The sequence below is a fragment of the Artibeus jamaicensis genome, unplaced genomic scaffold, assembly GCF_021234435.1.
Source record: "Artibeus jamaicensis isolate MK-2021 breed Jamaican fruit bat unplaced genomic scaffold, CSHL_Jam_final contig_47, whole genome shotgun sequence".
Classification (NCBI taxonomy): domain Eukaryota; kingdom Metazoa; phylum Chordata; class Mammalia; order Chiroptera; family Phyllostomidae; genus Artibeus; species Artibeus jamaicensis.
Genome location: NW_026521848.1, coordinates 1,926,699 through 1,987,646, shown reverse-complemented (window position 1 = coordinate 1,987,646; position 60,948 = coordinate 1,926,699). Strand labels below are relative to the sequence as shown.

The following is a 60,948-nucleotide window of genomic DNA, read 5'->3' as shown; positions in this document are numbered from 1 at the left end:
CCAGGGGCAACCACACACTGATGTTTCTCTCCCTCTCTTCCTCCCCTCCCCTCTCTCCAAAAATAAATAAATTAAAAAAAATCAATACATATGCCCTTGGGTGAGGATTCAAAAATAATAATACAATTTCATTTTCAAGGCTCATGATTCATTAAACTTTCACTTTTTACTTCACTAATTTTATTAATCTTTATTAATTCTAGCAACTTTATAGATGTTAAAATTTTATCAGCTGTTATTAGAATAATGTATAACTCAGATATTTATCAATGTAATTGTACTTGATGTGATATTTCCACACTTTAGTACTTAAAATGTCATTTCACTAACTTTTTAAAAAAGATTTTATTTATTTCTTTTTAGAGAGAGGGGAAGACAGGGAGAGAGAGAGAAACATTGACGTGTGAGAGTCAAATCGCTGGGCTGCTTGTTGCTCATGTCCCGATTGGGGACTCAGCCCGCAACCCAGACATGTGCCCTGACCAGGGATCGAACTGGTGACCCTTTGCTTTGTGGGACAATGCCCGGCTGAGCCACACTAGTCAGGGCTCATTCCACTACCTTTATTTTGTTTTAGGAATTTGGAAGACTGAACAAACTGTTACTATGAATAGTACTATGTCAGTATCAGGGCCAAAAAAAAAAAAAAATACGGGCGTTATCATTGTGCCCTGTTCTTAGGAATGTTTGTTCACTGCATAATTATTTCAGTTTTCTTATTTTATTTTATTTATCTTTAGAGAGGAAGGGAAGGAGAGAGGGAGAGAAACATCAATGTATGGTTGCCTTTCGTGCATCCCCTGCTGGGAACTGGCCTGCAACCCAGGCATGTGTCCTGGCTGGGAATCGAACCACAATTGTGTGGTTCGTAGGCCTGCACTCAATCCACTGAGCTACACCAGCCAGGGCTCAACTTTCTTTATGCTCGACAAGTTTCATAATAAAACCATGAGGGTAAAAAGGTCCAGTTGGCAAAGATTCAATATCCATAAAGCCTCTTGGGACCCTCTGGCGAGGGCAGAATCTGAGGGTTTCTAGGACCTGGGCTACTGTCCCCAACTGGGCTGGTGGTGGTCAAGAGCTCCCACTATAGAGGCCAATCATCTGGGTTCAAATCCTGGTTCTGCCTCTTCTGGGACAGGCAGTCTCTCAGGTATGTTGCTGACGTCTGAATCTTATCTGTAATACGGGGATGACTACTTCCCTACCTCAAAGGATTGACAAAGGTAGTGAAGGACAAATACCCGCCAGCCTGCCCAGGTCTCAAGGAATAAGACCCAATGGTAATAAAACAACAAATAGTTTTAGCTCCTTGGATGCAGATTCGATCATCTAAAAGAATTAGGAACCTGTGGTGAGATGCCCTCTGGGGATTCCCCGTGAGGGGAGGGAAACTGGGAGAGGGGAGCGGATACCCCAGCTCTGCCAACTATCCGCGGCGCCCCTCTTGAGCTTGAGCTCCTGGGGGAGAATCCCTGGGCAGGCCACCAAGCCAGGGTGCAGCGACCCTGCTGGAGACCTGTTCACCGGCGTCTGTCGGCTTCTGGGCGCATTTCTGCCGTGTGAGTGAGCACCTGCCGTCTTTCCATTGACGTTTGCACGGGAGTCCTCTGTTTCCCAGAACGAAGCTTTAAAAATGAAAATACCTTTATCGGTGTATTCTTTACATCCAGTAAAATGCATACATTTCAAGTGCGTACTTAAAATTTTAACAACAGTATACAGTGTGTGACCATCACGACCAAAGTACAGAGCATGTCACTCAAAAGTGTTTACCCCTTTGCTGTCAACCCCAACCCCCACTCCGAGGCAACCACTAATCTGCTTTCTGTCACTATAAGTTCGATTTTCTTTTCCTAGAATTTTATATAAACGGAGTCATATGGTGTGCCATTTATCGATTTACTGCCTCACAGCCCCAAGTTGCTGAACTGGAGTTTGGCCCTTAGGATCTCCCCCCTTTACTGGCTGACGTGATGTTAACTTTCTCCAGTAGGGGGAGCCCGAGAGACGTTGCAGGAGGAAAGGGTTTTTGCCTGGAGCTGCCAGACCCGGTTCCCCAGGGCAAGCAGCTTCTCCAGTGCTAGTAGTCAGCAGCGCCCGGCACACAGTCAGCTCCTTCCCCAGGCACCTCAGGTGGTTCCAGGCACTTCCTGTGAGCTGCTTTCGCCAGCATCCCAGAGAATTGGCTTCTGTTAAGTTCCAGAGGGTGGATTTCCAGCAGGTTCCACAGGAGCAGCACCACACAGAATCCTTTGCCCTTTAGTGAGTCGGGGCCGAGTGTTTTCCAATGAGATGAGGGTCCCCAAACCATCAAGGACAGCTCAGGACTGTCCTCTGTTTTGAGCTGCCTGTCTTAGATCTTAGGGTTAGTGGCTGCTCTTTTGATCTGCTGTTTCTACATTCTCTGGCATTCATTCTCTTTATTTCTTAGTAGCTAACCCCTTACTCCAATCCCCTGCTATAGCATTCTCTCTTCAAATTACTGTGTGGGTTCAGTCTCCTGACTGGACCCTGACTGATTAAATATATCATATGCTTCCTGTGTCTTTTTCCCTTCAGTACACTGTCTGCATGATGCAGCCACACTGTTGCAGGTGTCAGTCAGTGGTGCATGCCTTGTCATTGCTCAGTAGTATTCCATTGAACTGCTATGCAGCAGCCTGTTCTGCACTCACCGTGGTGGACATCTGGGTTGTTTCCCATTTGAGGTGATTATGAATAAAGCTGCTATGAACATTCATACACAAGGTTTATGTGGACATATGTTTTTCTTTCTTTTTTTTAACTGTTAATATTTTTTATTTTCTAAATTTCCTATTTTTATCACTAAGATCTTTTAAAAAAATTTTTATTGATTATGCCATTACAGTTGTTCTATTTCCTCCCCTTCATTCCCCTCCACCCTGCACACCCCTCCCCCACCATTTCCCCCTTTAATTTATGACCATGTGTCTCAAGTTCTTTAGATTTTATATTTCCCATACTATTCTTGCCCTCCCCCCTATTTTCTACCTACCATCTATGCCACTTATTTTCTGTACCTTCTCCCCCCTTCTCCTCCTCCCACTCCCCTGTGGCTAACTCTCCGTGAGATTTTCATTTCTATGGTTCTACTCCTGATCTAGCTGTCCTCTTAGTTTGCTTTTGTTTTAGGTGTGGTTGTTAATAACTGTGAGTTTGCTGTCCTTTCACTGTTCACATTTTTTATCTTCTTTTTCTTAGATAAGTCCCTTTAACATTTCATATAATAAGGGCTTGGTGATGATGAACTCCTTGAATTTGATCTTATCTGAGAAGCACTTTATCTGTCCTTCCATTGTAAAGGAAAGCTTTGCTGGATAGAGCAATCTTGGATGTAGGTCTTTGGCTTTTGTGACTTGGAATACTTCTTTCCAGCCCCTTCTTGCCTGTAACTTGTCTTTTGAGCTGACAGTCTGTCAAATGGGAACTCCTTTGTAGGTGACTGTCCCCTTAGCTCTTGCTGCTTCTAGGATTCTCTCCTTCATTTTTATCTTGGCTAATGTAATTATGATGTGCCTTAGTGTGTTCCTTCTTGGGTCCAACTTCTTTGGAACTCTCTGAGCTTCCTGGATTTCCTGGAAGTCTATTTCCTTTGCCGGATTGGGGAAATTCTCCTTTATTATTTGTTCAAATAAGTTTTCCACTGGTGGCTGTTCCTCTTCCCCTTCTGGCACCCCTATAATTTGGATGTTGGAGCGTTTAAAGATGTCCTGGATGTTCCTTAGCCTCTCCTCATTTTTTTGAATTCTGTTTCTTCATATTTTTCTGTTTGGTTGTTTCTTTCTTCCTTCTGGTCCAGTCCCTTGATTTGAGTCCCAGTTTCCTTTCCATCACTATTGGTTTCCTGTGCATTTCCCTTCATTTCAATCAGTTTAGCCTTCATATGTTCCTCCCATTTGTAACTGAAATCAACCAGTTCTGTGAGCATCCTGATCACCAGTATTTTGAACTGTGCATCTGAAAGTTTGGCTATTTCTTGGTCACTTAGAGTTATGGGCTCTGGGACTTTGAGTTCTTCTTGAGCCATGTTTAGTCTATTTGCGCCTGTTACATATGAGGAGTGGAGCCTTAGGTGTTCACCAGGGCGGGGCCACTCAGGTCGCTGGGATGTGACGTTGTATGTGGGGGCGGTCAGAGAGGGGCAATAGTGGTCCCCTCTGCTGCTTCCCGCTGCTGGGGCCTGCGTAGTCTGTCTCACTGCTCACAACCCCACATCTGGGGATTCGCCAACCACAGACTGCCCACGCCTGGGCTGGTCTGGCTGATTTTTCCTGTGCAACCCCGCTCCGCCAGCCGCTGGCTCCGTCCCTCTTACTGGTCTGGCTGAAGGGCTCGTTGTTGTCGGACTTCGGTATAGTTCAATTTTCTGTGTTTTGGTTGCGCCTTTTTTTTTACTAAAGCTTTGTTGTCTTTAAACTTGGTTGTGCGAGAAGGCACAGTGTTTCCACCTACGTCTCCATCTTGGTGGAAGTCCTGTTTTTATTTCTTATGAGAAAATGCCTGCGAGTGAAATTCTTGGATCACATGATATGTGTATATTTCACTTGACAAAAAAACCACCAAAACAAACCCACCAATAGTTCTGATTGTGCCACTTACATTCTCATCAATTACACATGACAGTTGCCTTTGCCAGCAGCACCTGGTATTATCAATCTTTTACATTTTAGGCAGAGTGACTTCCTTTTCATACCTCTGGGAGGTTTTCCTCTACCTGACATTCTCCCTTATTCACGGTAACTCTTTGCTTTTGAATGGTAGTGCCTGTATTGTGTCTAACCTGTTTCCTTACATAAAAATCATCAGTAAGACAGGATTAAAATCCTTCGATCTTCGGAACTATTTATGCATTCAAAGAGTCAGTGTGGCTCCGCCCTTTAAGAAAGCTGAAAGAGCTGCTGATAATCAGGACCCGTACTGGCCTCCATGAGCCTTCGGGTCGGTGTTTAAAAAGGCAGCCCTTCTGGGTGAATGCAGCCCTGGATCTGGGCTTCCGCCCCCCGCCCCCCAGCTAGTCTCATAATAATAAGGGCTCGGAAGTGTCTGCTCCTGCCCAGGTGCTCTCAAACAGTATCCCAGGAGTCCCAAGTTCAAATGCCTACAAGAGACAGGCTGTATTCTAAATGAGGCTGACTAGGTGGGAGGAACAGGGAGTGGTGGAGACTCTGGCAAGTCAGAACAGCCCACCTGGATGCTGTGACATACTCACTCTGCCTGATTTACTGCCACAAAGGAAGGTGGGCCAGTTTGGCCACATCTTCCAGTTTTTTGAAAGAAACAGGCAGTTCCAGTTTTTATGTCAAATCACCCAATTTTAATTTTTATTTATTTTTAAAAAGATTTTATTTATTTATCCTTAGAGGGGAAGGGAAGGAGAGAGGGAGAGAACTATCAATGTATGGTTGCCTCTCGTGCATCCCCTGCTGGGAACTGGCCTGCAACCCAGGCATGTGCCCTGACTGGGAATCGAACCTCAATCCTTTGGTTCCCAGCCCCGCGCTCAATCCACTGAGAAATCACCCAATTTTTAAATGTTAACAATGCATTAAAAAAAAATTACAGCACAGTATGGGCCAGATAAGACACCTACAGACCGAGGGGTACACTGGGGCGGCTGCTCTGTGACTTCTGTATTATCCCGGTTGATCTTCACAGAGGAAGAAACTGAGGCCCAGAGAGGTGACATGACCCACAGAAGGCCACACAGCAATCCACACTGCAGTGGGGCCTGGGTCTGGGCCGTCTCCTCTCCCTCGCAAAGGGCCTTCTCTCTATATTCAGTAAAGAAGTTAAAAAGCAGGAAGTGAACGGACGGAAGACCATCAACCAAAGAAGAAAGGCTGATGTATTTCTGAAAGATGGAGAGCAGGCGGAAGTGTGGGGGTTAGGACAGAACTCAAGGTGGGGACGATGGAACCTCGGGGACCCCCAGAGGCCCTGGACCCAAAGCCAGGGGTTCAAGAGGCCTCGGCTGGGGCAGGCACGCAGCCCAGCAGGGAGAGGGCAGGGTGCGGGCAGAGGTTCGTCACCATTGCAAAAACCGTGCTTCCTGGCTCCCTGATTCCTCTTTCTTCCCTCATGCTCTGCCACACAGATCTCAGGCTGATAAATATTCACACACAGGAAAACAAAACAGTACCGAATGACTCTTGTCCAGAGAAATCCCATGGAGCGTCTGGGAGGTGCCAGGGCTGCTATTCCTGAGCACAGCCCTCCCCATCCTGGCATCTGGGAATGAACTCCCAGCAAAGACGGACTCTCTCCCGGCCAGTGAGTGCGTCTCCAAGCAGGGTCTCAGCCACCCCCCCACGGGGAGCAGCACACCTGCGGGACGCCAAGGCTGCATTCATAACATAGCACCGGATCTCACGGCAGTGACTCTAAAAAATGTCACCCGGCCTGAAAAGGCATCATAATTCTATCTGACACTTTAGAAAAGACAAACTATAGGGACGGAGAGCAAATCTACAGTTGCGAGATGTGAGGGCTTGGTGTGTAATTATAAAGGGAGCTTTTTTTGGAGTAACGGAATATTTATGTCTCCCGACTGTGGTGGTGGCTACATAAAAAAAATGAGTTAAAATTCATAAAACTGAGAGAAAATCATAGAACTGTATCATCCTTGCCCAAGAAGTCAACTTTACTGTATGATAATTAAAAAAAATAAATAAGTACTCTGTTAAATTAAAAAAAAAAGTCATCTGGCTCCTTGTTTGAAAATGTGATCGGACAAGCAAGGGTAACCAGATGTTTGGAAAAAACTAGCAGCCTGGAAAAGAAATTTTTTTTAGATTTTTTATTTATTCATTTCTAGAGAGGAGGAGAAAGAAAAAAAGAGAAACATGGATGTGCAAGAGATCCATCCATTGGTTGCCTTTCAGATGCTCTCAACCAAGGACCTGGCCCACCACCCAGGCATGTGCCCTGGCTGGGAATTGAACCGGTGACCCTTAGGTTCATAGGCTGGCACTCAATCCCCTGAGCCACACCAGCCAGGGCTGAAAGAGAAATATCAAGATAAACAGACAAAGCTAAAGTGAACGGGCCCTGGAGGAAACAGACAATTCAGAGGCCCGAATAGAACTTGAAGGAAAAGGAAAAACCCTCATCAGTGCATGTAAGGCCGGCTTCAGGCTTCAGGGGCCTGCGTGGTCACACACGGGCCCCCACTTAGAAGGGATCCACGCTGGTTTTAATGCTCTGCTGTTGCCAACATAAAATTCTTGTTCAAAAAAATTCTTACCTGAGAATATGTTTATTGACTTTAGAAAAAGAGGAAGGGAGAGAGAGAAACATTGATGTGAGAGAGAAATATCCAGTGGCCTCCTGTATGCGCCTGACTGGGGATCAAACCTGCAACCTTTTGGTGTATGGGATGGCGCTCCAACCAATTGAGCCACCCAGCCAGGACTCAACTTGAAATTCTTAATCATTAAAAAAAAAAATTACTGGTTTCAGCCCTGGCTGGTGTAGCTCAGTGGACTGAGCACGGGCCTGTGAAGCAAAGGGTCACTGGTTCCATTCCCAGTCAGGGCACATGCCTGGGTTGCAGGCCAGGTCCCCAGTGGGGGGCACATGAGAGGCAACCACACATTGATGTTTCCCTCCCACTCTTTCTCCTTCCCATCCCCTCTCTATAAAAATAAATCAATAATACATATATTTTTAAAGTCACTAAAAATTTACTGATTTTAGAGAGAGAGAGGGAGGAAGGAAGGAAGGAGGGGGGTAAAGAGAGACAGACAGACAGACATCAGTGTGTTGTTCCACTTTTTTATGCACTTGTTGTTTGTGCCCTGACTGGTGATGGAACCCACACCCTGGCATACAGGGATGACGCTCTGACCAACCGTGCTGCCTGGCCAGGGCAAAACCCTTACTCGTTTTGGAACAAGACGCCTGCCTTTTCATTCTGCATTGGGCCCTGAAGGTTACGGAGCTGGTCCTGGATACACTTAGATTTGAGAAGATACTCAGAACAAGCACAGGACGTTAGAAAAGGAAGAATACGTTCGAGAAGGAAAAAATTCCAGGAAATAGCTTAGATGCATTAGTAACAGGAAAATGCTTCTCTCAAAAAGGGAAAAACTAAAGCTATGAGAAACTGCAGGATAAGCAAAAAACTGGCTAAGGAATCATGGACCAAACATGATACACACCAGCCCGTATCGGTATCCTGTCCCTCTGACAAAATGCGAGAAAAGGAGTCCACTGACCCGAGGGCTAGGGGCGTTCTCCTTACAGTACCCCATTGATTAGTTTTCATTGCGAAAAGACTGTTTAAAAAAAAGAGCCCTGGCTGGCGTGGCTCAGTGGATTGAGCGCCAGCCTGCGAACCAAAGGGCTGCCAGTTCGATTCCCAGGCAGGGCACATACCTGGGTTGCGGGCCGGGTCCCCAGTAGGGATGCTCAAGAGGCAACCACACACTGATGTTTCTTGCCCTCTCTTCCCCTCTCTCTAAAAATAAATCAATAAAATTCTAACAAAAGAGATATAATTGACATGTAACATTGTGTAAATTTAAGGTATACAACGTACTGATTTAATATATTTATATATTGCAATATGATCACCCCTGTAGCGTTAGGTCACCTCTATCCAGTCACATGTTATCAGTTCTTTTTGTGGTGAGAACCTTTATGATCTGGTCTCTTAGTATGAAGACTGTCTTTTCAACAAATGGTGCTGGTGCAGAGAGGGGAACCCTCATGCACTGTTGGTGGGAATGCAGACTGGCGCAGCCGCTGAGCAGAGCAGTGTGGAGGTATCTCAACAAATTAAAAATGGATCTGCCTTTTGACCCAGCAATCCCCTTACGGGAACATATCCAAAAAAACGAAACCCGAAACACTAATTTGAAAGAACATAAGTACCCCAATGTTCACTGCAGCATTATTTACAGTAGCCAAGATATGGAAGCAGCCCAAGTGTCCATCAGTAGATGAGTGGATACAACAACTACGGGACATTTACACAGTGCAATATTACTTGGCCGTGAAAAAGAAAACTTTACCCTTTGCAACAGCGTGGATGGACCTGGAGAACATTATGCTGAGTGAAATGAGCTAGTTAGAGAAAGACAAATACCATATGATCTCACACACATGTGAAATCTAATGAACAAACTGAACTAACATGCAAAATAGAGACGGACTCACAGACAGAGAGCAGGCTGGCAGCTCTGGGGTGGGGGTGGGGGTGGGGGTGGAGGGATGGAGCAAAAAGGAAAAAGGGACCCAAGGACATGGATGACAGTGTGGTGATTCCTGGGGGGAGGGGGATATAAGGGGGATAAAGGGTAATGGAAAAATACAATAAAAAAGGGGAAATATAAAACACACAAAACAAATGGTGCTAGGAAACCTACATGCAAAAAGGTGAGTTTGGGCCTTTACCTCACACCGTACACAAATATCAATTCAATATGAATCACAGACCTAAGGGTAAGTCTTTAAAATTAGAAGAAAACAGGAGAAAACCTCATGATTTAGGGTTAGGTAAAGATTTCTTAGATACAACACCGAGGTATAATTCATCAAAGAAAAACATGGATTAACTAAACATCATCAAAATTGAAAACTTTTGTACTTCAAAAGACACCTTTAAGAAAATGAAAAGACTGGCTATAGATTGGCAGAAAATATTTGTAAATCATATATCTATAAAGGACTTGTATCTATAATATATAATATAAAGAACACTTAAAATTCAATAATAAGACAAACAACCAACTAAAAAATGGACAAAGGATTTGAACAGACATTTCACCAATGAAGATATACAAGTTAATAAGCACATGAAAAGATGCACCTTGGCTGGTGTAGCTCAGTGGATTGAGCGCGGGCCTGTGAACCAAAGGATCTCGGTTCAATTCCCAGTCAGGGCACATGCCTGGGTTGCAGGCCAGTTCCCAGCAGGGGACACACGAGAGGCAACCATACATTGATATTTCTCTCCCTCTCTCCTTCCCCTCTAAAGATAAATAAATAAAATCTTTAAAAAAAGGATGTTCAACATCATCATTCATTACGGAAATGCAAACTAAAATCAAAATGAGACACCACTTCACGCTCACTTAGAATGGCTAACCTTCAAAAGGCCGGTGAGGAGGCGCAGAGACTGGAACCCTCACATCGCACCCAGCTGCCGGAAATGCACAATGGCACGGCCACTTCGGACCACAGGTAGGCAGTTATTTTAAAAGCTGAATATTAAAAACAAGAGTGAAACATAAACTTAACCTGAAATCCAGCAATTTTCCTGCTGGGCTACCTACCCAAGAGAAATGAAAGCCCGTGTCCACACAGACTTGATTGTAGGTGCTCACAGCGGCATTATAAACTTGGAAACAACCCACATGTCCGTCGACTGGTGGGTGGATAAATAAAGTGCAGTCTATCTGTACAATGGAATATTGTTGTTCAGTAGCATGAGGAGTAAAATACTGGTCCATGCTACAGTCCGAATGAACTCCCAGAGAGTAGCCATGCTAGGTTAGAGAAGCCACATACTGTATGATGTGGTCACGTGAAACATCCAGAAAAGAATGCACCTAAAGATACAGAAAGGAGGTTAGTAGTTGCCTGAGGCTGGGCATGGGAACAGAGAGTGACCATAGCTAGACACAAGGGACATTTGAGAGGCAACAGAAATGCTTCAAAGTCGTGGTGATGGCGGCACAACTCTGGGAATTCACTAAAAATCATGGAAGTGTGCACTTAAATGGGCTGAATTTCACGGTATGTAAATTACACCTCAATAAAGCTGTCCAAACCCCAGCCCCCGCAGATTTGACAGTGAAAGCATGGGAGGCCCACATATGGTGTCAGAACAGACTGTAGATGTTATCAGCCTTGACAGTGTGCGGCAAGGAACCACATAACCGACAGAAGATGGGAAATGAAGGGTGGGGGGAGGGGAAGCCAAGATGTTGGGCTCCGCTACTTTCTATCATCATGGCAATCACAAGCTGTCAGAATAAAAAAGAGAGCAGCGAGGCATAAAATGCAAAGTTGCAAAGGTAAATAAGAAACGATCTAAAAAAGTACAATTATTAAACCTCGATGGAGTGGTGAAGCAGGGAGAGACGCGGCGGGCAATGCTGTCTTTCCCAGCAGACGGGAATGGATTTGGAATTTCTCTCTGTTTCTCTGCATTTCACTGTCATTGCCCTCTCACTGCCCAGCTGCCCTCTGGGCCACAGCGTGGGTGAAGTGGAAGCAGAGTCCCTTTGGCTTTTTGGCATACTCTAATTTAAATGTAATGGACATCATGTGTGATGAAGACCGAGGCCTGGCCTCGGACAAATGTTAGCTGCCACGGTGACCCTGTTACTATGATCAGCAGTAGTTAAGGTCCGGCTGCGGGTCGTGGCGTGGGCACCCCTATGTGCGGGGCTGTGTGGCCACTGGAACCCTGACTGGAGGATGTGGGCTAAGGGGACACAGGCTCAGGAAGTGATGGGATGAGACAGGGCAGAACACTGAAGTGTGCCAGTGGCAAGATCAGAGCCATCTGAGGAATTTTCAAAAGGAAAAAGAACACGCCAAGATCAAAACCCACCTCTAGAAAGAAAGAGTACAAGGAGGGCCGACAGCTCTGAGGATGGAAACGGCAGTCATTCGCAGGTGGGCAGACTATGGTAGTTAAGAAAAACCCTTCACAAAATACAAACAGCCACTGTGGACGGTGCACTGACTCTGCTCTGGGCACCAGGAAAGTGCGCACAGAATCTCACAAACCACCCTGAGAGGTAGGGGCCATTTTTCAGCTGGGCAAACTGAGGCTGGGAGGAGGGAGTCAACACACCCTAGGTCGCCAGACATGGGAGAGGCAGAATCAGGATGGGAACCTTGGTGTGTGGGGACGGGTTTGCGCCACTGTGCCTGTATCTTCATCTCTGAGTTTCTGAATTGTCTCTATTTTATGCAAATTTTTACCATGAAAATTTAATCACATTGAAAAGTTGAAAGGTTAGGAAAATGAACACCAATTCTGCCACAGTTTCTTTCACTCTCTCTTTTGATAAACCCTGAAATACTTCCTTGTGTATCTTCCAGAAAAAAGGAAGAGCGGTCTGCAGGTCTGCACTGTGACCCCACTGAACAACCCGCGGGGAGACGCACCCCGCCTCCCAGCAGGCAGCGCGCTCCCCACGCCCCAAGGTCTTTGCCTCCCCCCCCACGAGGTCGGGGCCTCGCGGAGTTGTCTCCCCGTTAATCTAAAACACTGCCCTGCCTTTTCTCTCTAGATTCTATTATTTTTATCATAGTAAAAAAACAAGGCAGACTCACTTCTATTTGATTTGTGAACCATATATCTAAGTTGATAGTATAAAAAATCGTATTTACATAAATATAAATAAAAAACCCAGTTTTTAGGCAGGCTCTTCATCCAGATCTTATAAAAATGGTAATCAACAGATCCAATATATATTCAATGGAACAGCTGAAATAACAGCTTTAAAAAATTATTTAATGTTCCACAAGTAGCCAATAGGGAAACTAAAAGGAATTCTGTGTTTAAGCAGCGGTCCCCAGCCTCTTTGCCGGGCACCCGGTGGGAGTGGCGGTGAGACTGGAAGCCGAGCGGGGCTCCAGCGGCACCGCGAGGGAGGAGGGCAGTTGGGGACCCGGGAGGCGGAGGGAGCTGTGCGGGCCGTGAAAGCTGTTCCCACCTACTTTTAGCAAGGGATTAGTGGACATTGCCTAGAATGTAAACTAAGAAATTTCTTAGGTAAACTAAGAAATAATCCAAGAATTCGCATTAGAGGTTTGAAAATAACTGCCAGAGGACTAAAAAGCAGAAAAAGGATTAAAGCGATGCACCACGGACCACAAGATACTTTTGCCATTTTTGAAAAGTAATTTGATTACGAAAGTTTTTAATTGGCTGCGGGGGCGGGGGGAGGCGCAGCTATTGAAAGGACTGTTACTTTTCCTGCAAAGCTTTGTCTCGTCTTTTGTTTTTGTGTGTTACTGGGACACTTACAAATTGTATTTATTTTAAAAGTAGGTTCATAGTATGGCCGTCTTTCAAAAGGGAGTAAATAAATGCTGTCTAGACTCGCTCTAACAAGATGTGGAGTGTGAAAACACGTGACTGAACAGCAAAACTTAATTTACAAAAACAAAATTTAAGCTGGGAGGAGCGGCCACAGCTAAAGACATACGGTGCCCCAGTTGCCGAATCAAGACGGCGCTCGGAGGCTTGATTGCCAGACCGCACGGGAGCTGCCAGGCCCAAGGACCACCACCCAGGGCTGGTCTTTCGGCCGCTGCGGTGAGCACGTGCGCTGCGGACCTTAGGACCCGGGGCTGAGCGGCGTCCGCGGAGAGGCGGCGGGCGCGCGCGCGCGGGGGCGCCAGAGGACCTCAGTAAAGCGCACGGCGACCTGGGGCTCTCAGACGTGCGCCGTGTGGCTCTGGGCTGAAGGGGACCCAGCTGGCCGCGACAGCCCAGGACGCCGGGGAAGGGTTGCCGAGGTATGGGACTCCCCGGGGTCCTCCCCTCTGGGAAGAGCCAGGGGCTGAAATCCTGCCCCGGGCGCCCCGTCTGAGAATGCGACCTGGACCTGGGGTCCGACCTGGGTCCCTACCTGTCCTGGCGCTCACCTGGCGGTCCGCTCGGAGGCGGCAGCGGGCTAAGGTCCCCTTCCCAACCCAGCTCTGGGAAGCAGCCAGGGGCTCCCCGGAGTCGGCCCCGCCCAAGGAGCCCCGGGACAGCGGCGAGGGCCGTCCTCGGTCCTTTCCTGAGGTTGGTCGCTGAAGATGGGCGCCGGGGCGGGCCGGAGCGACGGAGGGGCGGGATCGGGGAGCGCAGCGGCGCCGCGAGAGGGCGCAGCTGCCTGGTGGCGGGCGGGAAACGCAGCCCCGGCGCTCCGGCACCTGGCGGCCCGCCCCTGAAGGAGCCTACACTTTCCCCACGTGGTCACTCACTGCCCAGCCTCCCCGGCGCCTCCTCCGCGCGAGCTTGCCCTTCTCAGGAGCCCCTCGCCGCGGCAGTGGCCTGGCCGCCCCCCCCCCCGCCAAACTCCTCATTCCAGCGAACTCCTGCAGACGCCTACGCCTTTCAAAACCTGCATCCCACCATCTGTCCGCGGCTGGTAAAGGGCGGGGCTGTGACTCCGATCCTGGGCTCTATGGAAACACTTGGATGAAAATTTCACCCACCCGTAGTTACCGTGTGACCTTAGTGTGGAGTCTCAGAAGCCCGGGCGCCAGGGCAGAACTCGGAACCTTCCTCTTTGGCTACGCCTATAAAAGAGAGTAGCGATGTGGAAACCAAAGAACCAGTTATTGGAGAGATACAATATTAAAACTACTAGTTTTAAAAGTATTTTAACTGCTTCTGGATCAGCAGTTACTATCTTTTCCCAAACTGAAAGTTTCATCTATCGCCGTTTTCTGGGCCATGACCCATAACTAACTGCCCATACATAGCTCTGGCCTGCACTATAATTACCTAGGAGAAATCGAATCTTTATCAGTGGGTTTCAAGTATTCCACGGAAGCTCACAATTCTAACACAGGTTCCCGTTTCTAGAAAGCAGTCCTTGAAATGTGCTATTAACATTCATTACAATTGACAATATGCCTATGGTGATATTATGATTTATAATAAAAATATATATTTGGTTTTCATCCCATTCCTGGCAGTGCACTCCTTAAAACCCTTGGAATTTCTTAAGTGATCATAGCAATAAAAGTCTTTTGTGGTGTTAATGACAGGACACTCGGAAAGACCCCAGATAACCTAAGTTTGGGGGCTGCTTGCCTGGGGGCTCTCGCAAGTGATTAGAGGGTTGGAACTTCCAGGCCCACCCATTCCCCACCCTCACTCCAGAGGAGGGGCGAACGGCTGCAGGTGAAACAGTGGGCCATGATTTAATCAATCGTGACTGTCTAAGGAAGCCTCCTTGAAAATCCAACAGGAACAGGGTTTGGAGAGCTTCCGAGCTGGTGGCCACATGGAGACTTGGGAAGGGCCGCTTGCTCAGAGAGGTTATGGAAGTTCTGAGACCCTGTCCTCATACCTTGCCCTAGGCACCTGGATGTTACCGAGTTATATCCTTTTGTAATAAACCACTGATATAGTCAAGTTAGATAATAACAGGCCCAGGCCTGTTCTTAAATTAAACCTTTCTACCACACATCCTACTTCAAACCTCCCCCCGCCCCATCCCCTAAATTGTAGACAACAGAATCCGAAGGTTCAGTACCAGTGAAAATGGGGCCAGAAGCCAGTTCTCCCTTGGACTTTCAAAGTTCCTTCTGATGGCCCTGGATTGCAGAAGGGACCTCAGGTGACTGATTTTAGAAATCCCAGAGCCAAGTCTTGAATGCCAGGCCTCCCTCAGCGCTTGCTCCCACGGAGGCCTCTCCTGGGAAACTGAGGCCCAGAGATACTTGTGCACGCAGCACAAGTCGTTTGCTTTGGGGGAGGTCACACCATGGGGCAGGATTTGAGCATGGGGTCCCCACATCCCCTCGCAAGCAAGGCACCACAGCGCCCCCCTAAGGACGGCGTGAGATCATGCTCTTGCCGAGTGAACAGTACTTATTAGTTGTACCAACTGCCTTTTGAATCATTTTCTACCTCGGATTGTAAAATGGCAGCATTATTGGTCGTGTTTTTAGTGCAGATGCACACACAGTCCCTTACATGAAAGGTTTAGAGATAGATGGCTTGATTCTTGTTTTTCTTGTTTTGTTTTTCGTTTTTAGAATACTCCAGTGTTCCCAGCAGGGTGGGCAGCGCTCCGTTATCACGTGATACTCCTGCTTCGAAGTCTGTTTAGAGAGGAAAACACAGTTATAAATAATCGGAGGTCAGTCCACTCAGTTCTTACTGCTTAAACAGCGTAGGGAGCTAATTTATGAAGAAAGTTTATGCTTGTGGATGAGATTGTACCCCTCTTAGTGCAGGGATCTTTTAAAAAATTGATTGTGTTATTAAACACTCGCTGTGAATCTGACTACGTAAATACGTAGGTTCACAGGCACTGAACAACTTATTTCAACAAATAATACCTGTGTATTACAGGTAAATTGGGAAAAACACAGGGATCCCCAATGAAATAAATAACGGGTTGGTCGAAGGATGCTAAAGCCACCCATGAAAGGTTGCTGGGGAACAGTTCAGAATCAGCATTTGACGGAAGACTTAGTCATTACAGAGGGAAAACATGTCCTCCTACTGTGTGTGTGGGGTACTTTCTGGCCGACACCCTCTTCTTCAGCGAGCGATCACATAGTGTCCCCATAGTGGGACAGCCTGATACCTTGTCTCTTGATGTGACATTACTGGAAGGGCACAAGATTGCTTATGCAGAATTCTTTTATTTTTTTTAAAGTGAAATCTCCATTTAATAATGAGGAAACAATCTGACATTGACAATAAGGGATATACCCCAAATAACTGGCCAGGACTTCTCAAAAAAAAAGGTCAGCATATGACAAAAAGAAAAAAAAAGCCAATATATGAAAAACAAAAAGAGACCAAGGAGACATAACAACCGCGGACGGTTCACGCACCTTGATTGGGCCCCGAATGGGCCATTGCCTTTGGGTGCGCTCTTGCTCGTTGCTCAGCGCAGGCTTTCTTTTCCTGTTTGGTGTTCTTGCTTGCCATTCTCACAGGAGGGACAAAGCTCGTGTCTGTAGGTGATGGGGGTGTGGTTCCTGTTATAAATGTTGGATTATTTTCCCTCCGAGCTTCTGCCCTGAGTGGGAGCATGAGTGGGAGCCTTGTGCCTGGTGTGGGGCTTGCCCACCGGCAGGTTTCACGTGGGTGGGTAAGAGGCCAGGAGCCCCACTACTGGCTGCCAGAATAGGACTGGCTTTTTTATAAGCCAGCGCCCACCCTACTTACCATTTCAGGTTGTCAGAGAGCTGGATCTCTGTAGGGAACTGCTCTTTAGTCCTTGTTTCCCTGTGTGTGCATGTTGGGTGGCCTGGGCCCTGGGGAACGGGGTGAGAAAGGGTGCAGGAAGAGCGGACAGACATTCTTCCCAGCCTGCCTCAGCTGTCTTTTCTCACTCCTGCCCACTCCCTGCAACCCAGGGAGTGCTGGGCCCCTCTTCTCTGCAGTCCTCTCCAGAATGCAATGACTGCCCGTGATTCATGTCCCCAAGCCTCGACCTGATTTGTCTACTAGAAATAAATGTGTTGGAATCTCTCAAGTGTAGATGGTCTCTAGTGGGCTACACGCCCCCCTCAAATATTCATGCCCTAATCCTTGGAACCCGTGAATGTGACCTTACAGGGCAAAAGGGACTCCGCAGATATTATTGAAGTAAGGATCTTGAGATGGGGAGATTGTCAGAAGCAAGACTGGAGTGATGCGCTTTGAAGATGGAGGCAGGAGCCGCAGCCCAGGAACAGAGGCGGCCCCAAGAAGCTGAAAAGTCCAGGGATCTTCCCTGGGCAGTTCTAGGAGAAACCACCCCAGCCAACACCTTGACTTTAGCCCAGTGAAACTGATTTTGGATGGTAAAAGGATAAATTTTGTTGTTTTAAGTCATTAAGTTTATAACGACTTGTTATAGCAGCAACAGGAAACTGGGACATTTCCCTTTCCAGTCTCTTTATCACTGCCAGCTGATTCCCTTCTCAATTCCATTACTTTATACAGGTAAGAGTGTCTGAGGGTTCTCTGAGGTCTAAGACGGTGGGCTCTGGGGTCAGACTTCTTCTGGTGGCACCTCTGATTCCCGAGAGACCAGTGTTGTCAGTCTCCTTATGGAATGAGGGTCACATTGGACAATATGGAGGTCGGGGCCAGGCAGCCTCCAGTTTATATCACAGATATGTTCTGTTTAGCTTTCAGTGTTTTAAATTTCTCTTTGTATTTATTTTGAATTGGATGACATAGTCATATTGTATAAAATTCTTAATATATGAAAAATGTGTCCAGAGCTAATGTCTTCTGCCACTGCCCTCAACCACCCCGGCTTTCTTTTTTTTCTAATAAAAAATCTGTTGATTGATTTTAGAGAGAGGAAAGGGCAGAGAGAGAGAGAGAGAGAGAGAGAGAGGAAGAGAGATAAACATCAATTTGTTGTTCCCCTATTTATGCATTCACGGGTTGTTGCTTTTCGTACGTGCCCTGACTGGAGATCGCACCCATAACCTTGGTGTGTTGGGCGAAGCTCTGACCAACTGAGCTACCTGGCCAGGGCTCATGACATGTTCTTGCAGAGGTTTTTTTTTTATTCATAGTCAAGGAATTTCACACACACACACACACACTTAAACAGTAACATACCACACACTTCATGCTTGATACTTTGCTTTGGTTGTTTAATGTATTTTGGTGATCTTTCAGTATCACGGTCTAAAGCTTCCTTATTTTTCCTTAGTAGCTGCATAGATCTCAGTTGTACGAAGGTACCTAGCGTTTTCCTTTTGTCCCTTACTGATGGAAATACAAGGTATTACAGTGTTGCCAAACACGATGTGTCATCAGAGTAGACATTTCTGGAAGTGGAACTCCTGGGTCAAAAGTTGTGTGCATGGCTGTAACTGTTAAAAGAAACAGTGGTCACTGTTGCTGAGGACGTGGAGACGTTGGCACCCTTGCACACTGCTTGCACACTGTTTGCACACTGTGGGAGTGTGAAATGGTGCAGCAGCTTTGGAAAGCAGCCTGGTGGGTCCTCAAAAAGTTGAACTTAGAGTTACCATATGAACCACAATTCCACTCCCAGGTATATACTGAAGAGAAATGAAACATATCTCCACACAAAAACCGGTATACAGATGTTCATAGCAGCATTCCTTATACTCGCCAAAAGTTAGAAACAATCAAAATGTCCTTAAATGAATGAGTAAGTAAACATAATGTGGCATATTCATACAATGGGATTATTGGAATGGAATTACTCAGCCCAAAAACAGGTATGAAGTATGCAGATGCATGCTATAACATGGACGAACCTCGAAAACATTATAAGCTAAAGGAGCTGGATACGAAGGGCCATGTCTCGTACTGATTCCATTTATAGAGAATGACAAGGCAAAGTCATAGAGAGAGAAAGCAGGTTAGTGGTTGCCAGGGGCTGGGAGAGTTAGAGAGAATGGAGTGATGAGAATGCTCTGGAATTAGATAGTGGTGGTGATTATATAACATTGTAAATGTACCAGAAACTGCTGATTCATACACTTTAAAATGATTACATTTTTAAAGTATATTTTATTGATTATGCTATTACAGTTGTCCCATTCTTTTTCTCCCTTTTACCCCCTCCACCTGGTACCCCCATTCCCTCAGGATTCCCCCCACTCTCCTTAGTTCGTGTCCATGGGTCGTACATGTAAGTTCTTTGGCTTTTCCATTTCCTATGCTATTCTTAACCTCCCCCTGTCTATTTTGTGCCCACCAATTATGCTTCTTATTCCCTGTACCTTTTCCCCTGTTCTCCTCCCTCTCCCTCCCTGCTGATAACCCTCCATGTGATCCCCATTTCTGTGATTCTGTTCCTGTTCTAGTTGTTTGCTTAGTTCGTTTTTGTTTTTGATTTTTTAGGTTCAGTTGTTGATGGCTGTGAGTTTGTTGTCATTTTACTCTTCATAGTTTTGATCTTCTTCTTTTTCTTAGATAAGTCCCTTTAACATTTCATAGGTTAATGGTTTGGTGATGATGAACTTCTTTAGTTTTTTCTTGTCCAGGAAGCTCTTTATCTGCCCTTCTATTCTAAATGATAGCTTTGCTGGATAGAGTAATCTTGGATGGAGGTCCTCCTTGCCTTTTCATGACTTTGAATGTATCTTTCCAGCCCCTTCTTGCCTGTAAGGTTTCTTTTGAGAAATCAGCTGAGAGTCTTATGAGAACTCCTTTGTAGGTAAGTGTCTCCTTTTCTCTTGCTGCTTTTAAGAGTCTCTCCTTATTTTTCATCTTGGGTAATATAATTATAATGTGCCTTGGTGTGTGCTTCCTTGGGTCCAACTTCTTTGGGACTCTCTGAGCTTCCTGGACTTGTATGTCTATTTCCTTCAACAGATTTGGAAAGTTTTCTTTCATTATTTTTTCAAATAAATTTCCAATTTCTTGCTCTTCCTCTTCTCCCTTTGGCATCCCTGTGATTCAGATGTTGGAACATTTAGAGTTGTCCCAGAGGTTCCTAAGCCTCTCCTCATTTTTTTCGAATTCTTGTTTCTTCATTGTGTTCTGGTTGAATGTATATTTCTTCCTTTTGTTCCAAATTGTTGATTCCAGTCCTGGTTTCCTCCCCTTCACTGTTAGTTCCCAATATATTTTTCTCTGTTTCACTTTGCTTAGCCTTCACTTCTTCCTTTATTTAGTGGCCATACTCAATCATTCCTGTGAACATCCTGATTACCAGAGTTTTAAACTCTGCATCTGATAGGTGGGCTATCTTCTTGTTGCTTAGTTCTTTTTCTGGAGTTTTGATCTGTTCTTTCATTTGGGCCATATTTCTTTGTCTTGGCTCACCTGTTATGTTGTAAGGGGCGGAGCCTTACATATTTGTCAGGGCGGGAAAACCCACTTCAATGCTTTGTGGCTCTGTATGTGGGGGAAGGGTCAAAGAGGGAACAATGCCACTTGCTCAACTCTTGCCCTGCTTTCAAGAGACTGGCAGTTTCTCCTGCCACCATAACCCCCACAGATTTTTACAGCCAGAGGTTTTGAGGTTTTATTTCCCCACACTGGAGCTCTCAGTTGCATGGTCTGTCTTGCTCCCCAGTTGTTCCTCCTGGTTTATCTGCATATGAATGTGGGACCACCCAGTCTGCCAGCCACCAACCTCCCATGCCTCTTCTCTCTGGCTTGTCTCCACCCCTTCTACCAGTCTGACTGAATATTTCTTCCTTAATTCCTTGGTTATTGAACTTCCATACAGTTAGATTTTCTGGCAGTTCTGGTTGTTTATTGTTTTTAAATTGGTTGTTTCCTACTTTTGGTTGTGCAAGAAGGCAAAGTATCTACCTGTGCCTCCCTCTTGGCCTAAAACAATTAAAATTTTTATGTGAATTATATCTCAATAAAGAAGTGATACTTTAGAAAAGGTATATGCATAAAGATTTCTTAACTATTAAAAAATTACTCATCACTCACCAGAAATGTATTCAAGTAGCCATTTTTCCATGATGCTAGACTGTCTAACAAACATGGACTTGTGTACGGACAGGAATACTAACTAATATTTATTCTTCGACAAAATTGTTAAATCGGTGGTTCTTAAAAATCAGATTTCCGTAACCATTTAGGCACTTGTTCTAAAGGCAATCACTTAAACTCTTCAGAAATCTAATAGAAGATGCTTTCAAACATTGTAACTACCTTAACAAATTCACAAAGCAGTTGTATGATATTTTATGATGATAAAACTAATAACTGTACTGACACACGTCACAGATGTGCTGACACCATGGATTTGAATTTGTGTCTTCATTATTACTACTTCAGTTGTATTCTTCTTTCCTGCCGGGAGCATTTCACTCACACAATGTAAAGAAAGAGTCAGGTCACAACCTCAGAGCTGCTGAGTTTTAGGTGTAAGTGACCAGACCAGTGATAGGACCAGGGAGCTCCAAAGGAATCGTTACTCTGAGACTGTCTTTGAGATTGGCTCTGCACCAGCAGATGGACTTTGTCCATGGCCCGGTTCTGTGTTCCTCTCAGGGTCACAGGTATCCCAAACATCTTCTCACATGGTGCAGGCTGGCCTGCCTCCTCTGAGCTCTGTTCTGAGCAGGACCAGACCTGTTTCTATCCAGTTAAATCCAAAGCCTTTGATCAGTGTGGCTTAATAAAGCCCTAAGTTATTTTTATCGTGGTAAAATAGATATGAAACATTTGCCAGTTTAGTAGCTCTTTTTAAGTGTACGATGTAATAGCATTAGTTGCATTCATGCAACTGCTTGGTAACTATCACCATTGTGTCCCAGAATTTTCTTTCTTTTTAAAAAGATTTACTTATTTATTTCTAGAAAATGGGGAAAGGAGGGAGAAAGAGAGGGGAAAAAACATTGATGTGTGAGTGAGTGAAACACTGATTGGCTGCCTCTCACATGCCCTCAACTGGGGACCTGCCCGTCAACTCAGGCGTGTGCCCTGACCAGGAATTGAACCTTGTTTTGGTCCATAGGCTGGCACTCAGTCCACTGAGCCACACCAACCAGGACCCAAAGTTTTCATCACTCTAAACAAAAACTTTACTCTTTCAGTAATAATTCCCCATTCCATTCTCTCCCAATCCCAGGCAATCCCCTGGTAACTGCTGATCTTTCTGTCTCTACAAATTTTAGATCTTTTTGCCTATTTTTGATATTTTATTGTTGGGGACCACTTTGTGTGGTGTCAAAAACAGTAGCTCTGCACAGGCAAGGCCTTACCTGTAAGTCTCGACCGGAACACTGGGGATGCAGGTGGCAGGCGCGACCTGATACTAACACCCAGGGTGCCCGAGGGAAATCAGGCCTGAAGAATTTGAAGCTTGCTTTTCTTTGTATATCCCTGTTGATATAAACCAGATACTTAAATTCAGAATGTAAGGGAGTGAACTCCTGATTTCATGGACCACACCTTAACGACCCTCTGGCGTCAGCATATCTAGTAGACTCTGACCTGAGGCAGATCTCTGTGTTTTCTCAATTTGTTATCTATAGATAATATCTGTTTTCTGTAACTGTAGCCTTTGGACATTGATTTATGAGCTTTTTAAATTTTTATTTTTAAAGATTTTATTTATCTTTAGAGGGGAAGGTAAGGAGAGAGGGAGAGAAATATCAACGTATGGCTGCCTCTCGTGCGTCCCCTCCTAGGAGCTGGCCTGCAACCCAGGCATGTGCCCTGACTGGGAATGGAACTGTGATCCTTTGGTTCGCAGGCCTGCACTCAATCCACTGAGCTACACCAGCCAGGGCTGATTTATGAGCCTCGCATGCATACTGTATACCCCTGCACACGCTGATCCCAATAAAAGCCATTTCAGTGAAGGGCTTGGGATATTCTCCACTAGAGGGAATCACCACCCCCTTTCCCACCGGCACAGATTATGTCCAGGATGGCTTATTTCATCCGAGGCTGGGAGAGCTTCACGAGACAGGGCATCCCACATTTTATATAAGTGGAGTCGTGCAATATTTGTTCTTTTGTGTCTGGTTTATTTCACATAGCACAATATTTAAGATTCATTCATGTGATAGCATGCATCAGTACTTCATTCCTTTTTGTAGATGAAAAATACAGAATATGCTATATTTTATTTATCCCGTGGATAGATGTTTGGTTTGTGCCTACCTTTTGGCTACTTTGGATAAAGTTGCTATAAACATTCACCGACAAGGATCTGCTTCAGTCCCTGTTTTTAATTCTTCTGGGTATATATACCAAGAAGTGGAATGGCTGGGTCATATGCTTATGGGAATTCTGTTTAATTGTTTGAGGATCAACCAAACTGTTTTCCACAGAGGCTGCACCATTTTACATTCTTACCAGCAATTTACAAGGGTTCCAATTTCTCCACATCCTCACCACCACTTATTTTCCATCATCATCATCATCACCATCATCACCATCATCATTATTACCATAGCTGTCCTATTTAGGTGTGAAGTGGTAGGCAATCCCAACTTTTATTTTTTATCAACCATGAAGACATGAAATATCAAAACGAATGTTTGCCGATTCAGTGTATTATAAGATGTTTCATTATTCTTTTCAGGGGGGTTCTTTTTTCTTTTTTTAAATTAGAGTTCACTGATTGTGCTATTACAGTTGTCCTGACTTTTCCCTCTTTGCCCCCCACCCACCTAGAAGAAACCCAAGAATGGGTTTTTCCCTCAGGCAATCCCCCCGCCATTGTTCATGGGTCATGTGTATAAGTTCTTTGGCTATTCCATTTCCTATACTGTACTTTCCATCTCTATACTGTTCTGTAACTACCTCTTTGTACTTTTTAATCCCTTTACCTCTTCCCCCATTCCTCCACGCCCCTCTGACAACCATCAAAACACTCTCTGTATCAGTGGTTCTCTCTGTCCTTCTTGTTTGCTTCATTTGTTTCTTAGATTCAGTTGTCGATAGATTTGCATTTTTTGCCATTTTATCGTTCATAGTTTTTATCTTTTTCTTTTTCTTAAATAAGTCCCTTTAACATTTCATAGAATAATGGTTTGGTAATGATGAATGCCTTTCGTTTTTTCTTGTCCAGGAAGCTCTTTATCTGCTCCTCCATTCTAAATGATAGCTTTGCTTTTTAGAGCAATCTTGACTACAGGTCCCTGCTTTTCATGACTTTGAATATTTCTTGCCAGTCCCTTCTAACCTGCAAAGTTTCTTTTGAGAAATTAGCTGACGGTCTTATGGGAATTCCCCTGTAGGTAACTAACTTTTTTTGCTTTTCAGAGTCTCTTTTATCTTTAACCTTTGGCATTTTAATTATGACGTGTCTTGGAGTTGGTCTCATTGCAACCATCTTGTTTGGGACTCTCTGTGCTTCCTGGACTTGTACGTCTATTTCCTTCACCAAAGTAGGGAAGCTTTCTTTTCTTTCTTCCTTCCTTCCTTTCTTCCTTCCTTCCTTCCTTCCTTCCTTCCTTCCTTCCTTCCTTCCTTCCTTCCTTTCTTTTTTCTTTCTTTCTTTCTTTCGTTTGTTTTCTGCCTTTCCCCTACACCCCTCTGGGGAAGTGTTCTTTCACTATTTTTTCAAATAAATTCCCATTTTCTTGTTCTTTCTCTTCTCATTCTGGCATGACTATGATGTGAATGTTGGAATGTTTGAAGTTGTCCCAGAGGCTGCTTACACTATCCTCACTTTTTGGATTCTCTTTTCTTCTTGTTGTTCTGATAGGTTGTTTTTTGCTTCCTTATGTTCCATATCACTGTTTTGATTCTGGGCTTCATTCACTTTACTTTTGATTCCCTGTAAATTGCTTTTCATTTCAGTTAATGTATCCTTCATTTCTGACTGGATCTTTTTTGTGCAACTGAGGTCCTCACTAAGTTCCTTTGAGCATCCTTATAACCTGTGCTTTGGACTCTGCATCTGATAGATTGCTTGTCTCCATTTTGTTTGATCTGTTTTTTCATTTGGGCCGTGTTTCTTTGTCCCCTCATTTTGGCAGCCTCCCTGTGTTTGTTTCTATGTATTAGGTAGAGCTGCTTTGACTGTGTGTTGGTAGCATGGCCTAATGTAGAAGGTGTCCTGCAGGGTCCAGTGGCACAGCCTCTCCTGTCACTCAAACTGGGTACTTGAGGTGCACCCTTTGTGTGGACTGAGTAAACCCTCCTCTTGTAGTTGAGCCTTGATTGCTGTTGGAATATCAATGGGAGGAATTTACCCAGGCCAGTCAGCTGTGACCACTTACAACCAACCTCCACCCTCTGTAGAGATCAGCTGTACAGGGGCAGGATGACAGTGTTCCAATGTGATCTCTAGCAGTCCACTGGGTACTGGAGTTTCCTGACTGGTGCAGCCAAGGTCAGCCCCCACCTGTGTTTTACCTAGGGCTACCATGCCTGAGCTATAAAGCAATCTGAGATAGCTGCTACTCATGCCGGGCTTGGAGATTCCCAGGTAAAGCCAAGCTGTGAATCTAAGCTGGCTGCTGCTAGTGCCAGGCTTGGGGCTCACTGAGACAGCCGTTGCTTGTTTGGTAGGATTCAAGAAGTTTGAAGTGTGAGTCATGGCCATCCATTTGTATGGAAAAGCAGCTTGGTGCCCTGGCTGGTGTGGCTCAGTGAATTGAGCACTGGCGAGCGAACCAAAAGGTTGCTGATTCGATTCCCCATCAGGACACATGCCTGAGTTGCAGGCCAGGCCTCCGGCTGTGAGCATGTGAGAGGCAACCAATCCATGTTTCTCTCAGTCATCGATGCTTTTGTCTTTTTCCTTCCCTTTCCCTCTCTCTGAAAATAAAGAAATAGAATCTTAAACATAATAAAAAAAAAAAAGAAAAGAAGCTTGAGTGGGCCTGTAAATTGGGTGGGGTGGAGTCTCTGGGGATCCTCCAGGTGGGTCAAGCAACGTCAGCCGGGTTGATGGAGTCTCAGATATGGCACCAGCTTGCCAGCTCTTTTGGGGGAGGGTTAGGAAAGGACAATGGCCTCCGCTTGCCTTGATGCCAGGCACTTCAGTTCCTCGCCCGTACAGCACTGGTGACTTTCGGTGCTGTTACCCTGGTGCTGGAGCTCAGGGGGATCGACTCTGAATAAATGAGTCCGTGTGTGGGTTCTTTAAGAGGAACTTTTGGGGGCTCTAGCAGTTTCTTCCACTGACTTACTCTCTGCTGCTTTTTGCAGCCAAAAGTTATGGGGACTTATCTTCCTGGCACTGGAAACCCGGGCTGGGGGGCCTGGTGTGAGGCTGGGGCTCCTCGCTCCTCAGATATCTTGCCTGAATTTTTATCTACAACACAGCGTGTGGGAACAGCCTGTTCCGTGTCTGTGCCCCTCCTATCAGTCTGGATGTAGTTTCTTTAATTGTGTAGTTGTCAGACTTCCATTCAACTCGATTTCTGATGGTTCTGAGGGATGGTTGTTCTATATTTTATTTGTAATTTTTTTTAAGTTTCGTTTTTTCAAAGATTTTATTTATTTATTTATAGAGAGAGGGGAAAGGAGGGAGAAAGAGAAATATCGATGTGTGAGAGATACATCAATCAACCTGCAACCCAGGCATGTGCCCTGACCAGGGATTAAACCAGAGACGTTTTGGTTTGCAGGCTGGTACTCAATTCACTGAGCTACACCAGCCAGGGCTTATTTGTCATTTTGATGTGGTTGTGTGAAGAGCCAGCCTCATCTGCCTATGTTGCCATCTTGACTGGCAGTCCCCAGATGTTTTAAATCTTTGCTTGAGTAGTGGAAAATGGTTCCTTGCCGTAGTCTTACTTTGTGTTTCTCTTGTGATGAGGAGGAAGATCATCTTTTTTTGTGTTTAAGAACCAGTACGATTTCTTTTCCATGATTTGCCTGTTAATCAACCTTTGCCCACTTCTTTGATGCTGCTGGTCATCTGCTGTGTTTTAAAAATGGTGTATTGGTTGCAAACACATGAAAACCACAGGGGTGATGTCACGAAAAAACCTAATTTTTCAGCCTCTCTTGGAAACGGAAAGGCTTAGGAGTCCTGGCCCGCACTCTGGTGGCAGGAAATGACTGTAAGAGAGGACACTGTCTCCCACTGTCATGGTCCCCACCCTACACTGAGCCATGCCCAGGCCCATCCCATGTCACAATGTCTGCCTGGCCTTTGGGGCATTTGTGGCGGCTGCTCCTCATGGATACCCTTCAATGCACTTGGCCTTGCAGACCACTTCGCTGTGAGACCTTAGGAGAGAGAAGAAACCCCCACTCAGAGCTGCCCAGTGATGGTAGTTAAGGGACCGTTAATACACCCACTGGGTGATCCAGGATAATCTTCTCCTCTTAGGGCCCTGTAAAGTCCTTTTTGCCCTATAAGGTAATGTTTTCAAAGTCAAGGCACCTAGATAATTTAAGGGGGCCATTGTTTAGCCTACCACAGACTGTAGTCCTTTTTAATGACAGTGGTCATCATCCTGCTTGTTATCACACACTACAGTTCTGTAATTATTTGCCCTAGGATCTTATGTGCCAGAGACTGGGCTAAGGACTCGAAGTACATTATCTCATCTGATCCTCCCAGCAACCCTCTGAGGTTGGTACCACCGCTATCCCCAAGGTACAGGGGAAGACCACACAGGACAGGGAGGAGCCCAGGTCTGACCAAGAGTCCGCAGCCGCCATCCTGGGCTTACCCATCTATGAGCATAAAACCCTGGTTACCCTCAGATGCCCCCCTCCCAGAGTTTGCTAAAGCCTTGTGTATGTCAAGTCTTATTAATCGTTTCGTTGTGCTGGCCCGCCATGAATTCCTCCTGCCATCATATTGTGAGGTTGGCCCACCCCAGCAGGAGAGGCCCTGGGAGTCAGAGAACTCAGGGCTGTGGATTACCTGTTGGTGCCGGCATACTGCGGGGACTCCCCGAGAACCATGGGCTCAGTCCTGCCTACACAAGCGATCCTTCCAGGGGACCACTGGGCATAGTTTTCTCTAGCGGAGTATTTGCCAAATATCAAGTGTCTGTAACATGGATCTGCTTTGAAGATTCAGGCTTAGAAGGAAAGGCAGCCAGTAGCTTTTGTCAAGCTGGCTGGCCGAGGCACCAGGAGCCCAGGGGTTGCCAGACGGCTGTTGGCAAACGAGAACACAATTTGAAAAGGCAAGGAAGAATCTAGCTTTCACAAAGATACTTCCCTGAGCAAATAAAGAGGAGAACAGTGTTTCCATGACCGATGGCATGTGTGCCGGTGTGGGCTGCTCTATGACACACAGGAGGCAACAAGTGTTTACTAGCCATTGTCATATATATTTTTTTGGAAAAATAAACAAAAACAGGTACCAAGCACATCAAGCCATAAGATCTTGGTTATCATTGGTCAGAAGGAGACTAATTTGAAAAAGAGGGTGTCGATTAGAAGATGGTTAAATGAATATGTGGGTCTTGGGACCAGCTGAGATTTAACTGTTCAAAGTTTATTTTGCTCTCCCTACTGCTCCTCAGGCTGATAAAATGGTTCTGCCCAAGAAGTGAAACTCCTTAATTCCTTCTAGGTGTTGGCCTTGTCTGTGTGGTCAGATGGCTTGTCAGCACTGTCATCTCCACATGTCACCATGCCTGGCTGCAAGGGAGTGTGGGAAAGGAAGGTTTCCTTTCAGGGGTGGCATCTTATGGCCAATAAGATTATATTGCTATTGTGTTAGTTAGCTACTGCCATGTACCAAATATCCGCCCCCCCAAAAAAAAAACCTCCTTAAAACAACGAACACTTATTATCTGATGTTTTCTGTGGTCAGGAATCTGGTATGTCTGGCTGAGGGTTTCTCCCCAAACTCTGAGCAGCGTGCTGGTCAGAGTGGCAGTCACCTCGGTCACGCGAGGGAGGACCCCTTTCCGCGCTCATGGACTCATGGGCGTGCTTGGGGGTGGCCTCGGGTCCTCTGTGGCTGGCTGTCGGTGGGATACCGGTCCCCAGCCAGTGGGCCTCTGGCTGTCGGTGGGACACCAGTCCCCAGCCAGTGGGCCTCACCACCAGGCAGCTCCCCATGTGGCTTTCCTCTGAGCAAGAGAGCAAGACAGAAGTCAGGGTCAGTCCTTCTACAGTCCAGTCCCAGAAATGACATCTCATTGCTTTTGCCACTTTCTGTTTGTTACAGGAGACTCACTAGCTGCAGCCTGTGCTCCAGAAGAGTGGTTTGCGGGGGCCATAAACACCAGGAGGCCGGGTCAATGGGGCCATCTCAGAGGTGGCCTCCCACAACCGTGGACTGAAGGGAGATGGATTTGGGGGCAATTGACTGTGACTGGAACCACTTTTCTAAGGGGAAGTCAGTCATTTACCCTGATGAGGGGAGTGGCTTCCAGCCGCCACGAGAGCCAGTGTCTGAGTGAGCATTCTGGTGTCTTTGGGGGAGACATTTGTGCATAGAAAAGACTTCATATCTAAATTAACCTTCAGTGTATTGAAACTACCAATTAAAAACACTGTCTTTCTTAGGCTTCAAAGTTCTTTCAAAAGTTAGTCTATTTATAAATCTAGTAAATTCAAACTGTCACTTTCAGGGAGGTCTTTGATTAATGTTCAACCAACTTCAGTTTCAACAGCTTCACATGCCATGTTGAATCTCAGTTAATTAAATCCCCTTAACTGTTCTGCCTTCACAAATTTAAACTGTTCAATTTTCTTCTGAAACTCAACGGAAGCTAAACCTTCCCAAGTACTTAACTCTTAGAATAAATTACAAGAGTATCAAGATCTTTTAAACATTCCAGGACCATTTAGTCATTTAGAAAAGTTCTCTTTCACATTTCCATGAAAAATTACAAGTCTGAAATAACAAATGAGTCCATTACAATTTACATTGGAAGGCTATGTTTACAGGACAAATTTGTCACATTTCTCCCTATGCCAAATTCTCTCTCTTTTTTTTTTTCCCAAAATATTTATTTATTTTTAGAGAGAGGGGAAGGGAAGGAGAAAGAGTGGGAGAGAAACATCAATGTGTGATTGCCTCTCATGTGTCCCCCACTGGGGAACTGGCCTGCAACCCAGGCATGTGCCCTGACTAGGAATCGAACTGGTGACCCTTTGCTTTACAGGCCCGTGCTAAATCCACTGAGCTACGCCAGCCAGGGCCCAAATTCTCTTAAACATAGCAAACCCTTTAAATACCAATATCCTGGGTGTCTTAAACATAACACAAAAGTATTTAATCCTGTGGGTTTGATCGGCTTTCTGTTTAATTGTATGTCTTCCTTACAACCGGGCATTAAAAGATACTCTCAAGGAAAATGTTACTAACAAGGTGAAGTTAATTCTTGGCCAGAGGTTTGGGGTCGGAAGGGGTGCTCTGAATTTCTAGTGTCGAAAACAGACAAAGCTGCTGACAAATGGTTACCATGACAAAGGGGCTTCTTAGCTACAAAATTTCGGTCGTCTGGCCTGCATCCCAGGCCTGGTGGAGCATCGCCTCGCATGTGTACCATTTCACAGCCATTGAAATCAGAGGGAGTCTGTGGCGCTGCCCGGCTGGCTCCCAGCTGGCCTGGCGTCTGCCACTCTGTTGGCTGCCCGGCTCTATTCCGAATTCTTCCCCGAGTCTCACTGTCTGGCCTGTTCACAAGCCCCGGAGACGGTTAAATGATGGTTAGTGTGCTGGTGGACCTGCTTATCATCAGTTTCTCTGTCTCTGCTCCTGGCCAGGCTGAAGTCAGGGTTGTGACCCAGAAATAAATAGGGGGGTCTCAGAGGGGCCCTCGGGCATCAGGGACCTGGAGATTGTCCCTGGGATGGATTGTGTCAGTGGAAATTGGGGAGGTATGACCAGCTTGGACGGCAGCCTGTCACACAGCTGGGTTCAACTTCTTTTTTTTTTTTTTTTTTTAATTTTATTCATTTATTTTTAGAGAGATGGGAAGGGAGGGAGAAAGAGAGAGAGAAACATTGACTGGTTGCCTCTCAACACGCCTCTAACCAGGGACCTGGCCTGCAACCTAGGCATGTGCCTTGACTGGGAATCAAACTGGCGACCTTTTGGTTTGCAGGCCGGTGCTGAACCCGCTGAGCCACACAGCAGGCCCTGTGTCCTGGAGGAGGGGATACGAAGGGCCCACGTGGCAGGGAGAGCAGGTAATAGGCGGTGTGGGATGGGGGTCCTGGTTGAGGACAGTGCGGGGAGGCTGGCCAAACCACCTCAGACCTCAGCCCTGCCCCTTCCGCAGGTACGGACATGGGTTTCAAGGGGTGATTTTGCCCGGAGAGAGTCAGCCTTACCTTGTATAGCACCTACTATGTGCCAGGTGCTCTTCCTTGATCCTGCTGTTGTGGTGCTAAGTGTCATGGCTGAAATGAGAGGGGGCCCTCCCTGGGACAAGAGCCACGTGGCGGCAGAAGTGTGGCAGAGTCTGCATGTAATTCAAAAGAAATAAACCGGATTTGCGGCTGCGGGATTGGATGTGGTGTGAGATAGAGGGAGAGAGAGGGGTCGGATAAGGCCAAGGTCTCGGATCTGAGCGACTGGTTAGACAGAGAGGCCTTGTCCCGAAGGTGCCTGGGGAAGAGGCTCAGGGTCGGTACCATCGCTTCTTCCTGGGCACGCGCTGGGAGCTTCAGGGCACAGTGACTTTCTGAACGTTGTAGCCGTCACACGACTACCTTTTCCAAGACAATCACTACTCACACCAGCAGACAGAATATCTTGCAGTCACATTTACCCAGACTATGTGCAGTGTACTCTGGTAAATCAGTTTTTTATTGTATTTTATTTTTTAAAAAGTGCTAATTTTGTGACTTATCAATGAGTCATAGCCTGAAAATTGGAAACCACTGTCCTATATTCTATCCCCCTCAAAACTTAACTTGGGCTTATTACTGACCAGGAGAAATCGGGGAGCCCGGGCTGACCGTGGGGCGTCAGGAACGCCGGTGCCTGAGGGGGGCCGTGGTGATGGCTGGCGGGACCGTGGAGGTGGGAGGGGGTGCTGAGGCTCCTGAAGGTCCTCAGGGGATGTTGATGTCCTTAGGGAAGAGTTCAAGGACGGGCCCTGGGCCAGTGTGGGGAAGCGGTAGGAACCAGCTCCGCCCAGCAGCGCGGGTGCGTGAGGCTGGGGCAGGGTGAGTAGGCTGCGGGGTGGCTGGGGCAGGCACCTGTTTCCCCTCCGTCTGCAGAGGACTGCCTGGATCTGTGACGTGGAGGGAGTGACACGTGGAGGGGAGAACAGATCCCACCACACTGAGGGCCTACTCTGTGACTCGCAGCGGGCGAGTGTTCGCCCTGGGCCCCCATGGACGCAGAGCGGCTCCCACACGCAGCTCAGTGTTGCTGTCATCAAGGAGCCGGTCTGTTTCTCCTTCCATCCTCCAAGGCGGGGGCCTCGGCTGCGGGTTCTGTAACCACACATGGGTGCAGGAAGAAGCGGGAGGGAGGCCACCCAGCAGACCTTTCCTGCTCAGAACGGGGTCACAGGGCCACCTTCTCTGCAAAGGAGGCTGAGAGGGCAGGCATCCAGCACAGGGAGCAGGTCAGCCGTGGCTGGCTGACCTCGGTTCATCTCCAGAGGCCGGGTTCTTGCTGCACTGAAAATACACTGGGGCTCTGTTAGCCAGGAGGGGGAACAGTTGAAAAGTAAGAGATCTGCCCCAGTAGGATTAGTGGTCACGCCTCAGTCTTTTTTCTTAATCCCCATCTGAGGATATGAGACAAATAAGCAAACAAACAAACATTTTATTTATTAATTTCTAGAGAGGGGAAGGGAGGGAGAAAGAAAGGGAGAGAAACATTGATGTGTGGTTGCCTCTTGCACACGCAAACCAGGGACCTGGCCCGCAACCCAGGCATGTGACCTTAGGGGGAATCGAACTTGTGACCTTTTGGTTTGCAGGCCGGTGCTTAACCCACTCAGCCACATCAGCTAGGACTGAGAGTATTTTTATTGATGGGGAAGGAAAGAGATAAACATCAAAGTGAAAGAGAAACATTGATAAGTTGCCTCCCATACTTGCCCCAACCAGGGACTGAACCTGCAACCTAGGCATGTGCCCTGACTGGGAATTGAACCTACAACCTTGGTGTACTGGATGATGTTCCAAGCAACTGGGCCACCCAGCCAGGGTAACATCACAGCCTGTAATAATGGCATAGTATGGCAGGGCCCAGTCGTGACTGACACAGGCTGGGTCTCAAATGCCCTGGGCGCCCTTTTGCATATGGGGAGGGGAGGAGGTCCTGAGGAGAAGAGAGCGCTCAGCAGTGGACATTCACCAGTCTGCGTGGAGTATGTCATTTAAAAAAAAATATTTTTAGAGAGAGGGGAAGAGAGGAAGAGAAACATCAATGTGTGGTTGCCTCTCACATGCCCTGCACTGGAGACCTGGCCTGCAACCCAGGTATGTCCCCTGACTGGGAATTGAACTGGTGGCCTTTTGCTTTGCAGTCTGGTACTCAATCCACTGAGCCACACCAGCCAGGTAGTATGTCAGTATCTAAACAACCTGTTTGGCTGACGGAGGACCCTGCCTCAGAATCTCATGAGGTCTGTCAAGAGCCTGAGCCCCTCCTGCTGTTTGCTCTGGGATCCCCTAGGAACGCTCAGGAAAGAACATCACCGTTTTTCACAGGAGGAAAAGGCTGGCGGGGAGGGGGAGCCAAGTCAGGATGCCGGGGAGGAGGTAGCGCAGCTTCTTATCGTTCGTCTATAACAGCAACAACAACAACAACAGTCTAACAGTTGTCCTCTGTGCCAAGCTTTGTTCTAAGCACATCATGCATGTAACACTCAGCTTAATTTATAGGTAAATATAGCCCCAAACAAAATTCAGCTGAGTAAATTTGAAGATCTAGTTGACTTCATTCTACAATTCATGAATTGAGCAGCATCCCGCCTAATAGGTAGTGAGGAGCTCTGAGGAACTGTGCAAAATGCAAGATTTTGATAGGCAGAAGGAGGCAGAACAAGGGTGGATTGTCTGTGGCGAGATCACCTTCCTTTGGGGGCAGAAAGGGTTTATCGGGTGGATTACCTCACTAGAGCCGGCTAGGTAATTCCAGATTGACTGGTTAAAGATTACATTCATGGGAGAGGCTGAAACTGCAATTAGGTTAGGTACTGAGTCTTGGTTAGGTGACATAGGCTTAGCGCAAGTGGCTCCATTGGGCCTGTTGCCCCTTTTAACAGTACATAGTGTCACTATGGTATAGCAAATACAGTTGTTGGCACCATTACCTACAGGAAGAAGCTCTTAGAAATTAAATGGCTTCCCGGGGCACTGGTTCTCAACTGGGGTGGTGTTGCTCCCCAGGGGACATTTGGTGGAATCTGGAGACATTCTTGGTTGTCACAACGAAGGGGAGGGGATGCTATGCTGCTAAACATTCCACAATCCTGAGGACAGCCCATCACAGCCAAGGCTTCTCCAGGCCAAATGTCAACGGTGCTGAGAAACCCTGCCCCGCACACAAGTATGAGAACTTTCATAGCAGCTGAGAGTAATATCCCCCAAGCCAGAGACAGCGCCCGCGTCCGTCAAAGGTGGGACAGTTGCACACATTGTAGTCTATTCACATGTTGGACAAAATTAACAAACACTAGCTATCCCGTCAAAATGGGTGAATGTCACATCAAGACCGTATGGAAGAAGCAGGTCACAGAAGAAGACATGTTGTGTGCTTCCATTTATTGAACATTCAAAAGCAGACAAAGCCATTCATGTGTATGACATGCATAGATATATACATGGATGCAGACACTCAAAAACCACCAGGAGTAACGTTATTACAACATGCAGGATGTTGATGATCTCCGAACAGGATGCAAGCAGAAGGACCCAGAGCAGGCTTCCTAGGCAGTGGCAATGATCTATTCCAGAACTTAGTTGGTAGATACCTAAGTATTTATTTTTGTTTAAAAATAAACACACATGCATACGCCTAGTTTTTGACAGGTAGGGTCTCCCGGGAAACAGGCTGTGAGCTGGAGATGTGCTGCGCAAGCAGATGGTTTCTGGGTAAGGAAGGGAGTGGGCGGGATGGGCACAGAGAGACGTTGCTGTGGTTACAAGAAGGGAACCTGGAGTTGCGGTGGCCCTCTGGGTTGTATCTAATTGAGGCATGGAGCCAGGATTTTGTCCCCCTTGTTGACCAGGCATGGAATGAGGGCTGCCCCTCGGAAAGGGGCATACGCTCGAGCAAGGTGGTTCCCTTCAGCCGAGGGCACTGCCCAGACAGGCCCAGCTGTAAGCCCTCATCTGCCAACCGTCCTGGCAGCTGGTGGGAGGATTGCCTCCGTCCTCAAGAAGGCGTCTTGGTGGCACATGATAGCATCCACTCCACTTTCCTACCTGTGAGCATCCACAATAAAAATTCAACAGTGAATCTACTGATGTAACATACCATATTAACACATTCAAGTCGAAAAATACTGGATGCGATTCAACACTGATTTATAATAAAACTTGGATGACCAGTAAGAGATAAAAAGGAAGCACCAACCTGATATAAGGAGCCAACCAGAAACCTGTAACAAATACCCAAGTTAATTAGAAAAATTCCCTGTTAAGAACTAAGAAGAAATTTTAGCAAGTCTGCTGGGTATAAGATTAACATCTAAAAAAAGATCAATAGCACGTCTATAATGGCAGCAGTGACCAATTAGAAAATATAATTTTTAATAGTTTATTGTACTTTTTCCATTACCATTTAGAAAATGTAATTCTTAAAAAAAGGTTCCATGTTCCTAGACACATAAGGTGCCTAGCCCAAAGATCAAGAAAGGACATCCAAGTTCATTTTGGAGTAAGTTATGAGACTTCAGTAAAGGAAGACAAGATGATCTGAACAAAGAGACAGACACCACGTCATTTGGTGATTCAAGTGAATGAACTAGACCAGACACAAAAAGACAAATATTGTAAGATTCCGCTTACATGAGGTACCTACAAGAGGCGAATTTATAGAGATGGAAAATAGACGAGAGGTCGCCAGGGGCTGGGGAGCAGGGGGAGTGGGGCGCGGCTGTTTAAGGGCATGAAGTTTCTGTCAGGGATGATGAAAATGGGTAGTGGTGGTTGTGTAATCCAACGTTGTAAATGCACTTAACGCCACTGAATTTTATACTTAAACATGGATAAACGGATACATTTTATGTTATTTTTATTATACCACAGTAAAATGAAGAGCCTCAGGGTAATGACTCCTGAAGGAATTATGAAAAAAATTAGCTACACATAAATCAATATTAACATGTAAAAGCTATAATCGTAAGTGAAAATAGTAAGTTGCAAAGGGCACATTAAGTGTGACATTCTCTGTGTTAATTAGGATTTGGATTTGGCCGTGTGTAATGGAAACTAAAACTCATAAGAACTTACATAAGGTGTAAGTTTATTTTTTTCTTAGGTAAAATTCAAACGTAGGTTGTTTAGGTTGGGTACAATGGCTCAGCCATTGTCCAGGACCTCGGCTGCTTCTGGCCCCTCATCTTTGACTTCATGGCCCATGACGGAGCTGTGGCGTCTCATCCACCCTCCAAGAAGCAGGAATGCGGAAGAGGGAATAAAAAGGGTGTGCTTTCTCCCTCCATAAAAATCACATCTCCGAAGCGGCTCACATCATTTTCCCTTACATTCCATTAGGCAGGACTTAGTCACATGGTCACCCTTGGCTGCTAGGGAACCAGGATATGTAGTTTTTATTTCAGGAAGCCCGTGGCCAGAGATATTATAGAGAGAATGGATATGGGAGGATATTGAGTAGGTATTACCTCAGCGTAAATGACAGAGGCTGTTAACTCCATCAGTTTCTTCAATGCCCATTTCCCTTTCTTTCTCTTGGTAATAAAAGCCCCCAAGTTTTAGCTGGCTACCCAGACACGGGCTACACTTTCCAGCTTCCTTTGCAGCTAGAGGTGGCCATGTGCCTAAGTTCAGGACAATGGGAGGTTAAGTACAGACACTGCAATTTCTAATTCCTCTCAGTTGCCTCTTGCCTCAACTGGGAACGTGGCCCACAGCCTAGGCATGTACTGTGACTGGGAATTGAACTGGTGACCTTTCATTTTGCAGGATGATGGTCAGCCCACTGAGCCACACCAATCGGGCAAAGCCAATTTTCTATACTTCCTCTTCTCTCCCATGCTATTGGATAGACATAATAATTTCGGTAGCTTCATTGGACTAGAGATGGAAGGCACATACCGAAGATGGTAAAACTGATGGGTCAAGGGTCAGAGCCATTTACCTGCTGCATGCTGCCCACAACCAGAAAAATATTAACTGAGAGATGAGCTTCCATGTTGCCCGAGAGACCGTGTTGTATTTTTATTTATTTTTAGATTTCATGAATTTATTTTTAGAAAGATGGGAAGGGAGGGAGAAAGAGAGGGAGAGAAACATTGATGTCCTGGGTTTCTCTCGAGTGCCCTAAACTGGGGACCTGGTCCCTAACAGAGGCATGTGCCCTGACTGGGAATTGAAACAGCGAACCTTTGGTTTGCAGGCTGGTGCTCAATCCACTGAGCCACACCAGCCAGGACAGAGGTACTATGTTTTAGAGTCTGTTACAATAGCTTAGCCTGTATCTTAATATAGCAATTACTACCAGACATGGTGTGCTGATGTCAAAAACAGGAGTCTAACTAAGACAGGTGGCGCTGTCTTTGTGAACACATCAGGGAGAAAACATTTTGTAGAACTATCTTCTTTGATAATTAGGTTGGCAGTCTGTTTGATCACCTCAGCTTGCAGCCCTAGGGAACTGGTTGGTATCTATATTGCCCCCTTTTGTTTTCTCCAGTATCCTTGTAAGACAGAGAGTGCAGGCAAGAACTGGCCAGTTTGTAAGCAGAGATGGAAGGACACAGACTCCACTAAGGGATTCTTCTCAGCCTGTGGCCTTAGCCTAAAATAACTGGACTCCAGACACTTCTCACGTGGCAGAGTTGGGAAAGCTAAGCTCCTGTCATTTGGACCCCTCTAAAAATCTTCCATTCACGTGTCCCGTGAGACAGTGGAAGGCAACCCAGCTGCAAACATCTTTTGGAAGATCTCACTCAAGCTCCTGATTTAGATAACTTCAAGGTTGCAACCTTTCAGTCAAAGGTAAGAGGGTTGGGGTGCTCAAAGAATACATAAATTTAAAAAATGTGTCCATGTATTTCAGAGAGATAACTAAAAGAGATCTGGGGGTATGGGTCTGTTCACATAGAATTGGATGGGAACTTTGTGGAAGACAGCCAGCACAGCGAGCCTGAGGCTTCTGTCTTCAGAAGGGTCTGCGTGCAAGGTTGGCCCTTGGTCAGCATCTGGAAACTTGGCTTTTGAAAGTGTTCCTATCATTCCCTAACCCATAAAGGTGCATCACTGTGGCTGGACTGTCTGTGCAAACAATGTGGCTTATGCTGAACGTAGCATGGACCTACTTCTAGCACATAACACAAATTTCAGAAGGAAAAGAGCGAAAACTACTGTCACACAATCTCGGCACAGTGAATCACTCTTATCAGTCCCTTGTCATTCTCCAAATCCAACATTCTAGATACTGGCCAAGGGCCAACTTTCCAAGTAGACCTCTTAAAGATGCTACATCCAAAACACTATTTTTTAGAATATATATTTTATTGATTACGCTAATACAGTTGTTTCATTTTGCCTCCTTTATTCCCTTCCACCCTGCACACCTGCCCACCCTTACCCCCCCCCCACTTAGTTCATATCCATGGGTCATAATGTATAAGTTCTTTGGCTTCTACATTTCCTATACTATTCTTAATCTCCCCCATCCATTTTCTACCTACCGTTTATGCTTCTTATTCCCTGTGCCTTTTCCCCCATTCTCCCCTCCCCACCTGCCCACTGATAACCATGTAATTTCCGTTTCTGCAATTCTGTTCCTGTTCTAGTTGTTTGCTTAGTTTGTTGTTTTTTAGGTTCAATTGTTGATATTTGTGAGTTTTTTGTTATTTCACTGTTCATAGTTTTGATTTTCTTTTTTCTTAGATAAGTCCTTTTAACATTTCATATAATAAGGGTTTGGTGATGATGAACTCCTTTAACTTGACCTTACCTGAGAAGGGCACTTTATCTGCCCTTCTATTCTAAATGATAGATTTGCTGAATAGAGTAATCTTGGATGGAGGTCCTTGCCTTTTCATGACTTTGAATATTTCTTTCCAGCCCCTTCTTGCCTGCAAGATTTCTTTTGAGAAATCAGCTGATACTCTTATGGGCACTCCTTTGTAAGTAACTGTTTCCTTTTCTTTTGCTGCTTTTAAGAGTCTCTCCTTATTTTTCATCTTGGGTAATGTAACTATGTGTGCCTTGGTGTGTGCTTCCTTGGGCCTACCTTCTTTGGGACTCTCTGAGCTTCCTGGACTTCTTGGAAGTCTATTTCCTTTGCCAGATTAGGGAAGTTCTCCATTGCTTTTTCAAATGAGTGTTCAATTTCTTGCTCTTCTTCTTCTGGTACCCCTATGATTCAGATGTTGGAATGTTTAAAGTTGCCCCGGAGGTTCCTAAGCCTCTCCTCATTTTTTCGAATTCTTGTTTCTTCATTGTGTTCTAGTTGAATGTTTATTTCTTCCTTCTGCTCCAAACCATTGATTTGAGTCCCAGTTTCCTTCCCTTCACTCTTGGTTCTTAGTATATTTTCCTTTATTTCACTTTTCATAGCCTTCAGTTTTCCTCTATTTTGTGACCATACTCAACCACTTGTGTGAACACTCTGATTACCAGTGTTTTGAACTCTGCATCTGATAGATTGGCTATCTCTTCATCATTTAGTTGTACTTTTTTTCTGGAGTTTTGATCTGTTCTTTCATTTGGCCCCCCCCCCCTTTTTTTTTTGTCTCAGTGGGCTTATTACATAGTAAGGGGAGGAGCCTTGGGGATTCCCAGGGTGGGGCAACCCACCTTGCTGCATTGTGACGCTGTATATGGGGGAGGAGTCTGAGAAGGATCAATGCTGCTTGTTCAGCTCTTTGCTGGCATTCCATCACTTCCGCCACTACCCACAAGCAAATTGGGCCCTTCTGGTGCTGATTCCCAGGTGTGTGTATGTGTATGTTCTAGGACCCTGTAGGTCTCTCCAGTGAACTCTCTTGTGAAGCTGGGAGTTTCTCCTGCTGCCTCAACCCCCAGAGGTTTTTCCAGTCAGAGGTTCGGAGGCTTTATTTCTCCACACTGGAACCCTGGGCTTCACATTTGTCTTGCTCCCCAGTTGTTCCTCCTGGTTTATCTGCATGCAAATATGGGACCGCTTGGTCTACCAGCTACCACCTTGCCATGAGTCCGCTCCACCTGGCTTCTTGTTTCCACTTCTCCTGCTGGTCTGGATGAATGTTTCTTCTTTAACTCCTTGGTTGTCAGACTTTCATACAATTTGATTTTCTGTCTGTTCTGGTTGTTTTTTTGTTTTTAAATATGTTGTTGTCCTTCTTTTGGTTGTGCAAGGACACAACCAGATACACAACACAGTGTATCTACTTACACCTCCGTCTTGGCTGGAAGTTCCCAAAACACTATTTAGAAAGAGAAAGGAGTAGCTTGGCAGTGAAGGTTGGCAGACTACACCTGAAATCCAATGGTTAAGGTAAGCGTCATCAGTAGCAGGACAAATTGAAGTTATGTATAACCTGATGGGATGCAATGAGGGCAAAAGTCACTTCTATGATATTCTTGTCAAAGATGTATAATCTGACTCTATAAGGAAACATTAAACAAAAAGAAATTGAGGGGCATTCTCTGAAGAAAAACTGGCTGATATTGTACAAAACTGCCGAGATCATGAAAGTATAAAAGAGACAGAAGAAATGTTTCAGATCAGTATGGAGACATGACATGTAGAAGCCACTGCATGTGATTTTGACCTGGATCCTTTTGCTTCAGATAATATTACTGGTATATTTGGCAAGACTTGAATGGAATCTAGAGATTAGTAGCACACTATTGGGACTTCTCAAGACCATGCAATATTTGGAGATATTGACTGAAAAATGATATCAATAGGTGTTTTGTCACCAACAAGGATTTAATGAGGAAAACGAAAGGGTGCAGCCCAGTGCGTACAGACATGGCAGTCACGTGCATGCTCTGGCCTGCTGGCCAAGAAGGAGGGATATTTATAGAAGGAAAAGGAAGACAAGGGAAGGGGAAGTTAGAACACAGAGATTTATTATAAACATAGAGTTCTTCCTGTAGGGTCCTTGCAATTACCTAGAGTTTAAGAACTTTCATAAGCCTTAGCTCCTTCCATAGACCCTCTTTATTGACTGTGTTTGCTTCAAGTCACAGTTTGTCTTTATCAGAGATTTTTCTAGAAGGACTCATGAGACTCAGTATATAACTGTACTCAGCTAAGGTTATGATAGCAATGTACTAAGGATACACTGCCAGATCAGAAAGGGAAAGACAAGGTAGGGTCTGAAGGAATCATAGGCAGACTTCTTTATGTTTTCTCCCTCCCAGGAGGTGTCACAGAGCATAAAAAAATGTCAACCACATGTGTCTGATATAGGAAGCCCATTAGAATTTCAGCATCTGTGGTTTTTGTTGGGGGCTGTCACATAGGTATGCTCTGCCTAGTGTTTACCAAAATTTCAGACTCCAAGAAAGAATGCAAGTGCTCAGCATAAACCACATGTTTGCACCATCCCAGCTCAGCGAACCACCCTCATCAATCCCCTCATCAGGGAATGATGGGTACACTCTGGGTGTCAAGTTTGCAGATGCCAGCCAGTGGCCAGCCTTGTAAGTGGGCCCTTCCGAAGACCGCTGTCCCAGGACTGCTATGGTGATTCTTTTGTTCAGTCCACTTCATTGATCCTTGGCCCAGACATCTTTACAGCAAAATCATTATCAGTAGGACAGGGCAGGGTAACACCAAGGTGTGGTATTGGCCTCAGTTATGCCTTCCAGGGTCCTGGATTTAGCCAGTTAAAACGAATCCCATTAACCATAAGTCTAGCCTGAAAAGTGAAGTGGCTTCTTCAAGTTTCTGCTTGAACTTGTCACTTGGTCTGAAGCATCTGAGATATCAGTTGGGTAGAACACACTCCAGCCACTAAGCCAGTCGACTGGAAAGCTTTCCAGGGCTGAGGCAGCACCAGGCCACCAGACACACAACCCCAGAGGGCACATGTGGAACCCTGGAAGCAAAGAGTTTATAGTTAGTAAGGGATCCCAAGCAGGACATGTGTTGGTCAGGCAGGACAAGTTAACAGGGTCCTCAGGGTCATGTTCCACCCTGGGCCCTCTGAGACCAGGCCAAATGGTTTCATTCAGTCCTTGCTTTCAGAGGGAAATGTGAAGGAAATCAGCTCCCAACAGTTGGCTCTTCCATGACACCAGTTCATCTGCTTCATGAGCATGGACAACACCTGGAGGTATTTGAGACCCAGGCCACACCTGCTGTCATCCCCTAGTCAGCTGTCAGGTGTGACCAGTTGGAGGGATAGATATCTGGGATAGGCTCCCAGTTTGATTCAAAGTGGTCCAGCAGCTTGGAAAGTCAACAGTGGGCATATTTCTCCCTCTCTCTCTCTCTCTCTCTCTCTCCCCGTCTCTCTCTTTCTCAGTTGGAGGGAAGAGGAAACCTTCCAGGAACAATTCTGAAAGACAAAGATCATTAATGTTTCTCCCCAAACTCTGATAAGTTTGTGTGTCTTCTTTTTTTTGTTACAAAATTAGTGTGGCTCATTCCGTAATTATAACTACATTTTTGTCCCAAATATTTTTCTGAGGTAAAGTTCACATAATGTATCATTTGCCATTTCAGCCATTTGAAAGTCTATAGTTCAACACTGGCTGGGTGGCTCAGTTGGTTGGAATGTCATTCCGTACACCAAAAGGTAGCAAGTTTGATTCCCTGTCAGGGCATGTACGGGAGGCAACTGATCGATGCTTCTCCCTCACACTGATGTTTCCCTCTTTCTCTCTCTTCCCCTTCCTCTCTCTCTAAAATCAATAAAAACATATCCTTGGGTGAGGATTCAAAAAGAAAAGTACAATTCAGTGGCTTGAAGTACATTCACAATGTTGTGTAACTGTCTCCGCTATCTAGTTTCAGAACACTTTCATTACTCCGTAAAGCAACTCTGTGCCTGTGAGTAGTCACTCCCCATTCCTCCTCCTCATCCCAGGCAACCGCTAATCTATTTTCTGTCTCTATGGGTTTGCCTGTTCTGGGTATTTCATATCAATGGAATCACATGATATGTAGCTTTCTTTCACTAAACATAATGTTTCCAGGGTTCATCCAGGCTGCAGTATGGATCGGTACCTCACTCCTCCCCCTGCATTTCCTCTTTCTGTCTGAGTAACATTCCATTTCATGGTTATAGCCCATTTGGGTTTTCCATTTATCAGTGGGTGGACATTTGAATTACTTTCGCTTTTTGGATACTATGAATAATTCTGCAAGTTTTTTTTTGAACACTTGTTTTCAATGTCTTTGGGTATATATGGAGAGGTTAAATTTCTATATCAAATGTTAATTCTATGTTTAACTTTTTGAAGAATTGCCAAACTGCTTTCCAAAGCAGCCACACCATTTTACCTTTCCATCTGCAATGTACAAGGGTTGGAATTTCCCCACATCAGCACAGACATTTATTTTCCATGTTTATGTGGGTGTAAAGATGTATCTCATTGTGGTTTTGATTTGCATTTCTCTAATGACTAATGATGTTGAACCTCTTTTCATGTACTTACTAGCCATTTATAGATCTTTGGAGAAATGTCTGTTCAAGTTCTTTTACCATTAAAAAAATTTTTTTGTTGTTATTCTTAAGTTTGTAAGAGTTATTTATATTTTTTGTATACTAGGCTCTTATCAGGTATGTTATTTTCAAATATTCTTACCCATTCTGAAGGCTGCTTTTCAATATATTTATTGTGCCCTTTGATGCATAAATGCTTTTAACTTTGACAAAGTTCAATTTATCTATTTTTTTCTTTTGTTGCTTATGCTTTTTATGTCATATATGAGAATCAACCACCAAATCCAAGGTCATGAAGATTTATTACTGTGCTTTCATCTAAAAATGTTATAGTTTTAATGCTTACATTTAAGTCTTTGATCTTTGAGTAAATTTTTGTGTATGGTGAGAGGTAAGAATCTGAATTAATTTTTTTTACATGTGGCTATCTAGTTGTCCTACACTGTTGAAAAAAACTATCCTGGGACTTCTGGCCAAGATGGAGGCATAGGTAGACACACTGTGCCTCCTCAAACAACCAAAATAAAGACAACAACAATTTAGAAACAAAAGAACAATCAGAACTGACAGAAAATTGAACTGTATGGAAGTCAGACAACCAAGGAGTTAAAATAGACACATTCATCCAGACTGGTAGGTGGAGCGAAGTTAAGCAGCCAATTGGAGAGGGTTCGAGGCACAAAAAGCAGTGGCACCGGGTGTGCAAGGCACCCGGGGCATGCAAGATGGCAGCGGGCAGACCCAGGGCACGGGATGGCAATGGGCACACCCAGCAAGGTGGTGATTGTGAAGCAAGGCACTACGAGCAAGGCAGCTGGCTGACAGGGTGGTCCCACATTCGCAGGCAAATAAACCAGACAAAACTAGGGAGTGAGACAGACTGCATAATCCAGGGTCCCAGTACTGGGAAATATAGCCTCAAAACACCGATTGAAAACACCTGTGGGGGTTGAGGCGCAGGGAGAGACTCCCAGCCTCACAGGAGAGTTCATTGGAGAGACCCACAGGGTCCTAGAACATACAAAAGCCCACCCACATGGGAATCAGCACCAGAAGGACCCAGTTTGCTGGGGGGAAGTGGCGGAAGGGACTGAAATTTGACAGAGAGTGGAGCAAGCACCATTGTTCCCTATTGGACCCCACCCCCACATACAGCATCACAACCCAGTCACTGGGTTGCCCTGCCCCAGTGGATACCTAAGGCTCTGCCCCTCATACTTAACAGGCATGACAAGACAAAAAAAAAAAAAAGGCTGAAATGGAAGAACAGATCGAGGCTCCACAGCAAATACAACTAAGCGACAAACAGATAGTCAACCTATCAGATGCACAATTGAAAGCACTGGTGATCAGGATGCTCACAGAATTAGTTGAATTTGGTCAAAAACTAGATGAAAAAATGAAGGCTATGCTAAGTGAAATGAAGGAAAATGCACAGGAACCAATAGTAATGGAAAGGAAACTGGGTCTCAAATCAGTGGAGTGGACCAGAAGGAAAAAAGAAACAACCAAACAGAAAAGAATAAAGAAACAAGAATTCAAACATATGAGGAGATGCTTAGGAACCTCCAGGGCATCTTTAAACGTTCCAACATCTGAATTATAGGGGTACCAGAAGGGGAAGAGGAAGAGCAACAAGTGTAAAACTTATTTGAACAAATAATAAAGGAGAATTTCCCCAATCTGGCAAAGGAAATAGACTCCCAGGCAGTCTAGGAAACTCAGAAAGTTCCAAAAAAGATGGACCCAAGGAGGAACATGCTGAGGCACATCATAATTACATTAGCCAAGATTAAAATGAAGGAGAGAATCTAGAAGCAGCAAGAGATAAGGAGACAATTACCTACAAAGGAGTTCCCATCAGACTGTCAGCTGATTTCTCAAAAGAGACCTTACAGGCAAGAAGGGGCTGGAAAGAAGTATTCCAAGTCATGAAATCCAAAGACCTACATCCAAGATTGTTCTATATAGCAAAGCTTTCATTTAGAATGGAAGGGCAGATAAAGTACTTCTCAGATAAGGTCAAGTTCAAGGAGTTCATCATCACCAAGCCCTTATTATAAAAAATGTTAAAGGGACTTATCTAAGAAAAAAAGATAAACATGTATAGTAAAATGACAGCAAAGTCACAATTACTAACAACTACACCTAAAATAAAAACAAAAACAAACTAAGCAAACATCTAGAACAGGAACAGAACCACAGAAATGGAGATCACATGGAGGGTTAGCCACAGGGGAGTGGGAGGAGGAGTGAGGGGGAAAAGGTACAGAGAATAAGTAGCATAGATGGTAGGTAGAAAATAGACAGGGAGAGGGCAAGAGTAGTATGGGAAATGTAGAAGCTGAAGAACTTAAGACACATGGATATGTACTAAAGGAGGGGAATGTGGGTGGGAGAGGGTGTGCAGAGTGGAGGGGAATAAAGGGGGGAGAAATTGGACAACTGTAATAGCATAATCAATAAAATATATTTTTAAAAACTATCCTTTTCCCATCTTGTTGAAAGTCAGTTGACCATAGATGTATGAGTTTGTTTCTAGACTCTCAATTTCATTTCATTGATCTATATGTCTATTCTTATGCTTCACTGTTTTGATTACTGTAGCATTGTAGTAAGTGTGAGTCTTCCAACTTTTAAAAAAATATTATTTTGGCAATTTGGGACCCCTTGCAATTCTATATAAATTTTAGGATCAGCTTGTCCATTTCTACAGAAAAAGGTAGTTGGAATTTTGATGGGGATTATATTGAATCTGTAGATCAATTTGGAGAGTGTTGCCATCTTAACAATATTAAGTCTTCCAATTGATGAACATGGGTATCTTTCCATTTATTTGGAAAATAAAGCCTTTAGTTTCTTTCAGCAATGTTTTGTACTTTTCAGTGTATAAGTCTTTCAGTTCCATGGTTAAACTTATTCCCCAATATTTTATTCATTTTGATGCTATTATAAATGAAATTGTTTTCTCAATTTAATTTTCAGATTGTCATTGCTAGTGCATAGAAATTCAAGTGATTTTTATGTGTTGACCTTGTTTCCTACAATACTCCTGAATTCTTATGTTAGCTCTAACAGTTTTATTTCTGTGTGAGAACTTTAGAATTCTAATTATTTAAAATTTTTATCCAAGCATTTCATCCAAAAGGGTTGGGTGCAATAAGGGTTAAAAACATTTTCACACAACACACACACACACACACACACACACACACACACACACACACACATTTTTATACAACTAGAAAGACACATTATGTCCAGGAATTGGTCAGGATGCAATCCTAAATTTCAACAATTTTCAGAATCAATTTATACAATTCCCTTTTCTTCTGATCTCTTATCCAGTGAGCATCCTGGAGAAGACCAACCGCTTTCCGAGGACTCTGCGTTTAGTAATCAAGCTGCTTCCTAAGTAAGGTATGTGCACCAGGAGAAAGGCGAGGGACCCAGAGTCAGGCTGCGGGACCACTGTTGCAAACTGCATCTAACTGGGAAAGTGGAATACAAGTCAATGGCAGTGGGTAACCCCCCACCCTTGGGGGTCCATAGTCCAGTCAGTTAGGAACACCCAGAGGGTGACAGTCCCTGTCTTGTGCCCTCCCCTAACTTACAGCTTTGGCAGGAATCATGAGTTGGAAATGCATCAGAGATTAGCATCTGCCTCAGAAAGAAAGAGCTGAGCAGGGGCTTGATTTCAGACAGTTCCCTCAAAGAAGAAGCATTTTCCTGTGGGCATGTTTATGTGACCCAGATGGTCCAGCCAGCACCCATGATGTTTTCACAGGTCAGGGGACATCTAAATCTGCTGAGGTCCCAGAACTGGCTCCTGTTCACTGAGCACATGCTTGCTTTCAGCTGAGCACAGTGCATGCTGAGAATGAAACAGCTCACAGCAGACAGTATCAGGTTTCGGCTTACAGTCAGGTCCAGGCAATTAGGATCTGTGAATTCAGGAATTCAGAAAAGCCAGAGGGTTTTCTTCAGCATCAGCAAGCCCAGGCACCTGCCTGCGACTGTGTTCCAACTCCAAAGGACAATAACAGCTTTCCCAAGCCCTTGTCAGCCTTCGTGCCCAAAAGGACCCACTTAAAAAGACACACCCCTTCCAGAGACTGAGAGTGTAAGCCACAGACTGGGAGAAGGTATTTGTAAAAGTTGTATCTAATAGAGACTTATTCAAAATATTGAAAGAACTCTTAAAATTCAACAATAAGAAAATGAACGACCTGATTAAAAATGGACAAAAGGCTTGAACAGACACCTCACAGAAGAAGATATACAGATGGCAAATAAACCTATGATAAGATGCTTAACATCATATGTCATTAGGCAAAGGCAAATTAAAACAACCACGAGCTACCTATGACGCACCTGTTAGCGTGACCGAAACCTGGAACAGGGACGGCAACAAATGCCATCGTGGATGTGGAGCAGCAGGGACTGTCACTCAGTGATGGTGGGAGTGCCAAATGGTCCAGCCACTTTGGAAGACAATTGGGTAGTTTCTTACCAAATTAAACATATCTTATCATAAGATCCAGCCTTGAGCCCTGGCTGGTGTAGCTCAGTGGATTGAGCATGGGCTGCGAACCAGGGGATTGCTGGTTCAATTCTCAGTTGGGGCACATGCTTGGGTTGCAGGCCAAATGCCCCCTGAGGGAGGTTATGGCCCCTCAAGTGGGGGCCATGTGAGAGGCAACCACATATTGGTGTTTCTCTCCCTCTTTTTCTTCCTCCCTTCCTCTCTCTCTCTCTAAATAAATAAATAAATAATTTTTAAAAAAGGATCCAGCCTGAACTCCTTGGTATTTACCCAAATGAGTTGGAAATTTATGTGTACACAAAAACCTGTACATGGATGTTTGCAGAAGCTTTATTCATAACTGCCAATACTTGGAAGCAACCAAGATGTCCTTCTGTTGGTGAATGGTTAAATAATATTATTCACCCATCCAGTCAATGGAATATTATTTAGTGCTACAAAGAAATGAGCTATTAAGCTATGGAAAGCCATGGGAGAACCTTCAATGCACTTTTTTGTTTGTTTTTTTTGTTTGTTTTGTTTCTGTACTGCTTGGTTGTTTATTTTGTTTGTTTAAAAAATTTTTTTTTATTGATTATGCTGTTACAGTTGTTCTATTCACCCTTTCATTCCCCTCCACCCTACCCCCCCACCCCACCACTACCCCCCTTTAGTTTATGACCATGTGTCTCAAGTCCTTTAGATTCTATATTTCCCATGCTATTCTTGCCCCCCCATCTATTTTCTATCTAATGTCTATGCTACTTATTTTCTGTACCTTCTCCCCCCATCTCCTCCTCCCACTCCCCTGTTGCTAACCCTCCTTGAGATCTTCATTTCTATGTTTCCACTCCTGATCTAGCTGTCCTTTTAGTTTGCTTTCGTTTTAGGTGTGGTTGTTAATAACTGTGAGTTTGCTGTCCTTTCACTGTTCATGTTTCTTTAACTTCTTTTTCTTAGATAAGTCCCTTTAACATTTCATATAATAAGGGCTTGGTGATGATGAACTCCTTGAATTTGATCTTATCTGAGAAGCACCTTATCTGTCCTTCCATTCTAAATGAAAGTTTTGCTGGATAGAGCAATCTTGGTTGTAGGTCTTTAGATTTCATGACTTGGAATACCTCTTTCCAGCCCCTTCTTGCCTGTAAGGTCTCTTTTGAGAAATCTGCTGACAGTCCGATGGGGACTCCTTTGTAGGTGACTGTCCCCTTAGCTCTTGCTGCTTCTAGGATTCTCTCCTTCATTTTAATTTTGGCTAAAGTAATTATGATGTGCCTTGGTGTGTTCCTTCTTGGGTCCAACTTCTTTGGTACTCTCTGAGCTTCCTGGATTTCCTGGAAGTCTATTTCCTTTGCCAGATTGGGGAAATTCTCCTTTATTATTTGTTCAAATAAGTTTTCCACTGGTGGCTGTTCCTTTCCCCCTTCTGGTACCCCTATAATTCGGATGTTGGAGCGTTTAAAGATATCCTGGAGGTTCCTAAGCCTCTCCTCATTTCTTTGAATTCTTGCTCCTTGACTCTTTTCTGTTTGGCCATTATTTGCTTTCTTCTGGTCCACTCCATTGATTTGAGTCCCAGTTTCCTTTTCATTGCTATTGGTGTCCTGTGCAATTCCATTCATTTCAATTAGTTTCGCCTTCATATATTTGTCTAATTTGTGGCTATAATCAACCAGTTCTGTGAGGATCCTGATCACCAATGTTTTAAACTGTGCATCTGAGAGTTTTGCTATTTCTTCATCGCTTAGATCTATTGGCTCTGGGGCTTTGAGATCTTCTTGCACCATTTTTGGTCTGTTCTGGCCCTTTAAGTGTGAGAAGCGGTGCCTTGGACTCCCAGGTGGCTGGGTTGTGACGCTGTATGTGGGGGCGTGGTCAGAGCAGGGAAATGGCGACCCCCTCTGCTGTTTCTCACAGCTGAGTGAGGAGCAGCGTCTTAGGTGGTTCACCTGGGCTGGGCCACTCAGAGTCGCTGAGTTATGACGCTGTATGTGGAGGTGGGGTCAGAGCAGGGAAATGGTGGCGCCCTCCACTGCCGCTTGACATGGGGACCCGGTCCCGGTCCAACCGCCCACTCTCTTGCCTGTCCACCCGTGCACAAATGCGCGACCACAGTCAACACGCAGCCCCGCTGCCCCACTGTCTCCCCCGCGGTTGCTGGCCTGTTCGCTCGCTCGGTCGCTCACTAGGTCCAACCTTGCGCCTGGATTCCACGCGTCTGGATTCCGCGCACCTGAGTCCATCTGACCGAGTCCTCCTGTGTAATCCCGCTTCACCAGCCGCTGGTTTCACCCCTTACTGGTCGGGCTGAAGAATTTGTTGTTATCGGACTTCTGAAAAGTTCAATTTTCCGTGTTCTGGCTGTGTTTTCTGTTGGTAATATTTAATTGTCTCTAAACTTGGTTGTGTGAGAAGGCGCGGCACATCCACCTATACCTCCATCTTGGCGGAAGTCTATCTTCAATGCACTTTCTAAGTGAAAGAAGCCCAGCTGAACAGCTGCACAGCACATGATTTCACCCGTACGACACTCTGGACAAGACAAAGCTGTGGAGACTATAAAAGGTCAATGGTCACCAGTGGTTGGGAGAAGGGAGGGATGAACAGGCGAAGCACAGAGGTAGTGTATGATAATGTAATGGTGGTTACGTGTCACCCTGCCCAGGTGGCCCGGTTGGTTGGAGCATCATCCCCATGTGCCAGGGTTGTGGATTCCATCCCAGGTTGAGGCACCTGCTGGAGTCAACCAATGAATGCATGGATGGGTGGACCAATGGATCAATGCTTCTCTCTCTCTCTCTCAAAAAATCAATTAAAATTTTACTTAAAAAATGGTGGTACATGTCAGTATGTGTTTGTCTAAACACATAGAATGTACAACAGCAAGAGTGTACTCTAATGCAAACTGTAGACTCTGGGTCATAATGATGCTGATGTAGGTTCTTGGATGTAAAACATGTCCCTCTCTGGGGGGAAATGTTGCTGGTGGGCTGTGCCTGTGTGTGGGGAGGGGCGGGTATTGGATCTATACTTACGCTCACTTTTGTCTTGAGGAGCCAGGTTTTTGGCCTTAACAAGGCCCCATTGGCAAAGTAAAAACTGTAAAGCATATTTGCCAGTGGACTGGAGATTGTTTCTCATTTTACATTGTCTCCTTGTCCCCCAGAGTTTCCAACAGGCCAAAATGACAGCCCAAACCATCACTTACAAAGACCTGTATTTGTTGTTCCCAGTACTCACAGGGTTTAAATTCCAGTGGTGACAAGGAAGCAGAGTGACTCTCAAGGACGGCATGGATGGACCCAGAGTGTATTATGCTAAGTAAAATAAGCACACACACTTGTTTTAGTGGCTTTCTCTGATCCAAATTACCTCTCTAGGGTACATTACAAGCATACAACATTTTATTGTTTTATATTCTTTCATGAGATTGATACAGGGTGCAGACAGGGGGGCCCCCCGAGAAGATTTGGAAAGGTGTCCAGAGTTCAAAGTGTATAGGAATATTGGAGAGACATATAAGATGTCCTCACCCCCCCCCCCCCCCACAGGGGGGGAAAGAATGGAGCCAGGCCATTGAGAGCTATTTTGCATAGCAACAGTTTTGGAGCTAACCTCTGGAGGAATGGTTATTTAACATATCTATAACCTTTAACTGGTTTCATAGATATGTTAAATAGCAGTGGCCAAGTTTGGAGCCAGGCAGAAGGGAGAAGGTAGTAGCTGGGACTCAAGATGGGATCTATGAGCTGCTCTCCTGAGTGAGGAGGGGCTTGGACTCAGGATGTAACTAGGGGCTGCGCCCCTGAGTGGAAGGGCCGCTGTGTGGGAGCTTGGAAAAGACTGGCTCCAGGACATGAAGGGTCCCTGCTTGGGCAGATGAGAGAGAGCCACGCGGTTTCAGCAGAGTGAGGACCCCCTGTTGGTGGGGTGAAAGAGGGGAGCCACGTGGTTTTGGCGGAGTGTGGACCCCCCTCTTTCCCAGGTGAAAGGGAAAAACCACGCAGCTTTGCCAGAATGGAGATCCCTGCAGCCAGGTGAAGAAGACAGCCACATGCTTTTGGTGGAGTGCGGACTCCTGCAGCTTTGGTAGAAGAGGCCCACGCGGCTTTGGGGTGCCCCCTTTGGCCGCGGGGCCTGAAAAGCAACAGAGACTTTGACTGGAACTGGGTACAAAGGACTCTTGCCAGTGGACTATGAGAGGGGTACCACAGTACTTTGGATTAACTCGAGATCCTGCACGGTGACACAGCTGACGGTGCCAGCGGCCTGCAACACAGACGTGTGCTCTTTTCCTGATTTACGGTACCCGGAGTTGGGACAGAGGGAGAAGGGGAGCGCTGTGTGGGTGTAGGTGTACAACCTAAAGGACTTTGATATTTTAGTGGTGGCATTAGGCCTGAATAGCATTAAATAAACATTTTGTTTCCTTTTCACAAATCTCTGGCATTAAGAGATGTGTTTCCAATTGGCGGCGGACAGAAGGGCCCAGTAGATTTTAGTATTTTGGTTTTTGGGAGGGGCCCCTGTGGTATAGCAGTTTTGGGCATCCCTAGGTGGGCCGAATATTGTATTGCCCCTCCCTCGGACCACTCCTCTTGTTCGGTAACAAGATGATCAATGAGGTGCAACCACAAGAGGAAACAGTAAAGAAGCTCAGGAAAACCAAGTTTATTAGACGCGAGTGTCCTAGACACAGGTGTGCCATGAAAGGCCACAGGGAGGCCAGGGGGCAGGAGGCAGGACCAAGAGGAAGATTTAGGTCGTGACCTTTATTGGGGATTCCTTGGGAAAGGCAGGCAGGGTAAATAGTTTAGGACTGGCCAGGTTGAATAATTTCTTTTTTCGGGGGTGGCTTTGTACTCCAGGGGTGGTCCTCAATTGCCTGGCACCTGGCTCTTGGGTGAGTAAGACAGAGGCATATTGCCTCCTGGGGTGCGGGAACCAAATAGAGGGTCCCTGGCTCTGGACTTGGCCATTTGTGAACCAAAGGCATGGTCTGTCTGGGTTCTAAAACCTGGCCAGCTCTGGGAGTGGCAGCCTCTCTCCAGCCAGAAAGGACTTGTAAGTGGTCAAAATGTCATACTACACAGAAAGCAAACAACTACATATAAAAATATATATTTATAGGTACCATATTTTTCAGACCATAGGACACACCTAGGTTTTAGAGGAGGAAAATAGGAAAAAAAATTTTGAAGCAAAAAATGTGGTAAAATATTTAATAACATAAATAATATTTCAACAATGTAAATGTAAACAGAACTCAACAGCAGCAATAACCACCATGATTCCTCCCAAACTTGGGGGAGGTGCATCTTATTGTTTGAAAAATGTGGTATATTATATATAAATATAATACATAAATTGATCATTGATTTTTTTAAAAAATCATACATCCAAATGAAATGGCCTTAAAATACACAGTGGTTTTTCAAATGTCCCTTTTTCTTTTAGATATAATCAGCAGACCACATTGTATTATAAATCTCCCATTTCTTGTCCTCGCTGCAAGATTACTTAAATCCCTTGAAGTAAATTCAGCATTCACAGGGTTAAACCATGGCTGCCCAGAGATCCCAGTTCTAGAATAGGGGCTGAAGAGCTGTGGTTTTTTTGTGGTGGTTGTTTTTCTTTTTCCCTCTGGCTTCTCTAAAGCTTTGATTCAGCCCTAGGAATAGATATAACCTCTTTTCCTCCCCTGTGGTGGAGAGAGCAATGCAAACCTTTTTTGTTCATCTAATTGATACAGGGTGCAGCAAGGGGGGCCCCCCAAAAAAAAAGATTTAGAAAGGTCCAGAATTCAAAGTGTATAGGAATATTGGAGAGACATATAAGATGTCCTCACCCCCCCCCCCCCCCCACACACACACACACAGGGGGAAGAAAGAATGGAGCCAGGGCCATTGAGAGCTATTTTGCATAGCAATAGTTTTGCAGCTAACCTCTGGAATGATTATTTAACATATCTATAACCTTTAACTGGTTTCATAGATACGTTAAATAGCAGTGGCCAAGTTTGGAGCCAAGGAGGAGGGAGAAGGTAGTGGCAGAGACTCAGAATGTAACTAGGGTCGGCGCTCCTGAGAAGGGGGAAGGGAGAAGAGAGAAGGAACTAGCAGGGACTCAAGATGGGAACTGAGAGGCTGCCCTCCTGAGTGAGTGGACTGGGACTCAGGAGGGTGTAACTAAAGTCTGGACTCCTGAAGGAGAAGGAGAGTAGCAGGGACTCAAGATGGAACTAGCAGGGACTCAAGATGGAACTAGCAGGGACTGAGGATGGAACTAGGGGGACTCAGGATGGAACTGGGAGTGCTGGGACTCAAGATGGGAACTGAGAGGCTGCTCTCCTGAGTGAGAGGGCTTGGACTCAGGAAGATGTAACTAAGGTCTGCACTCCTGAGAGAGAAGGAACTAGCGGAGACTCAGAAGAAACTAGGGGCTGCACTCCTGAGCGAGATGGCCTGGGTGAGAGCTTGGAAAAGACTGGCTCCAAGACATGAAGGGTCCCCGCTTGGCCAGATGGGAGAGAGCCACGCGGTTTCAGCAGAGTGAGGACCCCCCTCTTGGTGAGGTGAAAGAGGGAGCCACGTGGTTTTGGCAGGGTGCGGACCCCCTCTTTCCCAGGTGAAAGGGAAAAACCATGCAGCTTTGCCAGAATGGAGATCCCTGCAGCCAGGTGAAGAAGACAGCCACATGCTTTTGGTAGAGTGCGGACTCCTGCAGCTTTGGTAGAAGAGGCCCACGCGGCTTTGGGGTGCCCCTTTGGCTGCGGGGCCTGAAAAGCAACAGAGACTTTGACTGGAACTGGGTACAAAGGACTCTTGCCAGTGGACCATGAGAGGGTACCACAGTACTTTGGATTAACTCGAGATCCTGCACAGTGACACAGCTGATGGTGCCAGCGGCCTGCAACACAGACGTGTGCCCTTTTCCTGATTTACGGTACCCAGAGTTGGGACAGTGGGGGAAGGGAGCTCTGTGTGGGTGTAGGTGTATACCCTAAAGGACTTTGATATTTTAGTGGTGGCATTAGGCCTGAATAGCATTAAATAAACATTTTGTTTCCTTTTCACAAATCTCTGGCTTTAAGAGATGTCTTTCCAATTGGCGGCGGACAGAAGGGCCCAGTAGATTTTAGTATTTGGTTTTCGGGAGGGGCCCCTGTTGTATAGCAGTTTTGGGCATCCCTAGGTGGGCTAAATATTGTGTTGCCCCTCCCACCTCCCTCCTTGTTCGGTAACATAATGACAAGTGCTATCGAGGTTGTGGAGAAAAGGGAACCCTCATGCAGTGTCGGTGGGAATGCAGGTTGGTGCAGTCACTGTGGAAAGCAGGATGGAAATTCCTCAAAAAATTAAAAATGGAACTGCCGTTTGACACAGCGATTCTGGGAATAGATGTGAAGAAACTAAAAACATTTACTTAAAAGATGTTTATTGCAGCATTATTTACAATAGCCAAGACAGGGAAGCAACCCAAATGCTCATCAATATACAAATAGATAAAAAAGGAGTGGTACGTATATACAATAGAGTATTTCTTGGATGTAAAAAAGAATATCTTATTGATACAGGGTACAGCCAGGGGGGACCCCCCAAAAAAAAAGATTTAGAATGGCGTCCAGAACTCAAAGTGTATAGGAATATTGGAGAGACATATAAGATGTCCTCACACCTCCCCCCAGGGGGAAGAAATGAATGGAGCCAGGCCATTGAGAGCTGTTTTGCATAGCAATAGTTTTGTAGCTAACCTCTGGAATGGTTATTTAACATATCTATAACCTTTAACTGGTTTCATAGATATGTTAAATAGCTGTGTCGAAGTTTGGAGAGAGAGGGAGAAGGGAGTGGACTTGGACCCAGGATGTAACTAGGGGCTGCACTCCTAAGTGGGGAGCACCTGTGTGAGAGCTTGGAAAAGATGGGCTCGAGAGCATGAGGGGATAACTGCCCAGGTGAAAGGGAAAACCACGCAGCTTTGCCAGAATGGAGATCCCTGCAGCCAGGTGAAGAAGAAAGCCACATGCTTTTGGTGGAGTGCAAACCCCTGCAGCTTTGGTAGAAGAGGCCCATGCGGCTTTGGGGTGCCCCTGTTTGGCCGCGTGGCCTGGAAAGCAAGAGAGACTTTGACTGGAATTGGGTACAAAGAACTCTTGCCAGTGGACCATGAGAGGGTACCACAGTACTTTGGATTAACTAGAGAGAGATCCTGCCTGCGCGGTGACACAGCTGACGGTGCCAGCGGCCTGCAACACAGACGTGTGCTCTTTTCCTGATTTACGGTACCCGGAGTTGGGACAGTGGGAGAAGGGAGTGCTGTGTGGGTGTAGGTGTACAACCTAAAGGACTTTGATATTTTAGTGGAGGCATTAGGCCTGAATAGCATTAAATAAACATTTTGTGTCCTTTTCACAAATCTCTGGCATTGAGAGATGTCTTTCCAATTGGCGGCGGACAGAAGAGCCCAGTAGATATTAGTATTTTGTCCTTGGGAGGGGCCCCTGTTGTGTAGCAGTTTTTGGCGTCCCTAGGTGGGCCGAATATTGTATTGCCCCATCCCTTGGACCTCTCGTTCGGTAACATTATCATTTATGACAGCATGCATGGACCCAGAGTGTATTATGCTAAGTAAAATAAGTCAGTCAGAGAAAGACAAATACCATATGATTTTGCTTGTATGTGGAATCTAAAGAAGGAAATAAATGAGCAAACAAAATTGAAACAGACTCACAGACACAGTGAGCAGAGTGATAGTTGCCAGAGTTGTGGAGATTGGGGGCAGAGCTGGGTGAAAGAGGCAAAGGGATTAAGAAGTCTTATTGGTAGTTAGAAAATAGTCACAGGGATATGAAGTCCAGTGTAAGAAATAAGTCAATAATATTGTGATAAATATGTACGGTGCCAGGTGGGTACTAGCAATAAGGGGTGGGGGCAGCGGAACACCATGTAAATGATATGATTGTCTGACCACTCTGCTGTTCACCTGAAACTGATACAAAGTAATATGGAAAGTAAATTGTAATAACAAAAGAAAGTACATTAGAGAGAAAAAAATAAACCCACTTATTTGAAATTTGGCTCCCTTCTCTGCTGCCTAGAGTAGGGAGCAGTTACAGACTAATGTGTATTGTCTTTGATCCACTTCACACTCGCTTGTGGGGATGTCTGGGTCCCTCCTCCTGCCGGGAGGAAGGTGGAAAATACCAAAGGCATCACCAGGCCAAGTCAGCAGGGGATCTGGTGAACCAACTCCCCAGGGCTGGAGCTCAGGTTAGTTCCACAGGTAACTTTTAGCTCAAGGGGAACTTCATGGCCACAACGCTCCAGGGGTCCATCACCCCTCACCCCACTCCTCCTTCCCCCAAAATACAGTAGCCATAGCTTGCTTGGTCAGGATCCCCACAGCAGTCCCACCTCTGGGTGTATGGTTGTGTGTGATTCCAAGCCCGCCCTGTGTTCTGATATTCGCCAGGACTCCTGGAACTCAGAATAAAGCAGAGCTCTGTCCTCTCACTACAAGGTGAGAAGGATGCACAGAGGTACCGTTAGGGGAAAAGACAGGCAGAGGCTGGAGGAACCCTGTGCAGGTCCTTCTGTCCTGTCTCTTCCCTGAGGGACCGCACAGTGTCCTTCCCCGCAGCAACAAAAATGGAATAACACGTGTGATGTGTAGGGAAGCTGATTAGGCCCCGCCCCCTAGGGTTTCACCTGTCTGGGGAGCTGGTCGTCTGGGGAGCTGGTCCCTCCACCGGCGCGGACCACCATTCCAGACACTGGGAAGGAAAGCAGATGCGCAGCCGAACCCACACTGTTTGCGCAGGCGGGGGGGGGGGGGGGCTAAGCACAGTGAACCTTCCTAATGGATCGATTTCCCAGACCCAGCCAAGGGCCACCGCACAAACTTGCCTCTAAGGAGAGGCCAGCTACATTAATCCTTTTCTGCACAGACAGTCACTGAATCCACGTGGCTGTCATGATTTGGATGGTTGTATTGTACTTATGCAGCAGAATGCCCTCCTATGTAGGAAATACACACACCGAAGGATTCGCTGTGACGTTAAAGGCACAATAAGTTGGAAATGCACTAAATGCTTCGGGCGGAAAATGCTCTTTGTGCCATATCTATAACTTCTCTGTTAGTCTGAGATTATTTCAAAATGAACATATTTTAAAATAGTATGAAAGAGGGGAGAATCAATAGGGGTGTGGATCGAGGACCGGCCCCACGGTGATAGCTGTTGCTGGGTGACAGACACATTGAGGTCACGACACTCTCCTCTCTGCCTTCGTTATGTTTAGAATTCTCCACGACCAAATTAAACCAACCAACAAAAACCCTGTCAGCACAGATGCCTCCTAACTGTGGTTATTTCTGGAAGGAGAGGGAAATTGCACTGGAGGATACTTTATATTTACCTGTAACATTGTATTTTTGTATATCTGTACACTGTACATAAGAAATGAGATACGGATAAGCAGAATTAGTGAATACAAAATCACCCCCCCAGCAATCACACTGCAGGAATCTTATTACACTGTAGTTCACGCTTTTATTCTTCTGCATATATGTGTGCACGCATCCAGAAGGTAACCCAGGATGTACACACATATACATATATATGGGTGTGTGTATAAAGCAACATAATTGAGTTTTGGCACACACACACACATGCATACAGACACAATAATGTATATGCCGAAAGGTATACTGCTGCTTTTCCCCCAGGCAAGTGTCTCCACCTTTCCCTTATTGTAAAGGCTTAACTCACATTCTTCACATCCAAATCCCCCCAGTTGACCCTAAAATACCTTCCAGAGCTGGATTGTGCAAAGCAGGATTTACTACTGCAGGACCACACACCTCATCTGGCCAGGACTCTTAGATCTGCTTCAACCTGTCCCCACCCCTTTTTTATGAAACCGGCAAAACTCGCCACCTCTGGGTGTGTCTGGCTGCTGCTTGGCTGGCCTTGGCCTGCTCTCCCTCCGGTTCTGTCTACGCCGCGGGGTGGGGCTGAAGGCCGTCTGTCCCGCCAGGCAGTTCCGGGAGGAGTACGTCAGAAGCAGTGGCACATGTCGCTGGCATCACGTCAGGACACCCGGAACTGCTCAGTGCTGTGGGAGGCTGGTCATGGCCCCCGGATCGGGATGGGGCCGCCCGACCCAGCCACTGCGTGGTGCAGTCTAACCCTCATGATTAGGAGGTTACAAGTGTGTGTCCCTGCAACACTGTACCCACGTCCACCATCTACCTCATGCTCTTGATAAACCCTGGTTGACAATTTTTGCCTGAACTGAGGATTTCCACAGGGCTTGGGAAATACTGTTCTAACTCGCCGTTGTTTCTACTGTAAAGCATCTTCAACTGGTGGCTTCTTTAGAGTTTTTCCTCCTCAACAGGCAGCTTGTTACTTTGAATCAATTAGTAATGAAGGCAGTAACACCGCATTGTTATTAAACAGATCCGAGGCACACTGGACAAAATAATAAATTTATTCCATATGGTTGGCAGATAGATGTTGCTGATATATTATTCTCTCAAGATTAAAAAATTTCAAAATAAAATAATTAAAAATATGTTTTATGTATTTATTTTTAGAGAGAGTGGAAGGGAAGGAGAGAGGGAGAGAAACATCAATGTGTGGTTCCCTCTTGTGCACCCCCTACTGGTGACCTGAGCCTGCAACCCAGGCATGTGCCCTGCCTGGGAATCCAAACAGCCACCCTTTGATTCGCAGACTGGCACTCAATCCACTGAACCACACCAGCCAGGGCAAAATAAAAAATATATATATTTAATTTTGCACAATAACGGCGGTCCTTGAGGATTAGGTTTGGGTTCAGGGGACTAACTCATTTTTCAGAGAAATCAGAATGGGCAGAACCACACTTTTTTTGAGGTAGTCAGCTTTCATTTGGGAGACCTGGTCCCAGCCTGGCAACCCCCAAGAGGTTAAGTTTGCCACCAAAGGTGGCTGGAATTTTCTCAGCCACAAGGATGAGAATCTAGTTCATAGAGGAGCAGGGGTTTCCATGAAGGGACCAGTTAAAGCCCCTGAAGCAGCAACAAGAGGTGGGCAGAGGGCACGAGGTTGAACCAGGGGGTCTGGATGAGGTGACAAGGAGCCCTCTCTGGGAACAGCATTCCCGCGGCTCACCTGTCAGTCTCCCCTCAGTAGCACAGGGGCTGACCTAGGGCAGCAGTTGTAGGTAGGTCTGTTGCAGTGACTTTTTTCCAGTAGTTTCCAGAACTTGAAGACAGGGAACAGCAGGACCCTTGACTGGACCCAGGAGTTCTCAGGATGCCAGGGAGGTATAAGCCCTTGTACTGGCCACTGGTCCCAGCTCTCGGAAGGCACAGTCTGGTTGTTGCACAAGGAGCCCTTGACTAGGACAGAGGGACCTGGTCAGTCACATGAGCTCCATGGGGGTCAGGTCACAATCGATGCAAGTGTTCAAAACATGGCCTGTAGGTACAAGAAGAGATCGGCACCCACAGCCTTGCCTTCAAAAGCTGAGTTTGGGGCCTTTGGGCTGATGGCATTTTCCAAAGTCGGCTGCAACAACACCCCGGGTTCCACAACTTGTTGCAGCATGATGGCGTTCAAGTGGTGAAGTCTAATTCCTGTCCCCTTA

At 45.6% G+C, this 60,948-nt stretch overlaps 2 long non-coding RNA genes across 3 annotated transcripts; one reads left to right on the top strand and one right to left on the bottom strand.

The window, feature by feature from the left end:
- Positions 1–204: 204 nt before the first annotated feature.
- On the bottom strand, positions 205–13,724 carry LOC128627790 (uncharacterized). Of its 2 annotated transcripts, none has more exons than XR_008392089.1 (3): positions 13,639–13,724; positions 10,302–10,577; positions 205–1,628 (listed from the first exon to the last, which is right to left on the bottom strand). It is a non-coding gene; the product is annotated as an uncharacterized LOC128627790 (long non-coding RNA). The 2 variants fall into 2 exon arrangements; XR_008392088.1 differs by lacking the exon at positions 205–1,628 and adding an exon at positions 5,323–5,795.
- LOC119040176 (uncharacterized) lies at positions 13,403–30,336 on the top strand. The gene is made up of 3 exons (XR_008392087.1): positions 13,403–13,509; positions 15,751–15,854; positions 29,232–30,336. It is a non-coding gene; the product is annotated as an uncharacterized LOC119040176 (long non-coding RNA).
- The last annotated feature ends 30,612 nt before the right edge of the window (positions 30,337–60,948 follow it).